The sequence below is a fragment of the Gavia stellata genome, chromosome 20 (genome assembly GCF_030936135.1).
Source record: "Gavia stellata isolate bGavSte3 chromosome 20, bGavSte3.hap2, whole genome shotgun sequence".
NCBI lineage: Eukaryota > Metazoa > Chordata > Aves > Gaviiformes > Gaviidae > Gavia > Gavia stellata.
Window position 1 is genome coordinate 16,614,659 of NC_082613.1, and position 68,756 is coordinate 16,683,414.

The window sequence follows — 68,756 nt, forward strand, 5'->3', positions numbered from 1 at the left end:
CGGGGTGTTGGGTTAGGGTGCAAATGGACCGGGCAAGGATTTCGAAAGAGGGGGACTTGCTGGGCAGTGTGGGATGACTGGTCCTCCCTTGCCTCAGGCTTCTGCGTTTCGCTTGAGCAAAACCCCCCCGGGCTGTCCTGTTCCAACGTCCCAGGAGTCTCTGTGCGAGTCCGAGCTCGCCGCTTGCCAGCACGGCACGCGCCAGCCTGGCTGAGCGGTGCCCGGCTCCGGAGGGGGCTTGTGGGAAGGGGTGTCAGGGCTGCGACCTGGTCCCTGCCCTGGCAGTTCCCCCAGGGCTGATGTTCGTGGGTGGGGGCGTAGTCTGTGAGCATCCCAGCCCGTGGGTACCTTTTGGAGAACTCATACTGGTGAGCGACTGGGCAGTTGGGGCTGAGTGGGGTTTTCTCCCTCTGCATCCAGCGCGGTCAGGCTCTGCATGGCCGGACCACGCGGGTGGCTGCCTGCACCCCGGTAGCAGGAGCCTGCTGGGAGTCTGCCAGCGAATTGCCAGACTTTGCCTGGCTTATGCTTCTTCCCCTGCGGCTCCTGATGGCTTGGCGTGCTCTGGAGTTTCCATCAGATGTGTGCAAACCGGTGGGTGCCACCTGAGCACTGCTCCTCCCCGCAGGCTGCCTACACCTGGTAAATATTACCTAGCCCCTGCCTGCCTGCCCTCCTGTCTGCCCAGCCACAGCCAGCCCTGCCTGCTCACCCCTGGGCTGCCCGGGTATGGGGTGCTGGGCAGCACCCGCTGCCATCCTGCAGCTGCTCTGCCAGTGCCCCTGCCTCTGCTCTGGGGTTTCCCACCACTCGCTGAAGGCAGGGTCTGTCCCTCTGCCGCGGCGGTGTCGGCGTTGTGCTTTATGGGCACTTTGTGCTGTTGCATTACAGGGGTACGAGACACCTTTGCGGTGCAGTACCTACCCCAGTGTTTGCTCTGTGGTGTTGTCCCTCCCAGGGAGCAAGGGGGGGACAAGGAGCCACGTGCCCCGTAAGCAGGGACATGTTGGGTGTCACGCTCTGCACTTCACTGTGGACAGGGGTGATGAAAGAGCTTCTGTTCAGCTCTCACTGCTGGGACATCTCTAAGCTGAGTAGTGCGAGTGTGGTGTTTAAGTATGTGTTTCGGAGGCGGCACAGTGTTTGCTGCCCTGGGACCCATGTAAGAGATGGGGGGGCGATGCAGGGAAGTGCCCGATTAACTTGGGATGAAGATGTATAGTGGGTCCAGCTCCTTGCTGAGCAGCCAGTGCAGGAGCTGAGCTCTCCTTCCCTGCCGGTGCGCACACAGGGAGGGATCCTGGCAGGATCGCAGCCTGTGCCGGCTCTCTGGTGCCTGGCCTGGGATGAGTCAGGTGTTTGAAGGCAAGGGGGGGTGGATGGGGCTGGCACCAGCATCCACGTGGGACCCTCCCGCCACGCCACGGGGCTGCGGTGCGGGCACAGAGCTCCTGGCGAGGGGGGAGCCCAGCGGTGGGATGGGAAGCCAGCCCAGTTCCCAGCTCGGCTGCGGCTGCGGTACACATCAATCACTGCGCGGCAGTGTTGGGGTTGGGGAAGAGGTGGCTCTGCAGAAAGCGCTGCCTCGGATGCGGCGGCAGCCTGGCAGCGAGGAGCTGTGCTGGAGGCATGGGGAGCTGGCACCAAGGTAGGGCCAGCCCCACCATGGAGAAGGCAACTACACGGGATGCTCTGCGGTGCTGCTGGCTGTGCGCGGGACGCTCTGGGCTTTAGCCAGCAGTGGGTGCCCAGCATGGGGAGCACCAGCCTGGGTGGGATGCAGGTCCTGGAGCCCGGGTTGGGGGCATGGGGCACTTTTCCAGATGGGGAATAGTTCGGGACAGTGCAGATCTCTGCCCCTGCCAGTCCCGCATGAGGAGGAGTGGTGTGCAGTCTCCAGGAGCTGGCGACACGCTGCATTTGTGATCTCCCCCGCTTTACCATAAACAGGGCAGCTCATATGATTTTTTGGCCTTGCTGCAGAGCAGCGCTGGAGAGATCTCCGGGCTGCCTGCTGCACTGCGCAGCGATTTGGGGCTTTGCACGTCCCCCAGTACCAGGGGGTGAGGACTGGGTGACAGCGGGGCTCAGGGGTGCCGCGTATTGCCGGGGCGTCGGGGACCACTTTCCTTGTTCGCTTGTTATGTGTCCCAGGAGGATACCCAGGACTCCCCGCCGGAGCTCCTCTCCTGTTTCCAGGATGGCTGCAAGGCACTGCCTATGCTGCCTGTGCTCTCATCCTGCCTGTCCCCTGCTAGCTCAGCCTCTGCCCCATGGCAGGGGGGCTGGGGGCCGTCTCTGGGGAAAGCAGAGCCCAGGAGCGGAGTGGGATGCTCAGCCTTGAAAACCAGCCCAGCAGCAGGGAGTGAATGGGCAGGGGGAAGGGGAAAGCAGGCTGGGGCGAAACCCTGTTTGGAGGTGGCAGGGAAGAAAAGGCTCTGGGAGGGGAGCGCTGCGGAGGCTGGAGCCGGGATATGCTGGGGAAGTGCGGGGGCAGAGCGTCTGAGAAAGCCGTGAATCCACACTCCAGCTTAGAGTGGGGGGAAGAGGAAAACACCAAGGCAAGGAGGAGCAGGCAGGGAGATGAGGGGAGGAGATTATAGGCATGACAAGCAGGTCTACCTCTGATCCCGCTAAAGCTTTCTTTGCAGTCACCATTCCCACGTGCCTGTTTTGGTAGCCTGGAGCTCCAACCGTGCCTGTTTTGGTAGCCTGGAGCTCCAACCGGCTCCAGCCATTCCACCTGATGTTTGCCCTCAGGAGAATATCCTCCAGCCCATTTTGGGTCCAGCAGCAGCAGAAGTGAGTCATCCCTCACTGAAAACCAGAGCTGTGCTTGGCACGTGGCACCGGGGACCGTGGGTGCAGAGGAGTCCTTCAGCCAGTGCCCTGCACAGAGAAGGGGTCAGGGGAGATGGCACCCGCTGCCTCCTGCCTCTGCCAGCCGCTGCCCGGGCAGCTGCCAGCTGGGAGCTGCTCTGGCCCTGGCTTCAATCCCAAGGGAACATGCATGAGCGAGGCTAGGTGCTGGGAAGGACTGGGACAGCCAGGGTAGGCTGCCTGCCCTGCAGGATTGGGTCCTGCTCCTGCTGTGGGTAATATTTAGAAACAAATTAAATTATTTGGGACAGCGTTCCCACTAGTTTCAATCAAGTTCACTGCAGTTGTGGTCTAAACCTTTTCTAAAGGTTTGTGATGGCAAATATGTCAGTTAAATTGTCCCTTTGGCAGCATGCTGGGACCTATGTCCTTTCTCGACCCATGGCCCCCCACATTGGGGTCTCCTGGGGGGCTGTCCTGCAAGGTGGGGCAGCAGGAGCTGAGTTTTGCATCTGGAAAGTGCTGTGTGATGGCAAGCGCTCTGCATGACTGGCTTCTCGCTGTTTGAAAGTGTGCTTTCTGTGTTTAAATCAGGGGTAGTTCCTGCTTAAAGCACAGAGATGCTCCCATAATAAACATCATCTGCTTTTGAAGCTCTTGAGTGCTGTAAGAAAGTCCGCGGAGAAAAAAATCTAGCTTGCCAGGCGGGGGGGAAGGAGCTGGGACAGGTCGCACCGGCTGCCTCACCGTGAGTGCTCTCAGGTCCCTACGGAGTCCTGCAGGTACCCTCAGGTTGCTGAGCACCCCCAGCCTGGCGGAGGGAAGGGTCGGGGTGCTGCCGGTTGTGCCAGCCTCGGTGGCCTTCTCCCAGGGCTGGGCCTGCAGCAGCCCCGGGTGCGGGTGACCAGGCTGCGGTGGAGGTGGCAGCATCCCACTGCTGGCCCGAGCCCTGGGGGCTGGGTGTCACCGTCCCCAGGGGCTTGGTGCTGCCAGGCTGAGGCTGACCCTTGGTGTCCAGCCAGCCCTGAGCCCCCCAGCCCCTCTGCCCACACTGCTGCGAGCAGCGTTGGGGCGAATGGCAGTGCTGCAGGCAGCCCTGGCTCCATGTTCCCAGCCCCTCTGCTCAGCTCCACCACGGGCAGGAAGAGGGTGGGAAGAGAATCCCAGGCAGCAGCGCTGCCCGCGTGGATGTGGCACCAATGCCCCACCAGCTCCTGAATGTGGCCGTTGTGGCTGTGCCCGGGAGCGTGGCGGTGCCAGCGCTGCCACCCTTGCCTGCGCTGCCTGTGCCGGGACTGCGCATCTGCAGGGCTCAGCTGCAGCGGTGCTGTGCCCCCGGGGTCGCTGGCTTCCCTGCCAGCGCCATCTCCCTCGGGGCATCTCCCAGACCCTTTTACCCTGGGAACGAGTTTGCAGCCCCATGCGGGGGACTGGAGCCTTCCCAGCATGGCTGCAAGCCGAGAGGCCGAGGGGCTTCCTGTTGCTCCCTGAGCTTTCCTGCTCCGGAAGCATGGAGGGGCTTGTTCCTCCCTCCGCCGTGTTCCCCACTGCTGGGGCAGGAGCAATGCCACGGACTCGATGGGCTCGATGGGCCCTTGCTGGGACGGGGCCCATTGGTGCTCGGGGTTCCTCTGCGCCTGTGCTGAGCCTCGTCTCCCGGCCGAGGTGTGGGGACGGATGGTGCCAGGGAGCCCGTGGGCACCCACAGCAGGTGAGGCAGGAGGGAGACCATGCAGCGGGGCTGAGTCATGCTGGGACTGGGGAAAGGGGGCAGTGGCCGGGATCCCAAAGCAGGCTGGCAGAAGAAGCCAGGCCACGATGGGAGCAGGGAGATGGTCCCTGGGGGCTTGCCAGACCCCTTTGCCAGAGCTCCGGCACTCCTGTGGCATGCTCTCATCTGCTTCAGCTGAGTTAGGGTCCCTGGATCAGGGTCCTTGCCTATCGTCAGGAGGTTTGAACCGGAGCTTAATATGCAGAAGTAGGGCTGACTGGGAGAGGTGGGATGAATTCCCAGCCTGCCACCCTTAAACAACTCCCATCATTTTCCTCAGGGATTGGTGCTTCCCAGTGTAGGGAAAAAATAGTTTGGAACAAAGTTTAGAAACCTTAAGTGAAAAACTCAGCGTGTTTTTGGCTCAAAGTGATGGTTGTCATTTTAGAGATTTCACATCGATTAAAAAATTCACACGCTGAGATCCAAACGGAAGCGGTTGGGAATGATCCACACAGGGATTGGAGCTGGGAGCATGCAACTGCTTAAATTTGCAGTGGAAAAACAGCAGCCCTGTTTCCTCTGTGGAAAAAATAAACCACTGGTGACCTTTGAAATCTTCTCGTGCCCTCGGCCGAGCACTGAGGTCTGTTAGGAGAAGCTGAGCTGATGTTTCTCGGGGGCCGGTGGCAGGTTGTCCTGCCTGTTCTGGCCAGGAGACTGTGGCCCTGGGGCAGGGGGGTGAAATCCTGGCTCTTTTGGTGTGAACCAAGTCCCTCTGCGGTGACCGCACAGTGCTTGCACAGCCAGCGCGGCCAGCAGCAGTGTCAGTGTCGGCTGGACCACGGGAGAGGGCTGCTCCCAGGCAGGCTGAGCGCGGCTGCGGGAGGCGCAGGCTGACTCGCTCCGTCTTCTCTGCCCGTCCCTTCCCTGGCTCCTGTCTGTCCCCTCCCACCCCCAGGAGCCAGTTTTAGCAGTTTTTCTGGGTAAGGTTTCACATCTCCCCGTTGTGCTGAGGACATCTGAATGGCAGAGGTGGGACATGAGCTGTGGTGTGAGGTGTGTTTTCTTTGTCAAAGGAAGTCAGCAAGTTTACGGATGACACCAAGCCGAGTGGCGCAGTCGATTCGCCGGAGGGAAGGGATGCCATCCAGAGGGACCTTGGCAGGCTGGAGGAGGGGGCTCACGTGAACCTCAAGAAGTTCAACCAGGGCAAGTGCAGGGTCCTGCACCTGGGTTGGGGCAATCCCCAGCACCAGCACAGACTGGGGGATGGATGGGTTGAGAGCAGCCCTGCGGAGAAGGACTTGGGGACACTGGTGGGTGACAAATTGGAGGTGAGCCGGCAATGTGCGCTTGCAGCCCAGAAAGCCAACCATATCCTGGGCAGCAACACTGGCAGCATGGGCCAGCAGGTTGAGGGAGGTGTTTCTCCCCCTCTACTCTGGTGAGACCCCACCTGCAGTCCTGCGTCCAGCTCTGAAGTCCTCAGTACAAGACAGACATGGACCTGTTGGAGCAGGGCCAGAGGAGGCCACGGAAATGGTCAGAGGGATGGAACACCTCTGTTACGGAGAGAGGCTGAGAGGGCTGGGGTTGTTCAGCCTGGAGAAGAGAAGGCTCCAGGGAGACTTTATTGCAGCCTTTCACTATATAAAAGGGGCTTATAAAAAAGACAGAGAGAGACTTTTGACCAGGGCCTGTATTGACAGGACGAGGGGCAATGGTTTTAAACTGGAAGAGGGTAGGGTTAGAATGGACAGAAGGAAGAAATGTTTTATGATGAGGGTGGTGAGACAGTGGACCAGGTTACCCAGAGAAGCTGTGGATGCCCCATCATTGAAAGTGTTTGAGGTCAGGTTGGCTGGGGCTTTGAGCAACCTGATCTAGTAAAAGATACCCCTGCCCATGGCAAGGGGTTGAACTAAATGGCCTTTGAAGGTCCCTTCCCCAACCCAAACCATTCTGTGATTCTCTGTGGTCTTTCCCTGATTGCCTTAGGTCATGGTCCTAGTTGGGCTCTTGCTCTCCCATACCTGCTCGAACAGTGTTTAGGTAGTTGGGACTTACGGGAGGTGATGGTGGTGGCATGTCATGTCACCAAGCAACTCCTCCAGCCCCAGGGTGGGCAGGTCTGTGGCCTGGAGCTGCGCTGGAACCTCATCCCTTTGTTAGTGCTGCCGGGGCTGGGGCAAAGCCTGGGGTTTGGCAGCTCAGGGAGAAGCCTGCTCCCTGCCCATGCCACGTGGGCTGTCATTCCAGAAACAGGGATCAGAAATATCCTGTATGGGCTTCCGCACTCCAAAAAAGTGCAGTTTTTCTGGAGTTGCAGGCATTACTCAGGGCTGCTCGTGTGGCTGCTTTGTGGGCAAGTTGGGTGATGTGATCGCGGGCAGATGCTGTCGACTGAGCCAGCTCGTCCAGCCACAGCCATAGCCCTCAGGCACTATGGTGGCAGCGTTCCCAGCTGGTCCTGCATGGCTGGACATGGCCCAGGGAGCCCAGTGATGGGGAGCCGGTGGGGCCTGAGCAGCTCGAGTGGTGGATGGGTGACGGTCACAAAGGGTGTCCGATGACCTATGTGTGCGTGGACCATCCCAGGAGCCCTCACCAGCCCCACGCTGGGTTTGCATAAAGGTTTCAAAAGCATAAAGGTTGCAAAAACATGAGCACCCCAGCATGGAAAGTGCCTTCCCCTCCCCTGTTCCTGGCCCTGGGTTTGTTTTTGCATCTTGCACGGGACAGGCAGCTGGAGCTGGAGGCAGGTTTTGTCCTACCGCTGCGCGGGGTCCGGCCATGCCGGCCGTGGGAACCCAGCATGCTGCTGCTGCTGGGAAGTCCAGAGGGGAAAAAAACCAGCCATCCCGGATGCAATATGTGGAGTTGTCCATGTTTGCAATTTCCTGTGTCAGTGCAGCCTTTAACTTGACTCACAGCCTGGTTTTTCCTCCCAGAATAAACCCTTCCACTCATAAAAAAACACCACTGAAGGTACCAAAGGCCCCAGGGCTGGGGGGACCAGGGGGGTATGGCCAGCCCTGCTCCCTGCTGTGAGTGCGGGGATGGGGCGTGAGCCCCGTGCCCTGACCGCGGTGGGTCCCTGCCACCACTGTCCCTCCCCACACTGCTGGCTCTTCTCCTCTGGCTCATCTGAGTATGAAATCCTGATGTCCTGTGCTGCTGCCACCAGCCCTTTGCAAAGCCACCTCCCGGTGCGGACAGGGAGGTGGGTGTCTGGCAGCGGATCCGTGCATGCAGGCAGCAGGGCGGAGAAGGGCAAGTCCCACGCCTGCCCATGCGGCCAGGACATCCCAGGCTGCTGGCTGCCCAGCCGGCATCCTCCATCCCCGTGCGCCCGGGTAACACCTCCTGTCTCTCCTTGTGGGTGGCGGTGGCAGAGCAGGGTGACCAGCGGCCATGACGACAGAGACAGGTCCCGGTTCGGAGGTGAAGAACGCGCAGGAGGAGGCTCCGCAGCAACAGCTGGAGGCAGCCGCACACGGCCCCAGTGCCGCAGCCGCCAACCCCGCCAGCCGGGACGCTGAGGCCAATGAGAAGCCTGGGACACAGTCCGATGCCCGAAATACAGAGCCGGTGAGTGGGTGACGGCCAGTGGGTGACGGCCGGGTGCCATGAGATGCAGCAGAGAGGAAGGCACAGCAGAAGAAGGGGATGTGCCGCCGCTCTCTGCTGCCCAGCGCCGCGTCCTTGCTGCAGCGCGGGGGCTGCAGGAAGCCCGGTGAGGGGAGCATCTCCCCTGTGCTGTCGGCCCCAGGGGAACATCCCAGAGGGGAGCCCCCTGCAACCAGGGCAGTGGATGGGCTGTGCCAGCTGCCTGCACAGGTCCTTGCGGGCAGGACAGGCAGAAGGAGCAGTACAGCAGCCCGAAGTGCTGACCGTGCTGGAAATGGCACTGCCGCGGCTGCCGGTCAGGGCAGGGGGAGCAAGCAGGTGGCCCCATATCCCAGGACGGAGCTGCCGCTGGCAAGGCTGGGAGCAGCGGCTGCACCCCGATGTCAACCTCGGAGCCTCCGGGGAGCTGTGCTGCTGGCAGCAGGCATGGTGCTGCCCTGGCCCTGCCTGCTGCACCAGGCAGCTGGGCAGGGAGGTTTTGGGTGCTGAATTGAGCCTGGGCTCACGGGCATCCATTTTCCAGGGACCTTGGTTGTGCTGGTGGCATGGGGTGGGGGAACTGGGCTTGGCTGTGGACTCCCACGAGGTTGTCAGCCTCTCCCCCATCAGCTGCCCTCTTCTGCCTGCTCTTGGAGGGCTTTCCCCATCTGTCTGTCCTTCCATCCTGGCAGTGGTGCTGGGTAACCCTGTGCGTTTCCCCACTCCAGGGCACAGAGATGGAGGAGAAGGACTACAGCGAGACGGACGGGCTCTCTGACAAAACAACCCCCAGCAAGACCCAGAAGTCACCCCAGAAAACCACCAAGAAAGTGAAGAGTGCCCTCTGCAGAGTGACCCTGCTCGATGCCTCCGAGTACGAATGCGAGGTGGAGGTGAGTCCCAGCTTCAGGGGGCTGCGCTGGCATCAAGGAGGGGACACGTCTCAGCCTGGGGACGCTGCCCAGTCCAGCGAGTCCCCGATGTCAGGGCTCTTCCAAGGATAGCTTTGTAGTGCCTCTCTCCTAGGGAAAAGGATCCACAGAAATAGCTGTTTAAGTTGAAATTTCAAAGTAAGGAAAACATTTGTAAAGATAGATCCTAGCAGGGAATTTCAGCCCAGTGAATCCGAATTTGGCAGCTACTCACAATAGAAAACAGCGTCTAAAAAGCAGAAGCTTAATAGGTGGGGGATAGAGCTCTGCCTGACAATACGTGCACGACACATCCATGCGCTAGCCTGTCTGCTGACACCTCAAGAGCGCAGCGTGTTGGCTGTCCTGCGTACTAAGGTGAAGGGGGTGTGTGCACGTTGGTGCGAAGAGGCTGACACACGTGGACCCCCATGGCTGCCCCAGGCGGGTTTGCGTCCATCCTCTCTGTTTTCATCTCCTCATCCCTTGTTGTCCCTCCCCAGAAAGCCGGCAGGCCAGGGACCGCACTGGGCGGTGTGTCAGAGCCTGGCAGCGTCGTGCGTGCGTGCGTGCATGTGTGCGTAAAGGTGATACACGTGCACATCCTTGTAGCTGCATCCTCGTGTGTGCAGGCAGGGCAGCGTGCCCGGGCAGGCGGTCCAGCACCCTGCTCTGGGTGTGTGGGCCACCCATTATTTGGCAGCGCTGCAAGGGTGCGGCGTGGGCGTGCACGAATGCAAGCGGGTGTGTGCCAGGGGAGCGCATTTCCCAGGTAGTGGCTGTCACTGCAGGGAGGGACAGAGGGGACTGGCGCCTGCCAGTGGCTGCCTTGGCATTGGGAGATGCTGCAGGGCTGCTTCAGCCGCTGTCAGCGTGGGGACCTCTCCCTTCTAGGACAGGCTGGGGGACACCCAGGATTAAATATCCCGGGACACTGGGATATAGAGGAGGCTGAGGTACTCAACGACTTGTGCCTCAGTCTTCACCAGCAAGTGCTCAAGGCACACCACCCAAGTGGCAGAAGGCAAAGGCAGGGACTGGGAGAATGAAGAACCGCCCACTGTAGGAGAAGTCAGGTTCAAGACCATCTAAGGAACCTGAAGGTGCACAAGTCCACGGGACCTGATGAGCTGCATCTGCAAGTCCTGAGGGAACTGGTGGATGAAGTTGCTAAGCTACTATCATCTATCATATTTGAGAAGTCGTGGCAGTCCGGTGAAGTTCCCACTGACCAGAAAACGGGAAACATAACCCCCATTTTTAAAAAGGGAGAAAAGGAAGACCCAGGGAACTACAGGCCAGTCAGTCTCACCTCTGTGCCCAGCAAGATCATAGAGCAAATCCTCCTGGAAACTATGCTAAGGCACATAGAAAACAACGAGGTGATTGGTGACAGCCAACATGGCTTCACTAAGGGCAAATCGTGCCTGACAAATCTGGTGGCCTTCTATGACGGAGTTACAGCATTGGTGGATATGGGAAGAGTGACTGACGTCATCTGCCTGGACTTGTGCAAAGCATTTGACACTGTCCCGCATGACATCCTTGTCTCTAAATTGGAGACACATGGGTTCAATGGCTGGACCACTCGGCGGATAAGGAATTGGCTGGATGGTCACACTCAAACAGTTGCCGTCAGCGGGTTGATATCCAAGTGGCGACCAGTGACAAGTGGTGTTCCTCAGGGATCGGTATTGGGCCTGGCGCTGTTTAACATCTTTATCGGCAACATGGACAGCGGGATTGAGTGCACCCTCAGCAAGTTTGCCGACGACACCAAGCTGTGTGGTGTGGTCGACACACTGGAGGGAAGGGATGCCATCCAGAGGGACCTTGACAGGCTTGAGACGTGGGCCTGTGTGAACCTCATGAGGCTCAAGGCCAAGTGCAAGGTCCTGCACGTGGGTCAGGGCAATCCCAAGCACAAATACAGGCTGGGCAGAGAATGGCTCAAGAGCAGCCCTGAGAAGAAGGACTTGAGGGTGTTGGTTGACGAGAAGCTCAACACGAGCCAGCAATGTGCGCTTGCAACCCAGAAAGTCAACCGTGGGCTGCATCAAAAGAAGCGTGACCAGCAGGTTGAGGGAGGTGATTCTCCCCCTCTACTCTGCTCTCATGAGACCCCACCTGGAGTACTGTGTCCAGCTCTGGGGTGCCCAACATCAGAAGGATGTGGACCTGTTGGAGCGAGTCCAGAGGAGGCCATGGAGATGACCAGAGGGCTGGAGCACCTCTTCTATGAAGACAGGCTGAGAGAGTTGGGGTTGTTCAGCCTGGAGAAGAGAAGGCTCTGGGGAGACCTTCTAGCAGCCTTCCAGTACCTGAAGGGGGGCTACAAGAAAGCTGGAGAGGGACTTTTTACAAGGGCATGTAGTGACAGGACAAGGGGTGATGGCTTTAAGCTGAAAGAGAGTAGATTTGGATTAGATATTAGGAAGAAATGCTTCACCATGAAGGTGGTGAGGCACTGGAACACGTTGCCCAGAGAAGTTGTGGATGCCCCAACCCTGGAAGTGTTCAAGGTCAGGTTGGATGGGGCTTTGAGCAACCTGGTCTAGTGGAAGGTGTCCCTGGCCATGGCAGGGGGGTGGGAACTGGATGGTCTTTATGGTCCCTTCTAACCCAAACCATTCTATGATTCTGTGAAATCAGGAGTTGAGGGTGGTTTTTGTGGAAAGATCCTGCGGCGCTGCTGCAGGGGCCGAGGCAGCTGGGAGGAGGAGTACTTGCCAGGAGTGCCTGTTTCTGTCCCCAGCGCTCGCTGCTGTGTCCTGCCTGCAGGTTGGGGAAGGCAGCACTGCTCTGACCTGCGGCATCGTCCTGGTGGGAGGGACACTTTTAAGGACTGGCAACTTTGCTTAAAGATGCAAAAGCGGAGGTTGTTCAGGAGCAGAAATCCCGGAGCCTTTGCCAGGGAGACCTTTGTGCTTGCTGCTGGTGAGTGGGCGGAAGGGTTTTTGTTGGCAGCAGTTCGGAGCTGGCTGCGCAGAGCGGACCTGCATCTGTATGCAGGTCCTGCCTCCCCGGGGCCTCGGCTGCACAGGACTGATGAACGTAAGGAGCGTGGCTGCCTGCTCGCTGTGGCTGCCTGGGACGAGTGAGTCCCCCGAGGCAGCCGGCAGTGGGGAGGTCTGGCCCCCTGCCCGTGGCACAAGCCACAGGGCCTTTGATCTCCGCGCTCCAGCAGCCCTGACTGTCGCTTTAGCAGTAAGATTTGTCACAATGCTGTGGAAAGATGGGTTGTCACGAAGATCAAAGCCTTCCTGAAGAAGGAAAGGAGCAGAGCACCCCAGGGACTGCGGGGCGCTCACGGGGCATGGGAGCGGCTTGCATGAGCCCCGGCAGGGTCATCCTTCCCCTGGCTCTCCCCGTAGCATTGGCCAAGGAAAACCGGCATGCAAGCAAGAAACCCAGGTTGCAGGCTCGCTGGCAGCTTCATGAGCAGAGCAATGCCCCTCGCCGGGTGTGGGTAAGGATGAGCTCTCTGCTGTTGCGGTGCAGAGGATGGGATCGACTTTTAGAGAGCTGCTGCTCTCTAAAGAAGCCACCTGGGCCATAGGGGAGAGGGTTTAGTGTAGAAAGGCTGGTGCTGCATTTCTTCTTTCTCGTAGGCCCCGGGGTAATAGTTGTGCCTTGCCTGCATGCTTGATTAAGGCTTAATTCAGTCAAAATCAAAAAGAGGAGTCAAACCGTTCAGGGTCACAGCCTGGCACGTGCCACGGGTGAGCCCCTGCCTTCAAAACCCAGGTCAGCAGGAGGGAGGAGACCCAGGAAGGGTGACTGCAGCTGCTGCAAAAGCTTTGCAGGGCAACAGGAGCCCAGGGTTGCAGCTCGGGGCAGCGAGCCGCCGGGGCTGTGCCACTTGGTGCCCTGGGCTGTTGTCCCTGGGGCGCATGGTGAAGGTGTTCCGGTAAATGGATGCCTTGGAGAGGGGAGATGGGAGCTGCCAGGCTGCAAGGCTGTAAATAGGGGAGGAACACACATGGGAGGGTTTGTTCTTCAATCTCCATGAGCGAGCCTGGGCCTCACTGCCACTGGTAATGAAAGGAAATTCAGGGGGACTCAGAGGACCAGGTAACGAGGGTGCCCTCCATCCCTGCGTGTGTCTCAGGCTCTTCGTGGCTCTCGTTTGTCATGCCTTGCTTCGGGACCCAGCTGCCACCGCCACCAGTGGGGAGGGTGTTGGGAAGGAGCTTGTCCCACAGGCAGCACTGGCCACAACGAGCTCTAGGGCACATTTGTCCCAGCTTGCTGGTTTGGAGCGGAGGTGCCTGGGCTCGCTGGACCCCTCTCTGGTTTGGCATCACTGGTGTGATGGAGGATGAGACGGGTGGGCACCAGGTCCCCCTGGTCCATGGGACCTGCTGCCTGCGCCGCACTGGCTGGGCTCAACTGTGCCCTGTCCCCACAGCTCTAGGACTGCCTGGGTGTCCCCAGAGTGGTGCTGCCGGGTGAGAGGGCTGCTCTCACAGGCAGCCCAGCACCTTTTGGTAGTTGCCTGGAGGGCCAGAGCTGCCCTGACCCTCTCCAGTGCTCCCTGCCTGCACCCAGTGGGTGCTGCCTGCGCCTGCCAGGTCTTCAGGAGCACAAGGGAGCTGGCTCACCATCAGCCTCTCCATGTCTCCGACAGAAGCACGCCCGAGGCCAGGTCCTCTTCGACATGGTATGTGAGCACCTCAACCTCCTGGAGAAGGACTACTTCGGCCTCACCTTCTGTGACTCGGACAGCCAGAAGGTGAGCAGGGGGGTCCCTCTGCAACATTCCCCTCCGTGGTGGGGGGCCCCCCTGACCTGCTGTCTCCTCGTTGCAGAACTGGCTGGACCCCTCCAAGGAGATCAAGAAGCAGATCCGCAGTAAGTGCCTGGGAAGGGTCCATACTCCCCAGCCCTGGGGCGTCCCGTGGGGCTCCTGGGTGGCTCGGCTGTGGCTGGCCTCTGGTGGGTCCCCTCCCCACATGCCCTGGAGGGGACCTTTGGCAGCTGGCCTGGGGACAGGGATGCTGTTGCTCATTCGGCTGCCTGTTACCCACCTCTCCTCTTACTCATGACAGGCATGGGGGGCAAAGGACCCCATCTATGCCACCGGAGAGCTGGCTGAGACCTGGTCCCTCTCTGGGCACCATCCCCACCCGCCCTGAGCAGGGAAGATAGGGCTTGCTGGGACAGGTCCTGGGGTGCCTTTGCCCATGATGTTGCCGTGCTGGGGCAGCAGAAGGGCTGTTGCCCAAGGTGTCACCTTCTGGGACATGTGAGGCTTTTGCTGTGACATTGGTAGTCACGCTGAGCTGATGGGTCCTGAAGCTGTGATGCTTTTCTCTGCCCAGCTGTCTGGGGAGGATTAACCAAGTTGTGCTGGTGTCCCCTTGGCTGTTATCCCGGCATCTTCTGGACCCCCCTTGTCCCTGCCCTGGGCTGTGCTTGGGGGAGTCGTGGGACCCTTAGTGGATGCCCAGATGCTCCTGCACGCCTGGGTGCAGCCAGCATGGGTGCTGCCCTTACTGCTCTCTCCCATCCCTAGGCGGGCCCTGGAACTTCGCCTTCACTGTGAAGTTTTACCCTCCGGACCCTGCCCAGCTCATGGAGGACATCACAAGGTGAGGACCACCCCTCCATGGGCACAGCGGCCGGGGCAGCTCCCAGGGGACCAGCTGGGAGCGTGTGGAGGGGCAGGGCTCGGGCAGGGCTCAGGCAGGACGTGGGCAGCCCGGGGATGTCTGGAGGCTCACTGCTCTCCACTGTGTGTGGCATGTCTAAATCATACAGAGCAGGGGCAGGAAGGTGGCTGTGGGAGGTGGCAGTCCCTGCAGAGAACAGTGCAAGGTGGGGTGCATGCTGCCGCTTCCCAGGGAGCCCCAGCTTGCTCCGGACGGCATGTGCCTCCTCCCCGCTCTCACCCTCTGCCCCCTCCTGCAGATACTACCTGTGCCTGCAGCTCCGTGCGGACATCATCACGGGGCGCCTGCCCTGCTCCTTTGTCACACATGCCTTGCTGGGCTCCTACGCCGTGCAGGCTGAGCTGGGCGACTATGATACCGAGGAGCATGTGGGCAACTATGTCAGCGAGCTCCGCTTTGCCCCCAACCAGACGCGGGAGCTGGAGGAGCGCATAATGGAGTTGCACAAGACCTACCGGTGAGCCCCAGGAGAGGACGGGCTGGTGGCAAGGAAGGCACCAGACAGCTGGCCCACAGCCAGTGGGGCGTCTGGCCACGTGTCCCCCTCTCTGTCTCCCTGCAGGGGAATGACCCCTGGGGAAGCGGAGATCCACTTCCTGGAGAATGCCAAGAAACTCTCCATGTACGGGGTGGACCTGCACCATGCCAAGGTACGGGGCCGTGGGGCTGCCAGAGTGATGGCCGGTGCCACTCCGTCCTGCCCTGCTGCCTGCACACCCCTCCCTGCCCAGCCCCTTCCTTGCACAATAAGGGTTCAACAAGGACACGGTCCTGGGCAGCCGGCTCTGGGTGGCCCTGCGTTGGACCAGAGGACCTCCAGAGATCAAACCTCAACCAGTGTGTGATTCAGTGACCTCTCTGTCAGCCGGTTCCCCGTAGCAGAGCACCAAGCAGGAGGGAGCGTGGTGCTGCTGGCCGGATTGGTTCTTACTGGGCAGCTGAGCAGTCCCCTCCTATCCCTCTCACCTCCTCCAGGACTCGGAGAGCATCGACATCATGCTGGGCGTCTGCGCCAACGGCCTCCTCATCTACAGGGACCGGCTGAGGATCAACCGTTTCGCCTGGCCCAAGATCCTCAAAATTTCCTACAAGAGGAGCAACTTCTACATCAAGATCCGCCCGGGTGAGGTGGGTGCCATGTGCCAACGCGGCCCCGGGGCACGGCAGGGTGCCTGCTCTGCTGGACTGGGTCTGCCTGGCCAGGGAGGTCCTCACCTGCCTCCAGCCTCTGCCCCAAGGGTCTCAAGTTAATGACCACGCAGGCCAAGAGGGCACATCTCCTGTGGCATATGGAGGCTTTCAGCAAGTGCTTTCTTGTTTGTGCTCTCATTTTCTCACTGGCAAAGTGACTTCAGCAGGCTGAAGACACCCCAGGCTCCTTTCCCCACCAGCCAGAGGCTGTGAGCCCACTGGTGTAGGGAGGTCACCCAGGAAGGGGGGCGTTGAGGGCCATTTTTGATGTGTCTTCCATGCTGCACAAAAAACCATCAGGAGGCTTTTTTGTTCATTTTCCAAATTTATTTTCACTCTTTTCTCTTTTATGTGCACTGAGGGGAGAATGCATTTCCACCCACGTTTTCCAGCAGGCAGGAGGGCAAGGACAGCGCATCTAAAATGGAGAGTGATGCCCTCTCACCAAAACGAGCTGTAAAAGGTTTTTGTTTCTTGAGGGATTTTATCTTGCCCTAAAAAGCCATTTACAGTTGAGGAAAGTGCTTAGTCCAAAAGTGTGGGGGCATGATCCCATCACCCACTGGGGCTTTGCATGGACCTTTCCAGCACTGCTTTGAAGACGACTTTTTCTTGCATGGTCATGGCTCCTGCCAGGGGAACCCGAGGGCCTTGGCAAGGCAGGTCCCAACCCATCATGTCCTCTAGGGCAGGATCTGTCTGTAACAGCATGTCTCTGTCTCCCCCAAGTATGAACAGTTTGAGAGCACCATTGGCTTCAAGCTGCCCAACCACCGCTCTGCCAAGCGTCTCTGGAAGGTCTGCATAGAGCATCACACCTTCTTCAGGTGAGGACACCTTCTCCAGACCTTCTCCAGGCCTCCCTTCTCGGAGGCAGACATGCTCCTGCCTCTGCCGCAGTGGGTACATGGGGAAGGCAGTGCTGGGGGGCATGGCTGGGGCTCGCTGATGGCACTCCACCTCTCTCACCCCTAGGCTGGTGTCCCCGGAGCCGCCCCCCAAGGGCTTCCTGGTGATGGGCTCCAAGTTTCGCTACAGCGGGCGGACACAGGCGCAGACACGGCAGGCCAGCGCCCTCATCGACCGCCCGGCTCCCTTCTTTGAGCGTTCCTCCAGCAAACGGTACACCATGTCTCGCAGCCTTGATGGAGGTATGCCCCAAATTGGGGAGGGGGAGGGAGATTGCTCCGCTGGTGGGAGCAAGGGGGATGCTGTTCGGCTCATCTCTGCGAGCTGTTCGGCTCATTTGGCAGGGTTACAACAGCCATCAGGCTTCCTTCTGGAGGCTGTCCCCAACTGCATCCCCATGGCAGAGGGTCTGTCCCCACCCCGAGTGATAGCTCAGACTATGCATGAGCAGGGGGACGTGGCAGGGCTGGGGTCAAGCAGCTTGGGGACGGGGCTCCCCGCGGCTCCCTGTGCCTTGGGACCCCTGCGGCTGCCAGGAAGCCCTGGGACCCCTGGGACCAGCCATCCCTGCTGCAGGGCGTTTGGGGCTCCTCGGCCCCCAGGTCTGAGCTGGCAGGGTGGGGGGGCAGGGGCTGGGGGCTGGGGTAGAGGTTGGGGGTGGCAGGGCTGGGGTGACCCAGGCTCTCCCCCACGGGCAGAGTTCTCGCGCCCAGCCTCCGTCAGCGAGAACCACGACGTCGGGGCGGAGGGTGAGAAGCGGGATGAGGACGGTGAGTTTGGCAGCAGGAGGCGGTCCGAGACAGAGGATGAGGAGGTGACCACCCCAACGAAAATCAAGGAGCTGAAGGTACAGATGGGGCAGGCAGAGGAGAGTGGAGGTGGAGGGGCAGGCTGGCTCACACCTGGAGAGGGCAGGCAGGGGACCGGGCACAGGCAGCAGGGCTGGGCTGCAGGCAGGAAGGGTCACCTCAGGGCATGGTCCCCTGCAGCCCTTTCTCCGCCAGCTGTGCCCCAGGCTGGTGGGACCCTTGGGACGTGGCTCCTGGCCTCACCGGTGGAAATGGGGCTGTCACAGAGGCTTGGCTTAACTCTGATTCCCCAGCGCCCTCCAGGTGGTCTCAAGGCTTGTCCCCAGGCAGGGCTGGACCTGAGAGCAGCCCCGCTCTGGGACAGGGACGGGGACAGGCCAGGCATACCAGTGCCCATTTGTGCCTGCCACTGCCTGGGCACAGCCCACCCACTCCCTGCCCCAGCCCCCGGGCTGGCCCAGGGACGCCCCAGCTCATTTCAGCCCCACGCTGTGAGGGGAGGGGGGGTCCGGTCCTTCTGCACCCTAGCAGCCCATCAACTTAATTGTGATGTTTGTGAGACTGACCCTGCTGGTTACTTTTAACCCTCTCTTTGCTGCCAGCCGGAGCACGAAACAACCCCCAGGCACAAGCAGGAGGTATTCTCTCTCTGGAGTATCTTAGTCCTCATCGGTGCATCATATTGTCCATCCTTTCCAAAGCAACACTGTGTGTCACCCTATTTACTGGAATACAAGATGCACCAGGGCGGGGGGGTTGGATGCTAGAGAAGCCCGATGAGCAGACAGCTGGGGATCTGCCCCAGCACGCACACAGCATCTTCTATCCCACTAAGTAAGGTAGTCCTAATCATACGTGTGAGCAAGAGCCCTCCCAAGGCGCAACGGCCAGGCCCCCATGCCGAGTCCTTGGCCCGTTGGGATGACCTGGCTTCTGCTCGTGTTACTGACTCCTCCATGTCCTCGCCTTGTGTCTCCTCTCCGTCCAGCCCTATGGCCCTAGCTCTCCTGTGGAGGCTGGTCCCATCGCTCCCGCTGGCACCCCAACCCACGCTCTGCTTTTGCCTGACCCAAACTGCCTCCGTCACCTGCCCTGCCTGGCAGCTCTGCTCTCCCGCAGCTCCCGCAGCGTGGCTCCCCGCCGCGGAGAGCTGGGCCGGAGCTCCTCACAGCGCTGTGGCTGCCATCCTGCCCCGTGGGGACAAATGGGTCCCTGAGCTGCCTTCAGTGCCCACTCGCCTGCCTGTGGGGGCAGGAACTGGCACCCAACCCCTGTGCAGAGGGCAGCTGCCTGCCTGAGAATGGGCTGTCGCAGAGAAGAGGGAGGCTGTGCCCTCCCGTGCACAAACTCCCATGTCCGCAGTGGCCTGCCATCAGGAACGATTCATCCCAGCCTAAAATCCATGGCTGGTCCCTGGGGGTTTCCCCTCCACTCGCAGTGGGACGTAGATCCTCATCGGAGCTCTCAACGGGGGCAATTGTGGCCAGGCAATGGGTTTTGCCATACTGGCACCACACAGCCCTCGCCGTCCCACTCAGCCCCGCAGGGCAGACCCCGCCGGGGCGGTGGGCATCGGTCCTGGTCCCTCCCCTGCCCGCCTCATTGCTTACCCCGCTGCATGTGCATGTGCTGCTCCCCCGGCCCCTGGCGCACTCCGAGCCCAGAGGTGGGCAAACGGCGAAGCGTTTCTCCACGGCTCAGACACGCGCGTCCACGGGGGGAGTTTTTTTCATGAGTTGCACTGAGCCTTCAGGATCTGGAAAGTTTGGTAGGGTTTTTCATGGGACTCTCTTGGGCTGTTGTTGAGGAGAAATACTGGGGAGGTACTTTAGGTGACTCCTTTCAAACCTCAAAAGAGGTTTGAGTTTGAAGCAGAAGACAGGGTTCTTGCTCTTGCTGGTTCTTGCTCTGAGCCAGTTTGCCCACCTCTGCGGCAGGACGAGGGGAGCCACCCCAGTGCCTGTACCGTCACAAAATGACGCTCTAACGCCTAAAACCCACCTTGCACTTGAGCGCTCTGAGCTGTCCTCTCTCCACAGCAGGCCATACCCCACCCCACCCCAGGCTGCCGTTGGGCCCAGGCTGGTCCGTGGCGATCCAGGCTTGGATCCATGCTGGGCACCTCTGGCCAGCCCTTGACCTCCTGCCCTTTGGCAGAAGCCCACTTGGAAGGAGCTCCGTTGGAAATGCCGGTTTCCTGCCCTGCTGGGACAGCGGCTCGGGCTCCCTTTGTGCCTGGCAACAGAGAGCAGCCGAGGAAGCTGCTGGTATTTCCAATGGGGCCCAATCCCTTGCTGATCCTAAGGGAGAGCGCACTCTCTTCCTCCAGGTGACTTAGCTTGTCCTCAGCAGGCCACGCTGGAGATGCTGAAGGGGCATGCTGTGTCCTTCACAGAGGAAAGCCTGCCACGTGCGTTTGGCCACGTACTGCCTTTTCGCTGCTCCCTGCAGCCGTCTTAGTGAGAACTGCAGGCCAGGGTGCTCTGACGCGCTGTTCATTTGGCTCTTGAGACCTTAAATTCAAGCCCAGTGTGAAGCAAACCCTCCCAGTGCCCCTGCTCATCTCTTTTGCCTTGGTTGGTGCTTTAATCATAGTTACCTTCCTCTCTCCTTCCCCAAGTTTTTAGACAAGCCAGAAGATGTTTTGCTAAAGCATCAGGCCAGCATCAATGAGCTGAAACGGACCCTGAAGGAGCCCAACAGCAAGCTGGTTCACAGGGACCGGGACAGGAGGCTGCCTTCCTCACCAGCCTCTTCCTCACCCAAGCATGAGGATGAAACACCAAAGGGAACCCCAGAAAAGGCCAGCGAGGTTTGTTCCACCGCTTCTCTTACGGAAAGGATGAGGTTGTTGTTGGTGAGGTGTTCCTCAGCTGTTGGGCTCTGGATCTCTGCCTCCTGTGCTACCCTGGGGGAGCATGGTGGAAATGACGGGGTGGGGACACGGGGTGGAGGGAGGGGGCCTTTGGCCAGGCTGTGTCTCTAAGTTTTGTAACGAGCTAACCGTTTTCACACTGCTAGTAGTGATCTCCTCTTGTGCCCAGGCACTGCGTGGGGTTGAACTTCTCTTCCTTCTCTGGGGGGCTGTGTTTTCAGGGTACCTGAGAGTTGGGCTGTGGCTCTGTTGGCCTGTGAGACACGGCTTTCCTCACCTCTCACACCAGCAGGGCTGCTGTGTGGCAGTGCCCGGTGCAGCTCTTGCCCGAGGGGTGTCCTCAGCAGAGGAGGACCAGGTGCCTGCGCAGAGGTGCCCCATGGTGCTCTCACCAGCCAGGACCTGGGTGGTGGGAGTAGGTGGAGTGGTGAGCGGTGCCGCACTGGCATCCTGCACGCACGTCCTCCCCTCCTGGCATTTTGCCTGCTGGCTTTGCGGTGGGACCGTGAGTGTGAAAGGAAGGCACCTGGGGAGCTGGAATTGGGGGTGCCAGAACACGCAGAGCCCCCGGTGCTGCGTGAGGGCCGTGGATGTGGCGCAGCTGCGTGCTCTGCGGCGCTGGGTTCCTGGTTAGCTTGGTACATGCAGCGTGTAGCAACGGCATCCCTGCTGCCAGCATGGATGCCCTCTCCCTGCCAGGGACCCTCCCTGCTTGCTCTCCCCTCCGCGGTGTTCTCCCCTCCATGGGGGCTCTGGAGCCAGTCCTGTGCCCACACCAGCGGGCATTGCTCTGGGCAGAGTGGACACCACACGTGGGGCCCGCTTTGCCCTGGCTCCCTCCTGGGAGAGTCCTGCAGAGCAAGTGAGGACGTGAGGCTGTGCTGTGAGGAGGGCATGGGCGCTGCGGGGCAGCTGGGCCAGGGACTTTCTGCCGGGGATTCACAGCGGGCACGTGCGCCTGCTGGTCCCCAGCACTGACCGGAGACCCGGGGCTGCAGGGTGGCCCAGGCAGAGGTGAGCTCACAGCCCCTCATCAAAGCACTGAGCTGGGAAGAGGAAGAGGGACTTCACCCCACATCTCTTTTACAAGCAAATATATGAAGTGTGGAGATGTAAATGGAGCATCTAGAGTGGGCATAGCTGTGACCTCTGTTCATCCATCCATCCACCCACCCATCCATCCATCTACCTACCCACCCAGCCACCATTTGTTCCTTCATTCCTTCTCATGTGCTCTCTCTCTCTGTCTCTCTCTGTCTGTCTCTCTCTCTCTTTCCCTGTGGGTGCTGGGGTTTCCGTGCTGGCACAGACGATGGAAGAGGACACCCTAGACGATTTTGCATCTGAGCACGGAGCTTCCCTAAGCATGGAGTCTTTCACGCAGAAAAGCCTTGTCTCCTCTCCTGAGGTTGTCACCATCCTCCTCTCTCCCCAACCCTTACTCTCACAGTTTGCCCCCCCCGTGGGGCCCTCCGGCCGGCCGAGGAGGCCCCTGCCCTCTGAGCAGAGCTGGCTCCCCGGGTGGGTCCCCTCTCCAGCGACAGGCATGATCCTTCGCCAGGACAGGGCTGTTGGTGAAATCTGCTCCCCTGACTGTTTCTTCTGGGCTGTGAGGCAGGGTCCTGGGAGAGACCTTCCAGTGGAGCACTGCTGTGCACCGCCGGGGCTGGCGGTGTGGGTGAGGGGGCCATGCTGGAGGCCGGTGCTGGAGGTCCCGAGGCAGTGCCGACCCTGTGGCACAGGCACTCTGCGGGTCTGTGCTCCAGGTGCAAGCAGGCAGCCAGCTACAAGCTGTCTTTAGCAATCCCTTGTGCTTTCCTTTCACTTTGGCTACAGCTACAGTTGCCCAGGCCCAGGCACCCTGAAATAGGGCGTCTCTGGAGGCATCAGAAATGTTGAACTTACGCCTGTGCAAGGCAGGGTCATGCTGCCTTCGATGTCCTCACGCAGTGCCTACGGGTGAGGAATGTGGGCTCTCGGCACCGCTTGCACGCAGGGTTTATTCTCAGGTGATGGTGGCTGTTTCCCAGGACAGCCAAGAGAAGATACCACAGAGCAGAAGAAAACTGCTCTTTGAGACTTGGTGCCGGTGTGGCTGGACACAGCCACGCGGCAGTGCGGTGCCCGGCCGTGCTGGGGTGCACGTCCTGCCTGAGTGCCCTCAGGGAAGACAGCAGAGCAGGAGCAGCGTCGGGCAGGGGGGCAGACAAGGCAGGAGCGGGGGCGAGGCTGGTCCCACTCTTGCTCCCTGTCATCTCCCTTAGTCAGTGCTGAAGTTGCCAGCGTCGGCAGGCTGTGCCCTACCAGCACAGCTGGAGCCTGAACGTGGCCTGGCTGGAGCTCGTGTGCCCAGGAGGCAGCATGGGTGTGAGTGAGGGCTTGGTCACAGCCTCGGCCTTCAACAAGGACACAGGCACCTTCCGTGAAGCTTGGGCTCTGCAGCAGCATCTCCTGGTCCACGCTGGGACCCTCTACATGCCAGTATTTAGGAGCTGGTGGACAGAAGCAGCAGAAGTGAGGTGCGCATACATCTCTTGCTTCAGAGAGTCTTCCCCGCCACCCTCCGGAGGTGCTCAGGGTGCCAGGGCTGCGCTGAGGTGCAGGTGCTGAGGTGGCCTCACTGGTGATTTCTCTCCGGGCATTAGTGGCTGAGAGTCAGCAGTTGATACATGGGAACTTGTCCTTTCCTGGCTTGTGGTCGCCGTGAGGAATTCGTGGCCCCAGGAGGGTGTTGACATGAGGACAACACATCTGCAGAGCTTGGAGCTCTCATCACGCTCAGCCAGAAAGTCCCTCAGTGCCCGTGGGCTTCAGACCCGCTGAGGTTGGGTTATCTGTCACCCCCAGCTACACATGTCTCCACCCTCCCCGCCATCCTTCGGTCTTCACTCCTGCTGGAGGACCAGAATGCTGGGCTGGGAGGTGCCGGCAGTCTTCTCAGCTTAGGGTGACCAAGCAATCCAGTGTGTTGTCTCAACATCTCGGATTCGCTCATTCTCCCCTCCTTGTCGTGAGGCTCGTGCTTTCCTCTCAGGTGAGCTGGGTCTCACTGTGGAGGAAACAAAGATGCAGGGACATTGAAGGATGCCAAAGGGTGAAGCCTCCTGCCTGCCCTGGGCTCTGCCGAGGTTATGGGCCTTGCTGGCAGGGGCAGAAGGCTGTCTCTGCTCCATGCCATCGTTTCTTTCCTTTCTACCAGTTTGCTCTCTCTTGTGATGTGTAGGCCACAATGAGAATGGCCTTCCCAAATGCTCCTGTTCCTGGAGCAGATGCGTTAGGACAGATCAGGGCTGAGAGAGAGGGAGGAAGTGTGAAAATAAATTATCCCTTGGGAGGTCAAGGTTGCTTTCTGGACAGACCCTTCCCAGCATCATCACTTCTTAGACTCAGCTCCTGCCTTGGCACACCATCTGTCCTTCCAGCTTACTGACCTCCAAAGCTCCAGAAGTTCTTCCCTGGAGGACATACCCAAGTATCCAGATACTTGCTCCAAACATCCCCGAGAGCCCTCAAGGTCTGGAGACACAAGGGCTGCCATAAGCTGTGGAACCAGAGCTGTGGCCGGAGCTGGCATTGAGCCCTCCGGAGCAGAGTTCAGATCACACCACAGAGTAGTTAGCTGTTCCTTTGGAGTAGGCTGTGCTCATCCCAACAAAGTTTGAGGAGAAGGAAGCTGCTTTGGAAATAAATCTGAAGCTTTTGGTTTTTCCTTACTGGTTAAGAGGTGCTGCCACGGATGAACACATTGTTCCAGGCTTCAGAAGACTTGTCTGAAGGCTTTTTGATCTACAACATATATCTCAAGCCTTAACTCAGAGAAGGAGCCTGAAGAAACTCATCATCTTTGTCCAGGGAAGGTCTCCTCCAAAGGACTCTGGTTTGCAGCCAGAGAAGAGGGAGGAGAGGGCTTCACTGAAGAGGTTTGTACATGTGCTCACCACCTGTCCATCCTTGCCTTGGCTGCAGAAAGGGTTCAGCAATGAGACCGCAGTGCAGGAGCAGAAGAGAAGCCACTGTACCCTCAGGAAACTAAGCAGCCTTCTGGTTGAATTGCCCATGAATGGGAAGGCTGGTGTTGAGGGAATGCCAGAGACAAACCTGGGCTTCCCGGCAGGCCCAACACAGCCACTGACTTAGTGATAATGTTGCTTTCATGGGTCAAACACAGCTTGAAAGGCCTAGGTGCAACCTGGTGCTCCCGGCAGTCACCGACTGCCTCCGTTGCGATTTCCATGGAGTACGAAGAAATAAAACCTGCACTGGAGGCAGGTGTGGAGGAAGGGACCTGGAGAGCAGATGGTGCTTGGGAGCACAGGACAAAGGGATATCGGAGAGGCTTGTGCGAATGATGCTTTAGGGAGCTGGCACGGGAAGACCTGGCTCCTCCAGCACGGGTGCCCAGGGCTGCCTGGCTGTGGCAGGGTGTAGGTGCCATGGCAGAGTCCCTGGCAAGGATCCGTCTTCCACCTGTGGAGGAGGGTACCCTTACTGCCATGTGTGTGGCATGGCTTGCAATGCACGGGTGCCATCCCACTGGCTGTCCTGACAGTGCCAGGACCCTGCAACCCACCTCTGCCTTCGGGTGGCTCGGCGTTCTCGCGGGGAGCGGTGGTGCCTCCCACCTGGGCACAGCCCTGCGGCACTCGGGGGGCGGTTTCAGGGGGCAGCCGCGTTCTTGCCAGAGCCCGGGGCAGGGGGGCAGGCGTGAGGCCTGCTGCTCGCCCAGGTGCTGCCGGGACAGGGCCTGGGGCACTGGGCCTGGGGAGCTTTGCTTTCCTTGGCACCTGGTAAAGAAGGCAGGAGCTGGGAGGTGGCATTTTTCTGCTGCGGGCTTTCACCTATTTCTGGTTCCCCTCCTTGGGGAAGCCCGTCCACTAGTAATTGGTTTTCCTCCTTTCTCTCTCTCCTCTAATCTTTTCCCTTCCCTCTCGCTCTGCTTCCCTCTGCCCACCTATTTCCCCTTATTCAATATCAGTTATTAGGTTTACATTTCGGGTGCAACTGCTCCAGACGTTCACCCTGGCACCCCTGCGTGGGGCATGGCTCACATTTTCACGGGTGATTTTTCCTAGTTTGAGCGGAGAGGGGGCAGCCAGCCCCGCTCTCACTGGGGCGGGAGTGTATGCTTGTGCTGCCGAGGGCCAGCCTTGCCCAGCCTGCAGAAGTGACGCTGGCTCTGCCCGCACGCTGCTCCCCAGGCAGCCTGTGCCATGGGCAGAGCCAGCCCCACGGCGAGCTCCGCAGGACCCTGCCTGCAGCATCGCCCTTTGCACGTGTGCTGCCTACAGTAGGATGGCTGGGGAGGCTGCTGGGCTTCCTCATCTGTGCAAACGTTTTCCTGCTGCTGTCTTCTCGTGGGTTATTCTTTTACCTTCTGTTCCAGAAGTGGTTGAATTTTAGCAGTGCTTTGTTCTTGGCGCTTGTGAACTCTTTAGTTGTTTTGCAGGACAAACACGTGAATGCACAAAGTGTACGTAGTAACAGCAATCTAGCGTCCTCCCCTGCGCAGCAGCACAGAGACGCTGTGTGGTGTATCACATACCCACTGTGTCCTTGCTGCAGGATGGTGCACAACCTTTGCTTGGTCCTTGCTGCAGTACCCGTAGCGGTCTCAGCTGCCAAGCCCGTGGTCTTATTTTACATTTCACAGGTAACCTTTTACAGGTTAGATTTTCTGAACCGCTTGGTTTCAGCATCGCTAGAAACCTCTGCTAAATAATTGCTTCTGATGAGATTTCCCTGGAGAGCTGGAAAGGAAGGATGGACTTTGGAGTGAATCTGAGCTGCAGCATCTGGTAGGAAGGGGAAAGGGCCTTTCTAATCCCTAAAGGTGGTTTCTTTTCTTGCTCATGCTCCTGGCAGTCTGACATAGTCAGACTTAGGGCATGTGGATGAAGTTGAGAGTGAAGCTATTCAAAACACAGACCGTTCCCTACAATGAAATCTCACCCTTTGCTCATGGAGATTGCTAGGGGCAGCTGAAAACAGGAGTCAGGTGGGGTGTCCCAGTTGGGTTTAATCAGCTGTGTTCCCCTGCCTCATGAGAGGTGCTCCGATGGCTGTTAATGTGTCTGTTGGGAACATTGCTCCCACTTCTGTACTTCCAGCAAAGCTGCCGACATTGCTGGTATGTCAGTGAGGCACCACCCAGAGAAAAATGTGGTCCCTGGAGAGGATAGAGGGGCTCAGTCCTCGTCATGGCATCAGTCCCCTTATTTTCAGTCCCTTCTCTCCATCAACGAGTTGCCACGCTCTTTGTATACACCTTGCCTCAACTCTTGCATGAATAATAATAGTTTAGTTGGCCCTGTCCGAGGCAGATCAGCTTTCTGTTACTCATGACAGCAGTCATCAGCAGTTAGGTAAAGTATGTTTGATGCTAACTCTTCTTGCTCCAATTGCAATGCAGGGCTCGGAGCATTGGGTATTTATAGAGAGAGAAACTCCTAGGCTGGAAGTGGTAGCTCTAAAGAAAACTCTGGGAGTCAAGAAAGAAGAAGCACATGCAGGTGCCTCAGAGGTGAAAATGAGTGCGAGCATATCGGAAGTGGAGATGGCGGTAGGGAAAGCCAAGGAAGTGGCAGGCCAGGAAGAGCCAGCAGATGCGGCCTTGGATACCCGGATGAGAGCAAAAATGATCGCTAGTCCAGAGGATTTTGAGTCTGTCTGGGAGGATGAGATCTATGAGAAGGAAACCAGGGGGGAGCCCAGCCAGGAGGCAGAGCCCCTGCCAGCTGAGAGCGCAGAGGAGCCCCAAGAGCAGGGCGAAGAAGCAACCACCAGAGAGCCAGGTCTGCCCAAGCCATGCCAGCAGCCTGAAGAGAGGCAAAGGGCCAAGGTTTTGGAGCCAGAGCCTCCCCAGGGAGAGAGCGAGGTGGTCTCCAAGGAGCATGCTTCTGCAGCCTCCAGGAAGCAGGAGGCCAGAGTGCCGGCCACAGCCACAGAGCTCATTAAAATTAAAGTGAAGGCTAGTGACGACAACTCGGAGACTTCTGCGACCCAGAGGATCATCTACTTAGGAGATCCAGAAGGAGAGGAGAAGGACAGTAAAACACACCTGCTCTCAGAGACTGGTGGACGGCTTGGCTTGGAGGAGAGACCAGAAGCCACTGTGAACACATCCAGGGAGGGATCTGGGCATGTGGCACCTGCGGCAGAAGGGTTCCAACCCCCTTCCTCAGCAAGTCAGCAACACAGGGCAGTGTCCGGAAAACCTGCTGAAGCACCGGAGCAGCCCAGGACAGGTAGCGATGGGACCAGCCCAGCGGGACGTCCCACCTCGGGGCGGGAGGAAGGGCTGCCCCTACAGCAAGAGAAAGCATCTGCTGGGCTGACAGGCTGCAAAGCACCCAAGGGAGGGGAAGCCCTGCCGTGTTCCCGGGAGGTGGGACCAGAGGAGATGGATCTGCAAAGCCCAGTGGGAGGCTTGAATCCCTGTGGCCTGGCAGGGGACGGCCGCAGGGCTGAGGAGCACAGAGGGAGCACAATACAGAGCCTGGACATCGGCACAGCGGTGGAGGGGCTCTCAGGAAGGATTGGAGCAGATGGCGACAAGGAGGAAAGTGCCGGGGTGGTTCTTCAGATGGAAGAGATAGAGACCAAGTCGCCTCCATCAGCTGTGCCTCAGCAGGGCCACCCTCACACCACCACGGGGTCGGAGGGGGATAAAAGCAGCACTCCTGCCCCTACGCCCGGTCCCCAGCAATTCAGCTCTGCCCCTGCAGAGCGAGCCCCAGGCACTGAGCCTGAGGGCAGAGACCTGTCTGAGGGCACCAGCCCTGTAAGAGGTGTGGGCATACCCAAGGATGTGAACCCCTCAGCGGAGGTGGCATGCATGGAGGTGAGCCCTGTGGTAGGCAAAGGAGCACCCAAGGACATGAGCCCTATAGCAGAGGTGACAATACCCAGAGGCACCAATCCTGAATCTGAAGAACAACCTCAAGACATGAGCTTTGCTACATGGAAACCACACCAAGCTGTAAGTCCTGTGTCAGGAGGACCACCCCAAAACACAGATGCTGCAGCAGAGCCGATCCAGGTCAGAGACCCAGCCACAGGGCAGGCGGCCCAGGGCACGGACCCTGTCACAGTGAGGGCAACCCAGAGCAAAGTCCCTGCCACAGAAGAGCCGCTCCAGGAGGAGAAGCCTGTGATAAAAGAGCTCTCCCAGGACATAGGGCCCACATCAGGGAAGCTGACCAGAGATGAGGGCTTTGGGATGGAAGAAGTGTCCCATGACAAAAGCCCTTGCATGGAAGAGCTGCCTCCCAAGGCAGAAGAACCAGAACAACAGACTGAGGCCATAATAAGAGACCTGCCCCAAGAGGGTCCTGTGCCTGGAGGGCTGCTCCACATTGCAGATCCCAAAGCACAAGAGCCGCCCTGGGACTTGGACTTCAATGTGGGACAAGATCTGCAGGGCAGGAGCCCTACAGTAGGAGAAACCACCAGGGACAGTGACCTTGCTCCGGGGCAGCCACCGCAGGATAAATCTCCTCCCAAAGAAGCTGCTGATGTCCCACGCTCCCATGCCCCTCTATCAGGATTGTGTCAAGGAAGCAAGACGTACCGGCTCTCTACCTTGATCTATGAAGGTGGGGGAGAGCTGCAAGTGAGCAGTGGGACACATCAAATAGAGTCTGGGTTGTTGATGTGTGTGGCTGGGAGGACAGGAGCTCTGTCTCAGGAGCATGGGGATGTCAGTGTGGCCCCAGGTAGCTGGCAGGACAGCGAGAGCTACGGGAAAACCTCAGTGGCCTCTAAGATAAAGATGTTCGAGCAAAGCGAGGCAGAGCGAAGAGCAGCCCAGGAGGGACAAGAGCGTGTGCCTGAAGCTGAGACATCAGCAAAAGCAAAGGGGAAGACGGGTCTGGCACAGGACATGCTTTTGAACACAGGCCTCGCCTCACCGCCGGCAGTGCCGGTCGCTCCGGTGGGACCTGCGTCCGGTGTGGGCTCGTTGGCCCTCGGGCGAGGGGCTGGTTCAGGAGACACCTCCCAGCCTCTCCTTCTGAAGGAAGATGTTTCTGTTGACCTGGAGCACGAAGGAGAAGACAGTGCTGACCTGGCCTCCCCCGACTCCGGCTGCGAACTCACACTGGCAGAAGCCGTGGTAACTCTTCCAATGAACTGTCCGGATGGAAAGTTCATGCGCATGTTGTGTGGCTCTTTTTATTATCATGTTCAGTGGCTCCTCACACATCCATTGACTGACGGCAGTCGCTTCGCATCCCCTGTCCTTTTATGTATGTGTGTGTGGTCAGGCTTATTCGCTGAATGCAGACGCGCTGGCCAGTTGGTTCATGAGCTTTTGTTTTGTGACCCCCCCCAACATTTTGGCTCCCTGGAGAATGCCGCTCGCTAAACCCGAGAGCGGGCACCCAAGCTTCATGTCCAGGAGCAAGAAAGGGAGACGGGGGGTGGCTGAAGGAGCTGCCACTCTGTCATGGACACGCACACACATCTAGCAGCAGCGTGCCCACGCTTCCAGCTTCACCCTTGCATTTCTTACATTGATATCCCTTCTTGCTTAGCTCACCGGCCTCACCCACCCTCCCCTGTCTTCGGCAAGCTGGTGGCTGGATGATGAAATAGCTTTCTTCGCTCTTGTAAGCGCTAGATCAGCTCCTGTAGAGTTCATTTCCTTAAAACTAACCATTTTCTCTAATCCAGAGCAAATCTCAGGAACCAAGTGGGGAAGAAAAGGATTTATCTGACCCGTCAGTAAAATCCAGCCTGAAGGAAGAGAATTTAAAGACTGCTGTTCCAGTGGTCTTCCAGGTCTCAGTGCTGTTTTACTAACTGCTTCTTACCGTAGTATGAAAGCTCACCTTAACCAGCTGAGGGCTGTGTGCTTCCAGCTCCTCTCCCCATTGCAGAGCTGTTATGTATATATTTATACATACACACACACACAAAAACATGTATGCAGGTGTGTTCCTCTTGAGTTTGTTTGACACCCTGTTTCTCATACCTCTCAACCTCCCAGCAAGGGAGGGTTGTGCTGGAACAGCCTGGCCCGTGGCGGGGATGGCTCTGGCTGCAAACACTTGGACCAGAGTCCAGGAGGTGGGTTTCCTCTGGCACCAGTGGGCTTAGAGCTGTTCCTAAGGGACAACTGCCTGGAGCGAGATGCAAGCTCCAGCAATCGGTCCAGATTTCCCAAAGTCCAGCATGGGTCTAGATTTCCCGTGGCTTCATGGCAAAGCATGGCGAGGGGAAATGTACGTTCTGATGGCGGAGTTGAGAGGTATGTCCATGTCTTGAGAAGAGCTAACGGAGGGAGGTCATCCCTTCGCTCTGATCGTGCTGTCAATTACACTGACCAAACACTCAACCAGGTCATCCCTAAGACTCACCCCAGGCTGCGTGAGGCCTCTGGAGGGGGAGCGTTGTGTTGGTGGGGCAGATTAACCCCCTGGCGCAGGCAGCCGCCCCAGTGTGTGGGGCTGGTGGGTAGCACCGGCGGGGCTGGTCCTCCTCCCCCTGGGGCGATGCTCTGCAGGGCCCACGCGGATGCTCAGTGGAATTGGCACACTCCTTTGCTTCTCCTTCACCGTGCGTGGCTGATGGGGCCCTTTTCTTTCATACTCTTCTCTCTTTCTTTCCCTTCGTTTGTTTTTTTTTGAGTGCCCAACCTTACTGACATACGATAGCACTGGCGTCTGAGCTGTTTCTGAATGTCTCTTAACAGACCTGTTGTTTTGCATACATCTGCTTCCACTGGGTGCACTGACGTGCCTCCAAGCTGGCCAAGCTTTTCTGTGTGACTGACCCTTTTTTGAGATGATTAATTACCAATAGACTTTTGGCAAAATCAGATTGAATAACCCTTCTCCCCACCCCCCACCCCTGCAAAGTCGCTGCTGTCAGAAAGGTTTCAGTCTCCGTGCTTGAGTTGTGTTTGACTCTACTCTGTGATGTTTGCTATAGCCTTCTTTCTCCTCCTCCTCCTCCCCTTTTCCCCATCGGCACTGCCAGCGCTACTGCGCCATGCGGTGCTCACCATCTCCGTCTCTCTCCGCCATTGTGTCTCATTCAGAGAGCAGGCTTGAGGGAGGGCACCGAGGAGAAAGCTAAGCCACCTCGGCACAGGGCTCCCGAGAGTGACACCGGCGATGAGGAGCAGGACCAGGAGAAGGACTCGGTCTTTCTGAAGGACAACCACCTGGCCATTGAGCGCAAGTGCTCCAGCATCACAGTCAGTTCAACCTCCAGCCTGGAAGCAGAGGTGGACTTCACAGTGATCGGTGACTTCCACGGCACTGCCTTTGAGGACATCTCCCGGAGCCTGCCTGAGCTGGACAAGGACAAGAGTGAAATGGAAGACGAAGGCCTGGTTCCCTTCCAGCACACTGGCAAAGTAGTTCCCGGACTGGAAGAGGATGTCAAAGGCGGGGAGAAGGTCTCCCAGCCCAGCCCAGATGTCTCCCAGCTAGAGGTACACAGGGATGCCATTCCACCGAGACTGTCTCAGTGCCATCACGCCTCCATGTTCCTTGTCCTGGTGCCCAGTATTGCCTCGCTGATGTGCACTCCGGTGTTGGTTTGGAAGAGCATGCTAGCTTTGAAACATCCCCGGGTTCCTGTCCAGTGTAGCTGTTTTCCTCCGATGCACGCTGTCTGTGTTGCATGGCTCTGTCGTGTGTTTGTGCATCTGCTAACCAGGAGAAGTCATCGTCATCTCTTAATCCCCTACGTTTGGCTGCCTACCCTGTCCCTCGCACCACTACAGCATGTCAGCAGCTGGGAAGGGCACGTGTCACTAACCAACGGCTCTGTCCTTGTGTTTTGCATGAAGTTAGTGACCAGTTTGTGTAGTGAAGAGAAATGTGCTGCCAACTAACCTCTCTGGTCGTGCCGGGGCTGGGAGGGATTTGCAGAGTAGCTTGTGGGAGCCGCTCGAAAGCTCGTGGAGGGTCACTCCAATGCCGGGAGTGATTATAACGGGACTAAGAAAAATGCATGCAGCATGTGTGTGGAAGTTGAGCGTATGCCACAGGGAGAGGACGGTAGAGCCAGCCCCAGCTCGGATGAAACGTAGCCTTGCCTCTGTGCCGGGCCGAGGCCATCTCCTGCCCGGTGAGCGCTGGGGCAGCCCTCCAGCCCTGGCAGGTAAGACCCCAACGCTGTCTGGAGCTGCCAGGGTGAGTCCAGACCTGGAGCCAGGAAAAAGCTGCAGAATTAGAGGGAGCTTTCTCTGAGCCAGTCTGGAAACCCTTGTACGGAGCATCCGATGCCGTGGGCTCCTGGGTCACAGCGGGGCCGTGGGCCTGGGTGATCAGCTTCGTGGTGCCCCATGGCTGGCACTGGGCAGGGGAGGCCGTTGGCTCTGGAATGCTGAGCACTGCTTAAGCATCCCCTGTGCAGGAGCCCTTGGCAGCTCCAGTTTCCTGTAGTGGGGGAGTGCTGGAAACCTGTCTCCATTCCCCCGAGGTTCTGACACCCCGGGTGTAACCACAGCCACCGCAAACTGGTGCAGATCATAAACCTGCTGTGGGGCACGAGTGAAATGGATTTGGTGGGTCTCACCCACCTTTGGAAGACCAGTTTGACCTAACCCATGGTGTCTATAAATCTGTCCAAAAAATCCCTGAAAGTCCCAGAGACAGAGCATCAGGTCTGATTTGGGCTATGTCAGTCACGCCGGACACTTTGCATGGTGGCCGTCTGCCCAGGGCAGCAGCCTCGCCTCTGCTCTTTGCCCAGGTAGGGCTCGGCACGGCGCTTGCAGGACATCATACGTGTGTGGCACTTGCCGAGGGGTGGGGCAGGGATGCTCTGCTCATGGCAGCTGGTGCACAAGGAGCACTCAGGGCTGTTGGCATCGTGCCACAGCGCCTGACTTGCTGTGTTTCTTCTGCAGTCATCAGCCCCGAAAATGGATGCTGTGACCGTCAGCCTGGGGCCGGGCATGAAGAAGCCTGAAGCAGATGGCTCCATTCCCCACCAGGTCGGCACCACAGACGCAGCCCAGGTGACATGGTGGCTCCGTCCTCCTATGGCCCTGCTCCCCCATGGCTCTGCTGAGCCTCAGTCCAGCAAAACCTGTCACCAGGCAGCAGCACTGGGAGGGCAGGTGGCTGAGTGGGGCGGTCGGGGGCCTCTGCTCACCCTTTCTTGCTGGAGTCCCCAAAACATCAAACCAAAGCCCACCCAGAGATACTCTGTGTGCATCCCTGGCCCCATCTGCCATGCCGCTGGGCAGCGCTGGCACATGGAGATGTCTCCAGAGGGTAGTGTCCACCACACATGTTGCACCGTGCGTGTCCATGGCCTTGTGGCCCTCCCCAGCTTCCTCTGGCAGCAAGGATGGCCACACTGTCCCTGCGAGTGTCACCCCCTCCCTGGCACCTCCAGGCTCACCAGGTCTCCTTTGTCCCGGCAGGTGGAAGGAGGCACCCCAGGCAGCAGGGACACCTCAACCGCTGCTCACGCTGGCACCGCAGAGACGGCACTGGCGACCTCAGTAAGCAGGGCTGGCCCCTCGAGAGCTGGGGGAGCTGCTGTCCCCTGCGGTCCCCCTGCTTCGGGGAGGGCGACCAGAGCCAGCTGTGCTGGGGGGGGACACCCTGCCCCACCAGGGATGTCTGCGGAGGGCGACCTGCTGCGTTTGCCCCCGTGTTGCATCCAAGCCAACGCTCCCGTCTGCTCTTCTTTCAGGATCACATCACCAAGGCTGGGAAAGGGGCCATTCCCACGACAGACCTTCGCTCCCTCTCACCGGTGAGGGGGGGGATGTGGTGCCACCGGCCAAGCCAAGTGGTGGGGAGGGAGGGAGGCAGCCCTGCGGGGCTGGGGGCAGGCTGGGGTTCGTCCCAAAGGGCCCCCTCCCATATTCCCAGCACTGGCACCCTTGGCTGGTGTGTTGCTACTGGGAAGAGTAGAAGGATGCTCGGAAGGTGGGGGAGCGAGATGGCAGGGAACCCCCTGCCCGTGGCCTTTCTCCTGTGCCAGATGCACCTTAAGCATCCACTGGAGGAGGGTAATTCCTAAAAAATAGCTCAGTCCCTGGTGAAGTCTCATAGTGGCTGAGATATCTTTAGCCCTGGGTGTCCTGCCTGGCCACCCAAGGCTACGCTCAAAGTCTCCTGACTCCCAGTGTGGGTGATGGCCATCAAAAACCCTGCCCAGCAGCAGGCCTTCTTGTGTAAAGTGCTTTCCTACTTGATTGCCTCATTTCGATGGAGTCAAGGCCTGGCCAAACACCTCGTGCAGCCCCAGGTTCGTCACTTTGTGCAGCAGGGAGAACGTGCGTGTCACTGTGTCCTGCAAAGCGGGACAGACAAAACTAGAGGTAGCCTGGGAGCTCTGCACTTAGGGTGGCCCTGAGGATGGGTGGGGAAGAGCAGAATGCAGCCATGAAATCATCTCCCCGCTGCAGAGGCCCTTTCCTGCAGCTCTGAGCTTGGGGTAGCTGTGGAAACCTCCCTGCCCTCCCCCCAAGAAAACTAGATCCAGTTGGAAGCACAGTGCAATGTCTTTTTTTTCCCTTGCCACGCTCTCCCTTCCCATGCTTGGCTGAGTAGGTGCATCCCGGTGGGAAGGTCCCAGCTTTTCGGGAGCCAGCACTGGGGGCTCTCCTGTGGCGGCCCCGCTGACACCGCTGCTCTCTGTTCTGCAGATCACCAGCGGCTCCGCTGGGAAGGAAGTGCTCACCAGCATATTCAGTGCCACTGCGGAAACCCTCTCCACTTCCACCACTACCCATGTTACCAAGGTAAGAGCAGCTCCAAAGCAGGCAGCCGGGGGGTTCCTGATGCAAGCCGCTGGAATTTGAGGATGGGTGGATTTATGCTGTGGTTGGTATAGCAGAAAATGTCCCTCTCATCCTTGCAAGCCGAAAAAGTGTATGCTGGCCCTTGGGTGATGGCGAGCCAGCACAGCGCCCGGTGCCCCGCTCTGAGCGCGCTGTGCCCAGTTCAGCCCTGCTGCACTGCCCATTCCAGCCAGCCAGGCATGACTGCAGGCGAGGACAGCCAGGCGTTGGGTGTTCGTCACCTGCGTACCACCCATGGGGACTGTGAACACATGCTGTAGCCACCTCTACTCGTTGGTAGATTGGGAGGGCAGGGAGTCATTGGGGCGAGAAGGAAGAGCAGCGTGCAGCGTTGCTGACCTCCTGAAGGGAGGGACTCTGAATTAGGCTGCCAGCAGCGTGCCTGCAAGTCCCTGCCCATGCAACTGGGGTGAGTGTTCCCAGATGCACCTAAAGCCAGACCCCAAGAAGCCCACAGCGCTGGTGCTGGAGCATCTCGCTTTTTTGTGTGTGTTTTTGTTGGGTGTATTTGGTTTATTAGAGCTGGAGTGGCACAGGCAAGTGGCAGTGATATTAGAAAACGAAGGAGAAGAGGCTGCATCAGAGGACCTCACCCGTGGCCATTTCATTCCCAAATTAAGTGCACACAAATGAAAGCAGAAGCTCAGTGAGGGACCTGAGCAGGAAGGAGGGGTGCTTGGTACCTGCCACCCAGCCCTTTTCCTTTCCTCCCCACCTGTGGCCAGCTGTGTCTTGCCAGTTCTAACCATGCACTGAATCAAGGGTAGTGGGAGATACGCTAAATTATGGGGGGAGTTCCTAAGGTGATGCTGGCGTTGTCCCTCCTCCCGTGGGCAGAGCTAGGACTGCCAGGAGCTGGCTTGTCGGCCGGCTGTGGGTGAGTGCTTTCCTTCTTGTTGTGCAGACTGTGAAAGGAGGGTTTTCAGAGACCCGAATAGAGAAGCGCATCATTATCACAGGAGACGAAGACGTGGACCAGGACCAGGTAGGAGCAGGATGCCCTGTGGCTTTGCCAGACTCTGGCTGTCCCCGGCTGCAGCGCCGCATGCTTCTGGTTCTGGCTTGTACCCGTTTACTCCTTCTTTCCAAAAAATGACCCCTTAGGCCCCAAACCTACCAGCTCTGTCCGGCAGTGCAGGTCGCCACGGGGTGCAGTGGCATCCACGTGAAGCCCCAGCCCAGCTCCCATCAGCGCCCGCTGCAGCAGTGAATCACAGAACCATTAAGGTTGGAAAAGACCTGTAAGATCATCAAGTCCAACCATCAACCCAACCCCACCATGCCCACTAAACCATGTCCCGCAGTGCCACGTCCACACGTTTTTTGAACACCTCCAGTGACGGTGACACCACCACCTCCCTGGGCAGCCTGTTCCAAATGAAGCAGCAGTGAAGGTTACATCCCAGTGATGGGATCACATTTTATTTTCTTAAAACATGTTTCCAGTTGCCCTTTCTCTGTTGAAATACTCCAGTGACCCAGGTTCTTCCTCTCTTTCCTGCACAGTTTCGCCATGGTCTGAGTCACTCCAAGTGATGGTGTTTTGCATCTGCCTCTGTGAGAGGAACAAGAAGTGACAAAATTTTACGATGAAATAACAGAGATTGATGCAAATCTCTAGGGCCGCAGGGTCATTTTCCTGTGGCCTAACCCTTTGGGATTTGTTGCTTAAAAAGAAAAATTAAAGAGCTAAAGTATTTAAAAGGCTCTAAAATAATTTTTAGGGGTTTTTAGAATTATAATAATAAATTTAATTAGATTACTATTGTAGATTTTTCTAGGGTTTTGCTGCATAGAAAATTGCTGCTGTTTCTTTGTTTGGGTTTCAGTAGGGAGGCTGGGACATAGCGCATCTCTACAGAAAAAAAGCAGCAGGAGAAAGGCAGTGTGTGAAGCATCCCGATGGTGTACGAATCCCGAATCAGGGGTGGGCTCCAGCCTCTCCTGCTAGGCTACTGTGGGTTCAGCTTTGAACCTCTGCATCCGTGTCCTCCTGGAATCCCACTCAGCTCCAGCTGCTTTCTGTCCACTGGTTCTGTCCGTCTAAGAGAAATGTGCCAGATTTCAGGGAAGTGACGATAAATGCTTTCATCATTCTGGTTTCTAGGCACTGGCTTTAGCAATCAAAGAGGCAAAACTACAGCATCCTGACATGCTGGTAACCAAAGCTGTGGTATACAGAGAAACAGAACCTTCTCCAGAGGAAAGGGACAAGAAACCTCAGGTAGGTGGAGAAGTTACCAGGTGTGATTTATACCTGCTGCGTAAGGGGTGGATGTAACTGGGCAAGTGTCTCTGATCCCCACCAGCGCAGGTGCTGGTGGGCATTGCTGCTCCCTGGCGCTGAGCGGCAGCTCTTGGCCAGCAGTTCCAGTGTGACGGTGGCTCTGGGCATGGCCACCTCGTTGTGGTTAGAAAGCCGGTGCCATGCCACCAAAAGCAGTTCTGCAGATGTCACCTTGCTGTTCTGTTCAGCAGAGGGGGCAGAGTCATTTGCATCTAAAGAAGAAAGGATCTGGTTGTTGCCCTGGGGCAGGGAGGGAAAGAGGTGATACCAGTTTTGTGGATGGGCTGAGAATCACAGAATCACTAAGGTTGGAAAAGATCTGTAAGATCATCAAGTCCAACCATCAACCCAACCCCACCATGCCCACTAAACCATGTCCCGCAGGGCCACCTCCACACATTCCTTGAACACCTCCAGCGATGGTGACTCCACCACCTCCCTGGACAGCCTGTTCCATTGTCATACCACTCTCTCCATAAAGAATTTTTTCCTAATATCCAGCCTGAACCTCCCCTGGTGCAACTTGAGGCCATTTTCTCTTGTCCTATCACTTGTCACTTGGGAGAAGAGACCAACACCCACCTCCCCACAACCCCCTTTCAGGTAGTTGTAGAGAGCGATGAGGTCTCCCCTCAGCCTCCTCTTCTCCAGACTGAACAACCCCAGCTCCCTCAGCCACGCTTCATAAGGAGTGAAATCTTGAGAAACTCGGCTACAGGTTCTGCAAAGCCAGTCCAAAGTATCAGACCAATGTTTGCAAAAAAAGGGGTTTCTTTAGTCCCGTTCAGCTCCCAGGTTGTCTTTTCATACACATGCAGGTGCAGGCAGCAGCGCACACAAGGTTTGCACCTCCCCACAGGCGCCCCAAAGCAGTCCCAGCCCCAGACATTTTCCTTCAGGGCAAAGCTGGCTTGAGCAGTCCTGCCCGGCTCTAATCCCCTTGCTCTCACCCCCTTGCTCCCCCATCAGCCGGGGTGCTGCAGCTCCTCGGTGGTGGCACAGCCGCGCAGACCTCAGTGCCAGAGCAGCTGAGGGGCAGAGGAGGGTGGTGGAAGGGAGAAGGGGAGCTTTCGGAGGCAGCTTCACTGCTGAAAGATGTATGAGGAGCTCTGTCACCAGCCAGGCTGCAGGTGCATTTCGAGAGGCCTCTTTGGAAATATGATTTTGTGTTTCTTTATCCGATGAAAATTTTGTTTGGCAGCTTTTAAGCTTGGAAAAGGGACCAGCTTAGCTCCGTTGCAGCTTGGAAGGTCAGAGGAGGCTCTTGCATCTGCCTTATCTTACCTCCTATTGCACAGTACAAGCAAGCCCAGACGCTTCTGCATCACTTAGGGAGCCACCCAATTTTAATTGAGTGGCTTAAAGTAAGGGAGCAGTGCCTCACCGTTATCTCCCCCATACACCAACACACCAGCCCAGTGAATTAAGGGTGCCCGCTAATTTCCAGAGGTCCTGGTAACTAAGTGCAAACTGTGGCCCCACGTGTTTGCAAATTTACTGTCCAGTGCCCTCGCACAAAGAGGAGCCCTTTTATAGCCGAAGAACCCAGCACCCCATGACTGGTCATTTCCATCTGCCTTGTACAGGAATCTTGACCAACACGTTCATGGACGTCGGCATCTGTATTCAAACCTGGAGAACAGCAGAGAAGGAGCCTTCACGCTGGATTTGTCAGCAAGACATAGACATCCTGGCTGCAATGTTCATGGCGAGAGACAAAAATTTTTAAAAAAGGAATAGCAAATATATTATATATATATATACATACATACATATATATATATATATAAAAACAGGAAACAAAATGCATCCTTGCACTGCTGCTATATGCTGGAAATGAATAGCAAACACCACCAACAACAAACAAAGCCAACCCTCTTTGCAGATAAATTGAAGAATTTACTGGATTGGTGATAAAATAAGATTTTAAAAAATCATAATAATAACAATAATATTCTTAACAATACAATAAGCCACCATCTTGCATGTTACATTAAAGGATACACAATCATGAGTTCATTTGTTGCACACTGAATGGAAAGGAAAACTGCTTTGCAACAAAGCAAGAAATAAGCAAACTTAAATCAAAAACCACAAGCAGAAGCAAAACCATTCCCCACCTCTGGAAAGAAGAGAGAAAACCATTGAATTTATGACCTTAGAGTTATTTTCCGATTCGCAAGTGTGGTTTCGCCCTTCTCCTCATTCCATGCTGGCTCTTTTGCATTTTTTTGGGTTCTGTTAACTCTTCCCCTTCTGTTCCTTATCTTCTTCTCTGTGCACTTGTCCAACCTCTTGTTCTCTGAAGGTATTTAAGAATGGATTTCATTTCAAACAAAACAAATGATATGTATATGGTTTCTCATTTATAAAAAAGCAGCCTGTAGGGGTTTCATATGGATGTGCATTTAAGTTATGTATATTATTATATATAACGAGGGGGGAGGGAGGGAACAATACTGAAATAATTCAACAGTGCTGGTAAATATGATGACAACATTTTTAAATTATTAACTCTCTGATTGACTGTGGTTGGTGTATTTTGAGACTCTTAGATCACACGTGGGACTCTCAGTCCTGCGAGAAGAGAATGGGGAAGGTTTCAGACGCTGCTGTTTTGGGGGGGAAGGGGAGAGGGTGAAGACAGGAGATGTCCCGCTGGCTGATCTGCAGTGTATGGTGGTTGGATTTGGAGAGCCAGTGGTGACTCGGAGGAGCAGGGAAGGAGGTTGAGGCTGCGGCTCCAGCAGCTGTAGGCAGGATCATCTCCCTGGCCCCCACCCAGAGCAGCGGGAGTCAGCTGGGAGCAAGGTGGCAGCCGCAGGACTGCGTTCATCGCTCCACCCCACTGAGCCGTGCCGGTGGTTGGGGTGGTTTTGCTTTGTTTCTGGATCCCGGTAATGAAGTTACTTGAGCTTTGTAGTAGGGTCAAAGGCAGAGGGGTTGTTTCTACCCTGTTTCCCCCGCTGCCTGGGGCGTGATGGCAAGGGCTGCCCGAGGTGCTGCAGGCTGGTGACAGCGATGGCAGGGCCATGGCGGGGCGATGGTGGTCCTTCGCCCGACCTGCCCAGGGATGGGCAGTGGAGAGACCATGCTGTCTCCATCACTGCAGAGCATCCCCAGCATCCCAGGCTGGACGAGAGAGCCCAGGCTCTCTGCGTAAGAAGGCGCGTGTCGAGGAGATGTCAGTGGAGCTGCCTTCCCCCAACTCATCCCAGCTTGGCCTTTAGCCACAGGCTTCCTCTACGGCTGCCTTTGGAAGGGGATCATGCGCCCCGCGCAGGGCCTCGTACACTGTGAACCAGGCAGTTAGGGTAGACTTGGAACCAAAATCAGATAGGAAAGGAAATAAACGGGTTTCCTTCTTGGAATCGTCTCTAGCTCCTGCGGAAACAGAAGGGCCCACGATTCTGCACCATTTTGCCTTTAGTCTCCCACCCCTCACACAGACTGTGCCCAGAAATAGGTGCGTTTTGCCAGGTCCTGCAACGGCTTGGAGGATGACAGCGAGCAGGAGAGCCTGCGCCGTAAGGACGTTGTGGGCAGACTCCGCTCACCGCCTTTGCTGTCCTAGGAGGGAGCCTGCTCTCCGGCAGCTGTGGTTCGCCGGTTGCTTGCTGGTATGTCCCTGTGAAGCCTGTTCTCCCAGCAGAGGTTTCTCCTGCAAGCGTGAAAGGCGTGAGCACAGGCTGCTTGGGAAGCGGACAGAGCTGCTGTGCTGCCAAGTCGTGAGGGTCTCCCCAGCTTCCACCCGAGCACCTTCAGCGACCTTTAGAGAGCAGACCCCTGACCAAAAAGAGTTAAGGCAGCTGCAAAGAGGCTACTTTTCTTTCTTTTCTTTTTTCAATACACCCAAACCAGCTGTAATCAGCAGTGGCACTTTCAGAGAGAGAGGCGGGGTGGTGGAGGACCTGCGGTCCGCCTGCAGCGCTGGTGTTCATCAACACACTGCGTGTTTCATACTCAGAGGAGCCCACCTGGCTTTGACACCTTTACAGCCCACCAGAGGCTACTGTGGAACTAGATACTTGGTTTTGACATTGTGTACAGCTATAAAATTGAAGGTTACCATTAAAATTAGTGGCCTTACAGAGTTAGACTTGATGTGCGCTTGGACTGAGATGAGTTACGTTTGGAGTGAGCAGATCCAGTCCATGGCTTTCGCAGCGTGTTTGACGGGTGACAGTGTTTAAAAACTTAAAAAAAAAAAAAAAAAGAAAAAAAGGAACGAAAAAAGCTCACTGCTTGTTCGCCAGGTGTGGGTTTCTGCTGCTCAGCAACAACTTGAGGCCCCCGCGGGCTCAGCTCCCCCAGCCTGCCCACCGCCTTCCTCCGTTTCAGATAGCTGATCACTGCTTGTTTTCTTCCAGGGGCCTTTCTGTTGAAAGGGGTGGGAGACACGAGTGCCTGTTTTTACCTAATCCCACAAATTCATTCCAAACCTGGCCTGCGATTGCATGAGTAATAATAACAGTAACAATAACAATAATAATATTTATTTTTATTTGAGAAGCACCTTACCAACCAACTGCAACGCTCTGTTGTTCCTTCACTAACTCTCCTTTTCTCTTCCCTTGTTCTCCCTCTCCCCCCTTCGGTCATACTCATTTTCAGTGCTCGGTGGTGTATGCGTGTGTGCTCACTGTTCTTGTATTCAATAAAAGTGAAATAAATGTGTTTGATGCTAAACCAGCTTGGGGCCTCAGTGGACTCTTTCCTACCAAGAGGATGGAGAAGTGAAGGGAGGACCTTGCAACTGGGGTCTGCATATGGAAATACTGGAGTCTGCTCCGTCTAAACTGAAGATGCCGCCAGGTTGGGTATTGTGGCTGGTGGAGCTGGGAACGGCTTCATGCGGCAGCTACCGACCCTCATATGCACAGGTGGGGCAGCAAAGGTGGTTGTGAGGGTGCTCACAGCGCAGAGAGAGGCGGCAGCAGCCGTCCCCGAGGAGCCTGGCTCTGTGGTCCCAGCAGGAAGGACGTGGTGCTGTTGTCACTGAGAATCGTACCCAAGAAAACTCTCCAAACCAAATGATAGTTCAGAAGGCCGACATTGGTTTGCTGCAGTGCTGGGTGCATGGGGGATTTTTCCTCCCAGCATGCAGACCAGGTTAAAATCATGACAGGTATTTAAAACAGTTAACAAAGTTAGTTACGCCTGCTGGTCCCACCCCTTAATGAATTATTGGTTAGTACTTTTCTTACTCCATCATAAAGATACAGTTCTCTTTTAATTCCCTACGCATGGCCAGAGAGTAGAGGGCTTATTTGGGTTGGGGGATTTTCTAGCTAGGAGGTGTGGTTTTCACATGATAATGAGATTATAATGAGGCAGGTTAACCTTAGGGCACTATTTTGGCACCATATTCTATTTTTCTAGAATTTGTCCTTGCGTTAATCATTATTGCTACTTAGTGGAGAGTTAGAGGAGACAGTTTTTATCTCTAATATGACTAAATACCAGGTGCATTCGTTGGGAAGTATCTTCTTTACATTCTTTCCATTCTCTTTCACTTGTTTTTGACCTCATGTTTCGAGATGTTCTGTAACACTGTGAGGGCTTCTGTCCCGCTGCCAGGTCTTGTACGTCTGTCTTGCTGCCAAGGTGCGTCAGTCCCGCTGCGGGGCTCTTGTCCGTCTGTCCCGCTGCGGGGCTCTTGTCCGTCTGTCCCGCTGAGGGGCTCTTGTCCGTCAGTCCCGCTGCGGGGCTCTTGTCCGTCAGTCCCGATGCGGGGCTCTTGTCCGTCTGTCCCGCTGCGGGGCTCTTGTCCGTCAGTCCCGCTGCGGGGCTCTTGTCCGCCTGTCCCGCTGCGGGGCTCTTGTCCGTCAGTCCCACTGCAGGGCTCTTGTCCGTCAGTCCCGATGCGGGGCTCTTGTCCGTCAGTCCCACTGCGGGGCTCTTGTCCGTCTGTCCCGCTGCGGGGCTCTTGTCCGTCTGTCCCGCTGCGGGGCTCTCAGTCCCCGGCTGGGGGGACCGGGGGCCCAGGGCGATGGCTGCCAGCTGGGGGGCCGGGGGGAATGAGACCGTCTTTGGGGGCCGTTGGGTCTGAGCAGAGCCGCCGCCAGCCATGGAGGGCCCCGGCAGGGGCCGGGTTGGGGCTCTTGGGAGCCAGGGGGCATGAGCGGGGGGCCGGGGGACCGCTGCCCGCTGGGGGCCGTGGGCACGACCGCCTGCGGCGCGGGCCCGGGGAACCCACCTCGGGCGCTGGGCAGGGCCGGCGGCTCCCCCCGCCGGCCACGGGCGGGAGGCTGCCGCGCCCGGAACCGCCGCGCCCGGAACCACCGCGCCCGGAACCACCGCGCCCGGAACCACCGCGCCGCCCGGGCGCTTTTCGGGGAGGACCGGGCGGGCTCGGCGGCGGCGCGGCGGTTCCGGGGTGCCGGCTGTGCCGGGGGTGGCCTGCCCTCCGCTCCCCTGCCCTCCCCGCCGCCGGGCCATGGCGGGCCCGCGGCTGGAGCCCGAGCTGGCCAGGCAGCTCTTCTTCGAGGGCGCCGCGGTCGTGGTGCTGGGCGTGCCCCAGGGCACCGAGTTCGGCATCGACTACAGCACCTGGGCCGTGGGCCCCAGGTTCCGCGGCGTCAAGATGATCCCGCCGGGCGTCCATTTCCTGCACTGCAGCGCGGGGCGGGCGGGCGGCGGCCGGGAGACGGGCCCGCGCACCGGCTTCTTCCTCAGCCTGCAGCGGCGGGAGGTGCGGGTGCTGCGGTGGGACGCGGCCAGCGAGGCGGTGGGCCTGGCGCCCGCGGGGGAGGCCGAGGCCTTCCGAGAGAACCTGCGGGAGATGGACCGGTTCCTCGGGCCCTATCCCTACGAGACCCTGAAGAAGTGGGTCTCCCTCACCAGCTTCATCAGCGAAGCGGCGATGAAGAAGCTGCAGCCGGAGAGCGGGCGGATCTGCGCCTTCTCGGAGGTGCTGCCGGTCGTGGCCGGGCGGCACACCAGAGACCGGGCCGAGCAGCGCTTGCCCGCCTTCGACGCCGCGTGCCGGAGCTACGCCGAAGGCATGGCACGGCTGCCCCGGATGAAGCCGAAAGCCGGCACCGAGATCAGGTTCACGGAGCTGCCGAAGCAGACGTACCCCAGTGGTGCTACTCCCGAGGAGATCACCAGGCACAGCATGGACCTCAGCTATGCTCTAGAGAAGGTGATTAACCAGCGATACGCCAGCCAGCCTCTGGGTCTGCTTGGTGAGTGCCGCGTGTCGCCCGGTGGAGTCCTGGGGTGCTTTGGGAGAATAAAGGCATTTCTCTGTAAAACGAGAGCCCCGGGATGAAACCTGCGCCTGTTCTGTGGCGTAGCGACAGGGTAAGAGGAAATGGCCTCAAGTTGCGCCAGGGGAGGTTCAGGCTGGATATTAGGAAAAATTTCTTTCCAGAGAGAGTGGTGAAGCATTGGAAGAGGCTGCCCAGGGAGGTGGTGGAGTCACCATCACTGGAGATGTTCAAGGAACGTGTGGACGTGGCACTGCAGGACATGGTTTAGTGGGCATGGTGGGGTTGGGTTGACAGTTGGACTTGATGATCTTACAGGTCTTTTCCAACCTTAGTGATTCTGTGATCTCTCTTAATGGCATGACTCAACAGGACAGAAGTTTGTGGAGTTTTTAGCAGCTACAGGGCCTGTGCCAGTTGCACTGGTGTGAGGACGTGGGGCTCGGTGTCCGGAGCTGCCAGCCTGCCACGTTTACCTCTCTCTCGCTCCTGGGTGGCTGCGCGTGGAGCCCGGATTGCCTCAAATTAAGTCAAAAGCAGCAATCGCAGGTTGCTGCGGACGGCATCTTGCGCAGAGGGCCTGTCATCTGGCACCAGCCTGGCAATTCGCCTGTTAAGTGAACCTTTGAGGTCAGAGCTTATGGAGTCCTGGGAGCACTGAACGGGGCTGAACATCGTGATTTTTGGATCCTTGTTCCCATTTTGGGGGTGAGGTGGTATGAGGGCTCCCAGCAGGGCTTCCCAAGGCAGGCACCGGTCCCCTCCCTGGCTGGGGCGCTGGCAGCTCTGCGGTGCGCTGCTGGCTGCTCTCCGCCGCAACGTTTGGCGTTTGCCAGCCCTGCTGCAAGAGACCTCAGCAGCCAGGGCTGCGGCTCCCGGTCGCAGGGTCTCAGTTGCTTGCCAGCCTTTTTGGGTTTTTTGGCAACTTACAATATGAATAAATATCAAATCTGTGGAGGTCCTGGAGTGTGGTTTTGTTTTGTGAAAGGGTGGAGGGAGGGCTTGGGAGCCCAGCTGAGCTGGAGCCTCGAGGCTACTGAGCTTTGGAATGAGCCTTTGTTTTTCCATTCTTCCACTTTTTCTATATTAAAATTATACAGTTTATTCTTTATGAAAATTGTCAAAGACAACTCTAGGATATACAAAGAACAAATTACCTTAGGAAATGGTGACACCATCATTCTAGCAAAATAGCTGATGTTAAGCATCCAGTGAGACGAACCCTGGCTCTTAATTCAACAAGGAAAAAACCATCTGTTAATGTACTGCGCACCTCTCCCAATGTTCCCAGAGCCCTTGCGTTCAAGGGCAGCAGCATTTGCATTCCTGTGTGGCTCTGGAAACCCAGGGACAGGTGGAGTGAATGCTTGCAGAATAACAGCAACGTCTGACTTCTTATTTGGGTGTCATTCTGAGAACACAGATGATAGTGGAAATCCTTAGGTGGATGTTTACTCTGATTGCCTGTGAAGTCACTCTCCAAAGATGGTAATTCCAGTTGCAGGTGAACCTGCCCGATTACGCTTTGTTTTTTCTCCAGCTGAAGAGCAGAGCATTAGGAAATAGTCAGTGTTTGGAGTATTGATTGCTATTAGCAGAACCGCTGGAAGGGCAGAATGCATGTGCAAAAGGCAAACCCAGGGTTTTACGCAATCACTTGCAGAGTTTTTGAGAGGACATGTACCTTGGATCTGGTTTTAGACTTATGTGTATTCTGTTTTGTTTTCCTTGGCTGAATATGCGCAGCTGAGTTGCAGTTTGCTTTCATCTGCTTCCTGATCGGGAACGTATATGATGCGTTTGAGCACTGGAAAAGACTCTTAAACATCCTGTGCCGCTCTGAAAATGCCATAGGGAAGTATCAAGACCTTTACGTCAATCTCATTTCTGTGCTGTATCACCAGCTCAGTGAAATCCCAGCTGATTTTTTTGTGGACATTGTCTCCCAGGACAACTTTTTAACCAGCACCTTACAGGTATGTTTGCACTTATCTCCTGAAAAATGGGAGTGGGAGGAGAGGGCGTGCAGGACATCAGAGCAAATTTGGGGAGAAGCTGTGAAAGGAATTAAGCTACTGTTGAGCTGCGTGGGAGATAGTGAGCCTATCTAAACATATTTTCTTTTACTTTTTCCCTGTGTTATTTACAAAGAAATGCCATTTGCTTGTCATCTCCAAGTTTGATCTGCCCAAGCTATGCTTAGAAGGGTCTAATGCACTAATCAAGTTAGTCTGCATGCCAAGAGGCCAGCAAAGTGAGGCAATGCGAGGAAAGGCTAATGAAGATGGCTGGGACTGTGTCTTTTTTATTATGTTTTCCTTGCAAATAGTGCTGAAAGTAGCGTGCTACATTGGCATGGCTTTAGAGTTGTGGAGTGGCGCATCTAATGCGACTGGACTGTACCAGCATACTAGTTCTAAAAATTTTTAAGGCCTTCGACTACATTAAGCTGAACAGCTATGAGAGAGGCTGAGCAAGTGCAAGATGATGTCGGTTTATTTTTTTCCCAAATATCATTCATTCTTTAAAAAAAAAAACAAAACAACCAAAACTTTGGCATAAAAGACTGATGATGCTGATTTTTGGTCAGCTTGAATGGTATGCTTAGTATGCAGAGAAGTTGCAGTGAAACCCTATTGAGCTTAGGGCATTGATAGTATTTAAGAAGCTTTTCCATTCCTGTTAGCCTTAAGCAAAGCTGAGGATTTCCTATAATCAAGTTCTTATCCAGAGGGAATTTATGGTTAGTCCAAAATGCAGAAAACACTGCTTCTACTGAGACAGACATGGGCAAATCTGTAATTCAGCACTAGTAAAACCAGTTACTCCCACTGATTGTAACCATGCTAACAGCTCAGCAAACAGACTAAGCAAAACTTGGTTAAACAAATGAAAAAAAAAAAAAGCCAAAACCAGATACATTGGTGAAGCTCAGCCCGGAAACTTAACCCCAGCAGAAGCAGTAGTAAGTTATGTCGCGGGTGCTTGACGCAAATTGGCAGTGCCTTCTCCTTTCTCAGGGAGTGGTTGCATTTCCCTACTTGTAACTCCAAGTTCGTGCTGTAGATTTGGGGAACGGGGAGGTCTTTGTTTTTAATTTGCTGGGTAAAATGTTATGGGAAGCATTGCTTTAATCAAGTGACTTTCTTCACTCTTTTGGAATTTGGATTCATAAAAGTATTTTTTTTATTTATTTTGATTTTATTTTTGTTGGTGGTTTTTTTTCCATCCCATTACAGGACTGGAAAACCTAGCTCTATTTGCAGCATGCTTGCAGAGCAACACTTTGCTTTAAAGCAGTACAAAGAATGTGTCAACCAGCCATTCTTTCCATCTGATGGGAATTTTGGAAGCACCCTGTCTTGCTGGTTATCTTTCCTTTTTGGATGCCTGAGTCTTGTACACCCTTGGATTTCATCGGTCTGTGTTTTTTACTTAAGCAGTAGAAGCTGATGCCTTTAGGTGGCTGCGCTGGCTTCAGCAATCCCTGTTAAGCGCTAGCAGGAGTCACATTCCCAGTAACAAAGAAGAAATTTGCCTTATGGTTGAACTGAGCCTCTCTTTGCTAAAAGTTCTCCATTTCTCTGCTCCTGTGGGATTTCCCTGATGTGCTGAAATAGTGCCAGGGAACCTCTGGGACTTGCCTTACCCAGTCACTTTACATACACAGCCGTCAGAATTAACAAGCTTAACTGGATGTGGGCAGGTGGATCGGAAGAAGTGCAGAATGGCCTGCGTGGGGGGAGCGTATTATCTGTGTCAGCTTCTGCTGAGCTTTGAACACAGCAACTTTATTTTTGGAGTTTGAGCTAAGGCAAGAAGAGTACGGCATAACCTCCACTGAATATGCAGCCCTAACAATGTTTAAAGAAAAATGTTGATGAAATAACTAATTTAATGTGCAGTTCATTGAGGAGAAGTGGGAAGTAGAATCTTTTAATTTTTTTTTTTTTTTAGTAGCAGCCTTGCTGTGTAAGAGAGTTCTGTTCTAAAGAGGCTGTTTCATGGTAGAATGAACAAGGAAAAGGCGAATGATCGTAAACAAAGCAACAAACCTTGCTGTTCATTGTCAGTGTTTTATCCAGCTGTCAGTAGGTCTCTCCCAAATAAGAGCCTGTTTTTTCCCCAGAGGGCTTTCCCTTCACTTCCATCATGCAATGACTTTGTTTTTCTTTGGGTTTGAAATACAAATTTCTTCCTATGGAAATGAATTCTGGATCACGAGTTTGGAAGAGGAGCAGAAGCAGGCTGATGAGAGATGGGCTCTGAGGCTAAATGCCCTGTTTAATCGTACACAGGTGCTTTAACTCTCACAGTGCTAACAGAAGCTGTGAATTTGCGAGAAGTTAACAGATCTGTATGTGTTTGGATGATGGAGGGGAGCCACCCTTAGAGGTTAGTCCAGATTTCAGTGCCCTGTGCTCAAGGGAATGGCTGTGCTGGGGATAACTGGACTTCTTCCAGAGAGCTCCCATTCCTCTCTTACCTTCAAGGTAATTTTATTAAGTTTCCTCTGTATCCTAAGGTGTTGGTGATACCATATTACAAAAATACTTTGGGGGATCTCCTGGTCCATCCAACTGTGAAGAAGATGGGTATAATTACCTGTTGGCCTTTTTGACACATGCTGTAAAATCGGCTACGTGGCACATGAAAAATGATAGTCCTCCTTTTTCTTTTTTTTTCCCCCTTCTGTTCAGACATTTGTCTTTGCTCACACTTAAGCCTATTTCAGAATTCCATAGTACATATTTAATTAGATATATACTCCTGCTTGAAACAAAGTTATTACCTTAGTGCAAACATTTCTAACGCTGACTCAGTGGAGTGAAGGCAAGATGCCTGTCTCAGCTGTGGGATGAGAGGAGAAGTGTAGGCTTTGTTTAGGTAGCCCCAAAGCTGGAGTGGTTTCCAGGGTGGTAGATCCCTTATCAGTGGCCTAACCTGAAACTTTTCTGAGTGCACCCTGTTGATGATGTCTTTGTAAGAAAGAGATGCACAGCTTGTGCCATGGATGAATTCTTACTGACCTCTACTCTGTTCTTTTAGGTGTTTTTTTCCTACACGTGCAGTGCTGCTGTTGATGGGACCCTAAGGACAAAGGCTGAAAAATTCAAGGCTCACCTAACGAAGAAGTTTAAATGGGACTTTGAAGCAGAGCCTGATGACTGCGCTCCTGTAGTGGTAGAACTTCCTGAGGGCGTGCAGGTGGACTAAGCAAAATGCTCGCTTAGAAACAAACAGCTTTTTAAAATAACTCTTTCTCCACATCTTCTCCAACCTTGCCAGCTTCCTAAAGTCTGTTTCTGAAGCTGACTCCTCTTTCTGCTGTAGAAGCAGATGTGGAAAACCGAGGAGGATTCCTAACTTTGCAAGGAGACCAGAATTATTGGAGGAGTTTGAGTATTGTCACATTGCTACTTCGGACACCTTGGTTTTTTCTCTAGCTCTTCTGCAGCATCTCCTCATTCTGTACTCAGCTGACCTCTAGATCCCTGGTCCCTTCCATCCTCCTGGGCTGGAGGTGACACCCTGTTTGGAGAGCGTCTGTGGTTTACGCTTCAAGCCTTTGCTGCTCCGATTTGATGCCTTCTGAGCGAGGAGTGTAAGCCGCCCACATAACTGGTCATTGCAGCTTTTGACAGCCTGAACCCAGGCTGTGAACTGAGAATTTCTGCTCTTCCTAGGCTTGCATTATAGGAATGTAACCACAACTGTTTCAAAACTGTGTTGGATGCTTACGCTGCTTACTGTGGTTTATTGCAATGATCTGTTGTGGAGGAGGACTCAAAGCCACAGCAAAATTCCTCCCATTTCATACCCCTAATACTGAGGTATCTTATTCCTCCCATTCTGTTAAAGCCTTTTGTATTTACTGCTGACACTCTTAGCCTGATGGAAAAGAAAGTTAACAGTTTGGTAATAAGAAATAGAGCTATTGGACAGTAGTCACCCAGGTCTTGAAGAAGAGAGCCAGCATGAGACAAAAGGTCAGACTTCCACGTGAACTGCATCCGCTGTTTTGTTATAATGGGAAATCTTATGTATTTTCACTGGTGACGGTCTCTTCTTTCTCCCCATTTCCCACAGGTAGGCTGTAAAAAAACTTGTGCTCGTTCAGAGCTGCACAGGGACTTAGTGCTACCACTCGCTTGTTACCTTCTTGGCTGTTAGACTCCTTCAGGAATTTGTCTGTATGCATGTATACCAAGATAACGCTGTTTGTTAGTCTTTCGTAGTTCAAAATAAATCTTAAGAGAGCCTTGCCTCCAGAAAACATCTGTACAAATAGTTTTTTAGTTATTTAGCCAAAGCTTATGGTACAGTGACACTGCCCTCTCTCTCTCATCGGGATGTCCAGTAGCCCCAGAATTAACATCACAATGGTGTCTGTGACGTCCAAGGACAACTCGTAGTAAAACGGTACATGGCATGACACAAAGCACAGCATGTTCTGGGAGGGAGGTGTGTGTTGAGGTGTTTCTAGGTAATCAGGAACTTGCCACAGGAATCAGCTGTCAGAAACCCTTGTCTGCTGCTCCGTGCTGTGCTGTTCCCTCCCTTTCCTCAAGGACTCTGCACTCCGTTACTCTGGTGTCTTGGTTTGTCTGTTTTAAATGCACTCTGTATTGACCGCTGGCCCTTAGGGGAGGTTATGCCGGTATGGCAAGTGTTTTTGTTCTTAAATCTTTTCTTTCCGTGCTTTCTTGTCCTTAACACCCTTGAGATCGTTTGTATAGTAGTTTGACTGTGCTTTCCTCTTGTCATCTTGCTCTTTGCTTGTATCTACAGGCAGTTCTGTCTTTGCAGTTGCCAGTTGGACAAATCATTTGTAATGAATGGTCGCAGCTTTGATGAAAGATGCCTTTTCGGTTTGTTGGCTCCAACCTGATGACTGGTTCTGTTGCTTTGGAGCACAACACCAATCACTGATGTAAGGAGTAAGTAGCGAAGGTAGCATGGAGCCTGGGGGCCTGCCTGTCCGGAAGGGAGAGAGGAACAGTGCTCCGCGGCTGCCGAGCAGGCTGGCCAGGCAGCGGCAGTGCTTTGCAGGCTGTCCTGGCAATCCTCCCACTTGTTTGATGGGCAGGCTGTCCTGGCAATCCTCCCACTTGTTTGATGGATAGGTTGATTTGAGTATGCCTTTGTTAAATCTCAAAAACAGTAACTGAAAATTGACTTCCAAAGTGTGTAATAGTCAGGTTCCCATAACGAGCTACACTGTTAGCAACTAGAAAAGAGAATATAATTACTTCCATTGTGCTTTTTTCTTTTTGCAAGGTTGTAATAGGGAGAGGTAATATCTCTTATTAGACCCACAAAATCAGTGGGGAAGAAACAGGCCTTTGGGGACACAGTCCCTTTGACAGATATGAAACAGAAGCAGCAAACTTTCAGCTAAATACAGGTTGAGGTGTTCAGAATTCAACTCCGTTGTACGACTCAATTGCATACTTTGAGGGAAAAGGGAAGCTGGCACATATGAAGCAACATATGTTGGATGTTTGCAAGGTGGGCTTGTAAATTTGGGAGGGAAAAGAGTGCTGTTATTCCTGTTGAAGTCAGCAGGAAGGAGGTATAAGAGGAAAGTGGTAACATGTAATAGAAGGAATATTGTCTTGCCCTTATATAGCCTTAGGCCAGCTATGGCTGTGATAACACTGCCCCTTCTTCCAGCTAAGATGACTATAATGATCTAAAGCGAAAGAGAGATTGTGTGTGTGTAAATACGCATTACTGCAAGCTAATGAAGTGTAATATGTGATGTGTTTGCAACACTGGTCAGCAGTGAATTAGGGTCAGGACAAGCAGCTTTCGGTGCGTTGTGAAGTGGCACTGAAGCATGAGGTACATTGGCCTCCTGCTTATGTGGAGAGTTGTCCAGCTGCCAGAGTTGTGCAAGTGAGGCAAATTGACATCATTCCTGTCCTGTCACATGTGCTTTCACTGCAAATTGTGTTGGAGCATGGGCCCTGCTTAGCCCTGGGTGAGGATAATCACTTGTAGATCAGTGGTGGCATGAGCTGACCACTGGATACCCCCAAAGATGCACTGCACACTGCATTTACGATGCAAAGCCCAGTGTGAGTGTATTCAACCCCGAGAGCTGCTATTCCTTCCCCCCCCCGCCCTGTCCCCATAGGCTTAGTAACCGCTGAACCAGTGGTTTGAGACCCGGTGATATTCATCCTGTGTGGGGCCTCTGTGTTGTCCTACACCACACTGAAGGGAATTGCTTCTTGTTTCATCGACCCTGCAGATTCGAAGATGTGGAATGTGCCACCTGAGGCTGTACAAAGCAGTCTTCCCGTCCCCGTGTTGTAGTAGATCCTTTTTTTATTGGCGACAGAAATGGCACATCTTGCTCTGCTGGTTCACACAGCTTCCTTTGCAATTTCCACCACCTCCTCCCTAGCTGCCAAAAAACCAGACAGACGATTTCTGTCTTCTTTCAGGTGGATTGCTGCCGATGACTTCATCATGTCACTGATGAACATCCACAATGTAGTTTTGCAGTTCAAATTGGTTTTGTGTGGCAGCTGGCTCAGCAATGCTTTAACTCCTGTGACAACAATGCTTGCAGACCTTGAGCAGCACCAAGTTCGTGTAGTGTTAGGTGCTACCCAGACGTGTAGAGGTGGTGTTCTTGTCCCACAGCTCTTGTCCTCTAAATGCAAACTAAAGATGAAAGGGAGCAGATGGGGAAGCTGTAGAAAGCTATCAGTGACTCTGTGTAGCTTGTTAGTACCGTGGTTTTAAATCTGAAGTGAGCTCAGGGTTAATTATTATTTGAACCAGCAACTCTTCCTTGGTGCTTTCACTTTTACTGCTTAACGGTAAGATGAATTTTTGGTTATTTGCTCAATGTTTTCCTATGGTAACCCTAGCTCTTCTGTGTGCATCTTGTTTCATTTCAAGGCTTTTTCTATTTTTATTAGGCTTTTCTAATCCAGAAATAACAAATGATAGATACCCATTTTCCATTTGTGCCTCTAACAACTAACAGAAGTGAGAGAGATTTCAGGGTCTTTTAGATGTACACCACCTTTGTTTGGAGCAACGTTTATTTCTGCTACTGCCTTGACAGCTGGACGTAGACTATGCCAGCTGCTGCAGATGGAGCGGCTGGCACTGAGATCCTGGAATATGGAAAAAGATGAAAGGGAACATCTTGATCCCTTTCTCTGAAAAAGGAAATAATCTGCCCCTGATATTGCTGTTCATTGTCCAACGAAGGTACGACAGTGGCTTATTCTGCAGCCCTGTTACTATAAAAGGGATGTGCTGTGAATGGTCATTCCTTCCCAATGTGGTCAGCTATTTCATAGCTATTTCTGCTCCCCCTCCGAGAATCTGCATCTCCGGTCCCGCTGCGGGCGGTGGGGCTGCAGTCTGCTGGGCGGACCAGGGCCGGGATTTGGCAGCGCAGGAGCCTGTCCCACATCCACGAATGTTGTACAAACCACAGAGTGGAGCTGGAGCCTGGGTGGGAGGGTGCTCCTTAAAGCATGGGCTGTGCTGGAGCCTCTAATTAATGCACAGGAGGCATGGACTCTGCGGGGGCCTCATTAAGAGAGCATAAATGAGCTGCAAGGCAGCCTTACTACAAATAAACAAACTCCAAATGGGTTAATCGATAGGAGGAAAAATCCATATACACAGGCTGTCAGAGCCACTGCTTTGGATGTGTTAGTCCAACCCACTGCCTCGCCTGCCTCAGTGGGCGTGTTTCAGCTTGCTCGGAGGGCTTTGTGTTTTCCTGAGGAAGGAGCCGCTGTCAGGGCGCAGCAGAAATGGGTCACGCAGCTGCAGCCTGGCCGGTGAGGTGCCAAGGTCTGCACCCTGCCTGCTTCCCGCAGAGCTGAGCTCGTGCTCCAGCGGCGCTTGTCCGCCTCAGCTCGAGGGGCTCCACGGATTTGATACAAAAAGGCTGTGCTCACGCTTGTCGTGGCGTGGTTGAAAGCCAAGGCAGCCCCTGCCAGGTCTCAACTTCGGGCAGGCAAGAGGTGAGAGGGAGAAGGAAATGACAAGAGGGTCAACTTCTCATCTCGTGCAGCCATCACGAGGGCTGTGTCAGTGGCCTGGCTGGCAGGTGGTAACTCCCGCGTCCAGCCTGGGGTCAAATGGGATGCTTAGCTGAAGTGCAGAGAAGTTTCCCAGACTTCAAATCCCCGAAGCCATAACACTTGAATGTTTTCCTCCTCTGCGAGGGAGTTTGCAGCTCAGTTGCTATCTTACAGATGCCACGCGAGGCTGACCTGGTGAGAGAAAGGTGTCCGCAACTGGGAGTGTTCCTGCAGTGTCCCTTTGCAATTTCCTTATTGTCTCTTTGCCTGTAAAAATTACATCTCTTCCCACGTAGTCATTAAATAGTTCAGGAAATCAACTGGTATTTGTAAAGGAGGAGTGGTGAAAAATGCAGGTGTTGAAGCAGGGATGAGATTGAGATTGAGACGGGCAGGGAGCAGACGGGAGAGCCGCTCTCGGCTGCGCTGGCTGCTGGAGCAGCTCAAAGCCCCTGGCTTGGGCTGGAGGTCAGTGTTTGCCTGGGGCATGTGCAGGACGCAGCAGAAGGGGAGTTAGTTTTATCCTGTGCTGCAGTTTGCAGGTTTAGCCATATTTGATTTATTTTGGAAGATGTTGATTTTTAAAAGCAAAATTTGCTTCTCCTCCCCAGCTCTGATCACTGTGCCTGAATTCATTAGGATGAGAGGGCAGCATAAACGTAATTACTTTGATTTTTATACATTACGGTATATTTAAACCCTAATACAGATGGCAAGTTTCAAGTTTAAAGGTATTTCAAATACATAAATAAATAAAAGGAAATGGTCATTGTTTTATAATCCCTGATTTCTCCCTCAGCTGGGGAGCGGCTGGAAGTGTGAGGAAGAGCCGGTGGCATCCTGGAAGGCTTAACCTAGGGGTAGCTGTGCTCTTGCAGGAGGCTGCTGAGGTTTGGAAACGAGGGACATCAAGGATGTTACTTTTGAAAAAGCTAGGATTGGAAAAGACATTCCCCCTCAGCGTTGAAGTAGGCACGGTTTTGTCCTTGCTTTGGAGGTATCAGATTTGCATGAAACAAGCTGTTTCTTTTGACTGGATGGAATTTGGGATTCTTCTTGCACTTGAGCAAGCAAAAAGGTGGCCATGTCTGTTGGGAAAGGATCTCCAAGGAACATGAATTTCCTTGAGAATCTGACCTGTTTCATCCTGTGGTTTGGTTGGGTTTTTTTGTATTATTTTATTTTTATATGAAGCTATCTTTGTTTAAACAGTGGGAGTTCCTGTTCATTGTTTTTCAGGAGCCTGTGTTGGGTACCCCAAGCTAATTCTGTAGCTGGAAGGTTAGCAGTGGCAAAAGTTCCCTGTGGGACTCTTCCCTTACTGTAAAAGTTGCTCATAACTTTACTGAACTGGTAAGAAATTTGTGAGTTAATGTTCCAGGAGCAGTCCTGTTAATGATGTGAGTTTTTACAGCTTCCCCCAAAAAATATCTTTACTTGTGTTCTGGGAGGGAGGGGCCACTTTCTCTGCCTTTTCTGGAGAGCATCACTGGCAGGACCACAGGCTTCATCATGTGTTTTAAAACAAACTTTACCGTTAAAATTTCTTTGGCTCAAAAAAGCTGCTCCTTTGCAGAGAAGGGGTTTTCAGTGAAGGAGAAGGACCTCTGGGTGGCTCCATCTTCACAGGTTTGGCATTGGGGACTGTGATTTCTGCATGTGTAGTACATGAGCAACTTTATTTTCCTCATCCATCCTTATGTTTTAAGTACTCAGCAGCAGTGAATATTCACGCCTGGCTAATGCAGCTCGCTGGAGACAGTCTTACTCCAGTCAGTCCAAGGAATTGTTTATAGCAGGCGGTTATCACTGGGAGCGCTGCCTCATCACTGAATGCTGGTGACGTATCCCGAGTCTGTACTGGACGTCCTGGCAGGGAAGGTGATGCTTCACGCGCGTGCTGAGGCTCTGCAGTCACGCGTTGGTCTGGAAAAGGGCTGGCTGCTCCAGCACCCAGTGTTGCCTACTCCACAGAGCAAGAAAACGGGCTTTGCACCATGTAGTTCCGCAATAACCTGCATTTCAGGGATGGTTGTTCCCTCCAAGCAGGAGTCAACTGTTCCCAGTAACAGGAAGGTGAATTGTTCTTTTAATAAGGTTTGCTGGAGGATTTTATGTCGCTACATTAGTAAGTATTCACTCAATGCTGCTTGTTCCTTCTCTGTGTAAGTTCTTGTGCCCTTCACACTGCTGTGAGCTGCTCAAAGAGGTTAAATGGTGGGTGACCCGAACCCACGTGTGCACTGAGGGGACCCTGCGCTGGGCCACAGTTGGCCACTCTGCCGATGGGGATGGCTCTCCCCAGGGAGACCTGCGGTTAGTGGGTCCAGAGCAGGGCAGTGATGCGGGGTACAGCCCGGCTCCTGCCACAGGACCGCCTGTTCGCACCGTGCACGCCCGACCGCGTCTCTGAGATTCACAAATCTTGCTGAAGAGAATTCCTGGCTTCTGGGCAGGAGGTGATGGAGCAGGGATGAGCTGGCAGACCTCCCAGCAACTGGGGAGAGGAGATGATTCAGGCAGGAGAAGAAGTGCTGGGTGGCCCCGTGGGCTCAGTTCTTCCATTTGTGCTAAGCACAGCCTCTTGTCTGGTGGTATTTTTGTTTTGTTTTTCAAACAGCCACTTCAGGATTTAAAAAGCATCGCTTGAGTGTCTGCTGATCGTTGCTGTGAGCTTTACAGACTTCTGAGAGACCTTCCATGTGCAATCCAGCAGGGACCTGTTAAAGACATCACCCAGCTGTGGTATGTGGTCACTCGGGGCCTCTAATGGCTTTATTTCATTAGCAAGAGTTCGCGGGGGAGGGCTGTGCATGTTCATTGTTGCTGGAAGTTCACACTGCCCAAGTGTGTTCATTTAATGGACTTATTTTCTTAACAAGACCAATAACCAGTGTGATCTAATGTTCCGTCTGGCACTCTCATTCACTTTATTCCTCAGCAGAAGCAGGCAGGTCAAGAGCTCTCCTGCATTAGCAAGAAGATGTTCCACCTTCCTTATTATCCACCGTTCCCTGCAAAGATTCTTTTAAACTCCCAAAGAAAATGTTACCTTTGATTTACAATTTTTTTCTCCTTCTTCCTTTACTTCTTCAGTGACAAAACATTTATTGCTGCTTCAAAAGACCAGACAACTTCTCTTGCCGTGTCAGGGGTCCTAGTCCAATTCTAATGTGACTTAACTCCATCAGTCTTCCCATGCTTCAGTACCGAAAGGAAACAGCAGTTTTTGTCTTGTGCCAGCAGCAAGCCAATTTTTTTTTCCATGTTCCTCTCAGGTCACCACTCAGTAAAAGCATCTTTTGGCTGGCTTTACCAGTGCCACCAGGTAGGGTCCCTCAGAGCTGGCTGACCAGCTTGTGTACGCGAAGTCGTAGGCGTGTGGATGCATGTGGAGCTGAGCTACCAGTGTGTGCATCGCGCAGCTGAAGTTACCGAGCAGCTGGGTGGGCTTGGGCCCTTGAGTAAAGGCTCTGCTTCTTCCCCTGGTTACTGGCAATGCCTCTCAAAACCTTCTCTCTCCCTCTTGTCACATGGTGGGTGATGGGAGGGCTCGAGCCTGTGTTGTTTCTGCTCTTGCAGTGCAGGACGGGAGGTGCTGAGGAGAGGCGTGCCTAGGAATGGGCTCTGAGTCTGCAGCCAGCCCTCCGTCCTCTGAGTACACACCAAATGTGCTGAGCGTGCACCAGTGCAAAGCAGGTGTAAAGTGCTCCATGGAGTAAGGAGCAAGTGAGACTGAGGCCTGGGATGTCCTGAGGATGTCTTGGTAATCAAAGCGGTGTTGCAAGGCGATGAAAGCGGTTTGTTTGGCATGGGAGCAGAGGGTTTTTGCATCCAGCTTGGCTGCTGGAACAGGACCTGTACAGCCTTGACTGTGGTGTCAAAGGCTTGTGTCCATGAAATTAAGTCCCCAGCATCTATGCTTGTTCTGCAGTTAGTGGAGGTGAGGGAAGAGCTGAGGAACAGGATCTCCTGCTCAGCTGCTGCCTGACAACTTCTGTTCACCAATAGTCCTGTGTCTGTGCCCTGCGTTTCAAAGCTCTTTCTCCTCCTCCCCACCCCACTGATTTTCCCCTTTGCTACTTATTCTGGCCTCTCCTGATTCTACTGTGAATTGACGGGAAAATGCAGTGGAGGAGAGCTCCGCGTGCCTTTCCTGCCTCCCTGACCTGGTTGCTTCCAGAAGGGAATGGGGATGAGCGGGTGGGTGAGTGCCTGAGGCACCTGCCCTCCACCACTGGCTGCCTGCACCAGCAGCAGGGCTGCCCTTCCTCTGGCTGCGAGCTGGCCTCTGCTTGATGTGGTGGCTGTCCAGATGTGTAACGCGAGATTCAGCAGGAACCTGACCCGTATGACTGGATACCAGATGTGTAAGCAGAGTGCCCAGGATGGTGGGGCTGGTCCTACAATGACACAGCATATGGTGGAAGAGCTCTTTGCCCTGAAGAACCAGCAGGGTCAAAGGCAGGAATGGAGGCTATGCCTGAGCTGATCCGTTAGTGATGAGGGGACCAATTAGTTCTGGCAAGATGTGGCTCATCAGAGGTGTGAAGAAGGTGTGGAGATGCTGAGCAGGCTGCTGGTCAGGCGAGGTGCGTGGGGCTGAGGACTGGAGAAGGGCCATGGGCTGGGCTGAGATGGTGCTGGAAGTATCCTGCTCCATCCCAGCTTTGGAGTCCCTGTGTGGCACCAGCAGCTCTGCTGGATCCAGGAAAACACATGGTGGGATCTCCATGGGAGCGCTGTGTTGGTTGCACCCCTGCAGATCTAGGGAGGAGAGCAGTGGTTTGCTCTGAAGACCTTCCCCTGTGTGGATGGTGGCCTGTGCCATCAGGAGATGAGTCAGTCGTGGATTTTGGGAGACGGAGATGGGACTGCTTGCTTGGATTTGGCAGGAAGACACTAGGAACACAGTTTTGGGAGACATCGGAATAAGATGAGGGGTGCTGTAGGTAGGATGGAGAGCTGACCATGTGATTTGGGGGAAGCGAGACAGGTTGTGTCTGCTATGATGAGGAAGGAGAGCAAAATCTGACAGGGCTGGGGAGATGGGACGGAGGAAGACGACCTCTGCCCCACCGCTCTTCCTCCCGGTGATGTGCTGGGCCGGGGCTCCAGCAAGTGAAGAGCTCAAGCCCAGGGCTGCGAGTGCTCCGTGGCCGGGCATGCCACGCCCCGCCGGTGGGCACCGGCCCCAGGAGCTGGGCACTGCCAGCAGTGCCTGTGCCTCTGCCCGGGCCCGGGCAGCAGGACTTTCCTGGGGGGACCTCAGCGGGGGCCAGACCCAGGGAAAGGTCTCCGCAGCTCACAGCAGGGACAGAGATGCCTGGGTGCCCACGGCAGGTCCTGGTTCTACAGCAAGTCACCCAGCCAGCATCTGGCAGTCGCTGCTTGACGTGGGTTGGAAATGTGCTGGTGGGAAGATGACTTCGAGTAGCAGGATTTCCCCCTGAAGGACAGCAGGATGGCTGGGAACCTGTGCTGCTGTGCGTGCAGCCCTGCCCAGAGCTAGGGCAGAGCTGCAGGGACATCCCTCTTCCAGCCCCTGCAGCTTGATGTGCTCCTGAGCTGCTTGGCTGGAGAGTAAGATGTGTGTAAGGAGTGACCTGCCCAAGGGGCAGCACCGGGCACCTCGTATTGTCCTGAACTCCACTATATACTGCGGATGGCTGTGCTAGCTCTGAGGCGTACAGTCTTCCATGGGGCGAGCACGTCCTCTTAGCGTATGGGGGGCACCGCTGCTTCCCTGTGCCCTTCTGCCAGTTGAATCACCCATTTGCTGGGTAGCAAAGTCCCCTGGGCAGTGCCCTGCCCGTTAGTTCCCCATGCAGCTGACGTGTGCTGTGAAGGCTTCAGGAAATAATCCTTCTCCCTGTGTCCTTCCAAGCAAGGAGAGCTAGTGCAGAGGACAACAGGAGGAGCTTTTCCTTGAGATCACCTTTCCTGGAACGGTTCTGCTTTCCTTCTGATCCTGCCTGGGCAACATCTGTCAGATTTTCTGTTCTCTCGCAGCAGAGACAGGGGCCTGAAGATGCTCACTGGAGGAGAGCTGCGCTCTCTTGTCGTGATGCTGATCGAAGCCAGCTCTAATATTTTAGTGCGGTGTAAGGCACAGCACGAATTGGGTGCTGTCCTCAGTCTGGTCCCCTTCCCGAAGGACAGCACAGCTTGTGAAGAGCGCTGCTTCTGACAGCCTTTTCAGCAAGTGCCTTCACAACATGTTCATTTGTTTATCTGTCCCTGAATCCTGGTACCAGGCAAGGCAGCATCCAGCACGTTGAGGCCTGGCAGAGCCGGAAGGATATGGTGGCCACCTCCACATGGGCAGGACTGAGGTCCTGCAGAGCCTGGTGAGGACTGCTCCCCTTTACGGGCCACAGGTAGATCCAATGAGCTGGCACCAGCTGTGGTGGGCTCTGTTAGGTGGATGGAGTTCACAGCTGTCCCTGGAAAGTGTTTTGAAGTGGCCCAAGCACTAAAAGTACTATTTGTCTGTAGCTGGCAAAGAGTTATGCTTGCATTTCACCCGGGGAAACTGGGTCGTGTGATCTCAGCTTGCACAGCGAGAGCGCGACAGAGCCGGGAGGAGACCCAAGGCTTCTCCAAACATCTTCTTGGCTTCTCTGCCACCATACGCCCTAGCCAAGGCTGCATCTGACTACTGGGGCAACACTGGTACCTGGCTGTCTGCCACAGCTGGTGCTGTGGTTGATGGTACGGAGATACACACCCCAGGCGTGGCGAGAGCACCTGTGTGCACTCAGAACTGTGGTGGCATTGGGGGTGCAGACGGGAGCAGCTTGTGGCCGAGGGGTGAGGCTGGGTGGTCGAGCCCTGACCCCTCAGTGTCACATCGGTCCCGGGAGGAGCTCCAGGCCCTGGCTGCGTGTTGTGCTGCTGTCCGTGCCTGTCTGTCTGGCACAGCAGGAGGAAGGGCGAGTGTCTCCTTCCCACATGTAGCAGCCCCAGGTGCAGAGGAGTTGAGGAGCAGCTAATTGCTCTGCTCCGTAAGAAGAAATAAATAAAAAGGGCTTCTGCAAAGAATATAATCTCCTGGGGAAGAAAGTGCTGCTCTGCTCCACCCACACCATGCACAAGTGGCCTTCGTGCACTGACTCATCCCTTCCTTTCCAGTGACCATGGGCAGGGCTGTCTGAGCCCGCTGCTGGGGGTGCTCCGCTGGCCTTTCCACCGTGGGGCAGGACCAGGGCTTTCTGCCCCTCTTATCCCTGTGCTGAGCTGCCAGGGCTGTGCAGCTGGGACAGCTATCCTCCACGGGGCCTTCAAGGGACCTCAGTGCTTGGAGGATTTCAGCTCTGGGTGACAGTGGTCCTCCAAGAGCTCTCGCGACCACAGCTGGCCATCAAACCCACATGGCCCTACCAATGCTTCCCCCTCACTCTCTGCTTGTCAGTCTGTCTGTCTCCCGCTCAGCCAGCACATCCTTGTGATCCCAGGGGATCTAATGGGTGTCAGTGTCCATGCACCTGCTCTGCAGTGAGAGGGCTGTGGGTGGTGATGGGATGATGTTCGGGGATGGTGGGGGTGTGCCTGTGTCTCAGTTACAACAGCCACTGCTCAACACCCTCTCTGAGAAACCAGAGAGGTGTGGAGGAGAGGTGGGACCTGGGACAGCTTCCATAGAGCTGCTGGGAAGTGTTGGATGACCTTGAAAGCATCCTTCCACCCCCCACCCGTTTTGCTTGTGAAGCAGTTTCCCGCAGGGTGTTGTAAAGACCAGAACTATGAAAATATATTTGAAAGAGAATTGGGCAAATATCTGCAACCTCTAGCTGAGGAAACACCCCAAATGTGGCTGGCCAGGGAGAGTGTAACTGTCTCATTCCCATGCTGCGGGCCCTGGTGGAGGCGAGTCTGGGGGGTTTGCAGGTGACAGCGATGAGTCCTTGTCCCTCCCTACTTGGTGTACTGATGGGAGCTGGTGGAACAGGAGGGCTGTTTCTCAAAGGCGGCTTGTCCACTATGGACTAAGCAGGTTCTTCTAGATGCCTCAGTCCTGCACAATGTCTTGTTTTTCCTCTTTGCATTTTCTGCTTCTTAATCACCTCTTGGTAGATATCCTTTGCCACAGACACCTGCGTGAAGCATCTGGAAACGTGGCACTGTGGTTGGAGACTGGCTGAAGGGCTTGTGCTGAAAGTGTGGCACTTGGCGCTGACTCGGGGATTTGGGGTGAGCAGTGGAGGACAAGCTGTGGCTCTCGGTGCGGTCCCTCTCCGCTCATTGCAGACGCAGCCCATGAGAGGCCGCTCCTCCTCAACCGTGAAGACTTTTCTGTCTATGCCTCCATCCTCGTGGCAGGTCAAGCAAGGAGGGAGCTCCAGGGCGCTGATGTGGCCTCCTGACCATGTGGAGCAGGGTGGCCCCGTGTGGTCAGGGGGCCAGTGGGGTGCCCCTGCAGTGTTTTGCTCTCCATATGGCACGTCCTGGTTCTGGTCCCTCGCGGGTGCCCCTCAGGGACGCGATCACAGCGAGAATGGGAAGGGGAAGGAGCAGAGTTCCCTTTGCTGCTCCCAGCTGCTTGGCAAGCTCAGTAGCACAGCCCTGGTAGTTTGGGATGAGGCTCTGCGGTGGCGTGTGGGCCATGCAGCAGAGGAGCAGCCCCTGGCAGCTTGCCTGGAGCTGCTAACCGCAGTAAATCTGTGTTTGTGGCTTAAAAGTGAAGGCTCGAAGTGGCCAGTCCAGACACCCGTCCACACAGATGTATGGTGCTGTGCAGGGTGTTGGAAAGCACGTGGCAGATGACAGATAAGAGTTAGTTTTGCTTTGCTCGTTGCAATACAATTTGTCTGGTTTGTACCGAATGAAGCATTGAGCTGCAAGGAGCTGCCTCCTGATGAGGACACAGTGTACCAGAAAATCAGGTGCATGTCTTGGTAATGATATGATGATACAATCTGGGCTCATACAAGCAGTAACAAGAGACAGGAGCAGAATTCAAGGAACCAAGCACTGCGTGAGAAAAGAACTAGAGAGAGCTGTGGGAAGGAGGTAGGAAGACTAGATCCAGGCTGCGATAGGATTGTTGCGTCTAGCTTAGGGCTACGGATCTATCCATCCTGGGGAGAGGATGGGTGGGCAGAAGGTGGCCCTTTCCTTTACCCTCCACCTGGTAGAGGGATCCTACCTTTGGCTACTCGGTCACACGTGCAGGATGGCGACGGTGTTGGTTTGCCTCTCTTGTCTGCAGCCTCTTCTCTGTAGGCCGGAAGGGGTCAGCCCCCCATGCCAGGCTGCTTTCATTTTTGCTTTGAGTTTTGTTTTCTTAATAGAGTAAAACATTTCGACACGCAGCTCCCAATTCTGGGAGCAGGCTGCTGGTGCTCAGAGGGAGGCTGGCTAACAGTGCAGGAAGCATCACTGGGGGATGCTTCATGCAAATGCATAATATGCATAATTTACCAAGACATTAATATTAATGATCAACCTAGCCTAAGTCCTTGTAAAAACAATCAGCAACAAAACTGCTCCTGCAGCTGTGTGGAGGTCTCATTTTTCCACCGGCAGCAGCAGGGCTTTCCTTCTGCTTCCGTCTCATGCTCGCTCGGGTTCCCAGCTCCTCCCTCAGCGCCGGGTGAGGCAATGAAAGGCAGCTTTTAACAGCTCCGTGCTGCTCTCCAGGGCCACACGGGAGCTTGTCCTCTACCTCTGGAGCTCAGTGCAGCCTCAGGACTCCTTGCCCTACCTTTCCTTCCAGACACAGGGTAGATTTTCACAGAAGTGGCTTTGTGACTAAGTTGGTTTTCGTTTTTTTTTCTCCATCATGGGCCCGGCTTATCCTGATGCCTCTTTTCCAACCTGCTGCTGTGTAGCAGCTGTATATAACTTTATAGTCACCATTCAAATTGTCTCAGCTGGCACAATACGGTGTACGAGTCAATGCTGTAATGCACCTCCATTCCCACGTTCAGCTCCATTCAGACCTTCATGGGTTGCTGCCCTGAGTCAGGACAAGAGGAAATGGCCTCAAGTTGCACCAGGGGAGGTTCAGGCTGGATATTAGGAAAAATTTCTTTACCAAGAGAGTGGTGAGACACTGGAATAAGCTGCCCAGGGAAGTGGTGGGGTCACCGTCACTGGAGGTGTTGAAGGAATGTGTGGATGAGGCATTGTGGGACATGGTTTAATGGGCATGGTGGGGTTAGTTGATGGTTAGACTTGATGATTTTACAGGTCTTTTCCAACCTTAGTGATTCTGTGATTCTGAGTCCATCCCAAAGGAGCTGGTTCCAAGGAAGTGGAGCCCAGGTCTGACCCCAGAGCCAGTGGCTGTGCCGCCAAGGGGACAGTACCGTTTTGGAAATTGCTTCAAATTGTGGCCACTTCTGGAGGCAAAAACATCTGAGAACGTCTCTGAGAGCATCTCTAGGGAGCCTGGTTCACTGGACAGCCACAGCCTCATGAGCTGACCTGCCTGCCTCTGCCTGTTGAGTAGCACCCTGGTGTTTTGGAAACCTTCCCCCAGTTCTGGCTCCCTCATGCCCAGTGACGTGGGCTCCCAGCAGCCTGGGAGAAGACGTCTCAAGTTGTGGCACCATCAAAGTTTAGGAGAGGTTGCCAGTGTGGAAGGAGATGGATGGAAGGGAAGGATTGAGGGAAGGATAATGCACCAGCATCTTTCCAGCCTGCCCTCACACCAAGAAGGCAGGAGGCCAGCCCAGACCGATGCTCAGATGCCTCTTCCAACATATTTATGTACCTGCACATAAGCTGGTAGGAAGGCATGGAGAGGGCTCTGCACTGCATGAGGTTGAGTGTTAGCAGGTCCATGTGCGTGGAGCAATGTTTTGCCTCTGTCAGAGGGATTAAAGGTGAAGCAGTCATGTCCCCCTGGCACTCCTGCTTTGACCTTCCCTGTCCTTTCCTCTCTGCAGACACCTTGGCCTTTTTTTCTAGAAACTCTTGAATAGTTTAAACCTGAGTAAGCCTTCCAGTTTTGGGGTTGGAATGCAGGAACTGCCGCCTTCTTTAATGGCTGCACTTGAGCAATCTTTCCTCCCTGAAAATGGAAGACTGAATGGAGAGCATCAACCCATAATGCAGCCTTCCTTTCTTCTGGTAATGCTCGGTTGCTAGTGAGGAGGGAAGCTCTCAGCTCCTGCCAACCAAGTGATGCGCTATCATTAAAGCTCTGAAGCAGCAAAATGCTTAAGAGTATCTTTGAAGTGCTTTCCAGAGCCTGGAGTGAAATCTCACAGCTGCAGCGCAAGGCTGAGCCCCACCAGATGCTTGGAGGAGCTCTCCTTCCCCGGCTCTGCGCCAGCAGATGGGACAGCCGGGACTCCTTCTCTCCAGGCCCCGGACAGCCACGGCAAAAGTGCAGCCCCTTCTCTGGGGCTCACGGGGACAGGACATGTCCCTGGAGGACCCTTAGGAAGTGAGTGGGGAGGTGTCTGTGTGTTGCAGTCAGGTTTGTGTTTCCCTGGCAAAGCCGACCATGCACTTGGGTTTCTCCATTTATCTCCTGCTGTTTTGAACCAGGGTGGGGGACACATTTGGACTGTGATGGTCCAACTTGGTGATCTTGCAGAGAATTCTTACGTTTCATTGAGAAAATAAGGACTGCCACATGCAGGACGTGTGTGGGATGTGCTGGGGTCCTGGTTGCCATTTCTGGTGGTGTTTGAAACTCCCTAGATGTCAGAGACACAGCACAGGGCTGGCAGACTGGCACAGGACCTGGGGGGGGGTCCTGTTGCTGCTGGTGGTCTGGCAGGGCATGCTGGGGTGCTGGGGGGCTGCACTGATCCCTGGCTGAAGCGACTCGGGGACCCTGACTCAGAGCCATGGGTCAAACATCCCTGCTCTGCCCCTTTGGGCGCAGCCCTGCTGCCCTTCTCCCTGCACCCCACAGCTCCCATTCCCCACACATACCTTGCTGTCATGGAGCAGGGCAGGACAGGAGGGGGAGCAGAGGTGGGGTCAGCAGGGCACCCCCTTTCTAACCACCCGCTGTGCCGGGGAGGGGGTGAGAGCGCTGCTGAGTGCGGAGGCATTGCCTCTCTGCCTCACGGCCGCACTGCATTGCTCATCTCTCCTCCTCCCTGCTGCTGCCCTCATTTGGCTGCTTTTTGTAGATGAGAAGTGGCCTTTAAAATATAGGACAAGGTCACCCTTCCCTCCCCATGCAGCAATCACAGCCCCGTGCGGCTGTGCCATGGTGCTTGGTGACAGAGGCTTTGCAGAGGGACTACCTGCAGGCTGCCCCACGGGGATGCAGCGCCAGCGATGACATGTGTGCCCTCCGGATGGGCTGGGCAGCGGCAAAGGTGCAAGTTGGTGCCCTGCTCCAATGCTACCTCAGTGCCCAGGCAGGGCGACCCTGGGCTAGTGGCCAGAGGGCTGGAGCTGGCATGCAGCTGTGCCACCGCTGCTCTGGAGCAGGCTTCTCTGCAACGCGTGTCTCCTACACCCTCTCCTTCGGCCATACTGCCGGCTGTCCCTTCGTGCCCTGGCGAAGTCCTGCTGTCCACCTTGCAGGAGAGATGCCCAGTCTTGCCTGGGTGTCTCCAGAGCAATGAGACTCGGGTGGTTGGGTTTGGAGTCACTCCTGGCCCAGCGTGAGCCGCTGCGGGTGGAGGTTTGTTTCCACATGAGCAGGAAATGTTCCTCTTGTGCACCACCAGCTTGCTTTCTCCTCCTGGCACTTCCAGCACTACTGACAGCTTTATTCCTCTGTGGGGTGAGTTGGTGGGGGAACTGGCATGCCAGCAGCCCAGCAAGTGTTTGTAGAGTTGATGCCTCGCAGACCAGTGTCAGGTGGGCATGCTCAAGTGTTCTTGCAAGGTGCCAGAGTGGGACCCAAGGGTGCTGTCTGGAAGGGGTCATCCGCATCAGGATGACCTGAGTCCATTTTATTGCGCCTTTCTGCTCCTTTCATTGCCACTAGACATTGTCCTCTGAGTGCTTAAGCCCTCTGTGGTCCAGACTCTTACCTCCAGCCCAAGCAAGCCAAGGCGAAGTGTGCAAATGAACTTCCTTGGGAGCAGTCCAAGCCTGAAAGTCCTCTGCCCTCCTTCCAAGCATAAATATATTGAATATAAACAGGCTTGTTATCTCAAGGGGAAATAGGGGTCTAAGGCGAAGCCTCCCAGAAGCAAATGCTGAGCAGCAGCAGCCCTTCTTGATGAGAAGTTTCCTCGTGCCTGTCCCTGATGGCTTTCCAGGTGGATGCCAGCACTCCCATAGTGCTTTTAGTTAATGGAGAAAGATAATCCTGATGTCCTGGCCAGCACTGTGTCTGTGCAGTGCCCAGGGCTGTCCAAGCTGCTGATGACTGTTCTGTTTCTTTGCGCTGCTTTGTGCTGCCAGGATCTAGCGCTCTGGCTGGAGTTCCTGGTGCCTCCAGGAGAGGACAAGCTGCTGCCCCAGGCCTGGGGACCATCCTTTTCGCAGGGGTGCTGCAGCGTGCAGGTGGGGCTGAGCAGAGGTGGAGGGACAGGAGGGCAAGGGCAGCACTGGCCTGGGCAGCAAGCACACTTCACCGCCGAGGTGTTGGCTGGGTGCCTTCAGCCCTGCAGCCCTTCCATTGCAATCCCTTGGCAAAGAGATGCTATTACAGAAGAGAGGAGGCAGGTGGGCAGCCCAAAAGAACCAGATGGTGCTGTGCCTCTGAATGTAGGGCAGGGTGGACCTGTAGCTCCCAGCGGTCTTGAATAGTGTCTGAAGGCCTCCTTTCAGATCTCTGAATAGAAGTGCAAGGCTCAGATTGATGCTGCCAGCTCCTGCTCCAGGAGAGGATCCAAAGGACCACAAGAGCCACGCGGGTCCAGAGTCATGCCTGTGGGTGCCGTGCTGGAGGTATGCTGGTGCTGCCGCAGGGCTGAACTTGGCCACCTGGAGTCAAGGAGCTATTCCTGTCACAGCGGCACAGCA

The 68,756-nt window shown here is 55.3% G+C and overlaps 2 protein-coding genes across 2 annotated transcripts; both read left to right on the forward strand.

Moving 5' to 3' along the window:
* The first annotated feature begins 8,109 nt into the window (after positions 1 to 8,109).
* On the forward strand, positions 8,110 to 39,986 carry EPB41L1 (erythrocyte membrane protein band 4.1 like 1). Its single transcript, XM_059827187.1, has 21 exons — positions 8,110 to 8,125; positions 8,872 to 9,036; positions 13,685 to 13,789; positions 13,866 to 13,908; positions 14,573 to 14,648; positions 14,968 to 15,186; positions 15,292 to 15,379; positions 15,705 to 15,857; positions 16,650 to 16,747; positions 16,896 to 17,071; positions 17,510 to 17,676; positions 18,241 to 18,276; positions 20,259 to 20,450; positions 31,555 to 31,953; positions 33,379 to 33,489; positions 33,901 to 33,981; positions 34,176 to 34,238; positions 35,137 to 35,232; positions 36,197 to 36,277; positions 37,400 to 37,516; positions 39,166 to 39,986. The coding sequence occupies exons 2-21, from the start codon at positions 8,881 to 8,883 to the stop codon at positions 39,172 to 39,174; spliced, it is 2,466 nt and encodes an 821-aa protein (XP_059683170.1). The 5' UTR covers positions 8,110 to 8,125; positions 8,872 to 8,880; the 3' UTR covers positions 39,175 to 39,986.
* A 4,032-nt stretch (positions 39,987 to 44,018) lies between these two features.
* Positions 44,019 to 50,416, forward strand: AAR2 (AAR2 splicing factor). Its single transcript, XM_009812274.2, has 3 exons — positions 44,019 to 44,769; positions 46,540 to 46,769; positions 49,843 to 50,416. The coding sequence occupies exons 1-3, from the start codon at positions 44,019 to 44,021 to the stop codon at positions 50,008 to 50,010; spliced, it is 1,149 nt and encodes a 382-aa protein (XP_009810576.2). The 3' UTR covers positions 50,011 to 50,416.
* Positions 50,417 to 68,756: the final 18,340 nt, after the last annotated feature.

Bases quoted from the DNA above. Each gene is read 5' to 3' on its own strand.
- EPB41L1 (XM_059827187.1), top strand. From the start codon at position 8,881: ATGGAGGAGAAGGACTACAGCGAGACGGACGGGCTCTCTGACAAAACA. The intron at 15,187-15,291 runs GTGAGCCCCAGG...GTCTCCCTGCAG, and splicing joins GAGTTGCACAAGACCTACCG to GGGAATGACCCCTGGGGAAG. The intron at 34,239-35,136 runs GTGAGGGGGGGG...TCTGTTCTGCAG, and splicing joins ACCTTCGCTCCCTCTCACCG to ATCACCAGCGGCTCCGCTGG.
- AAR2 (XM_009812274.2), top strand. From the start codon at position 44,019: ATGGCGGGCCCGCGGCTGGAGCCCGAGCTGGCCAGGCAGCTCTTCTTC. The intron at 44,770-46,539 runs GTGAGTGCCGCG...GAATATGCGCAG, and splicing joins CCAGCCTCTGGGTCTGCTTG to CTGAGTTGCAGTTTGCTTTC. The intron at 46,770-49,842 runs GTATGTTTGCAC...CTGTTCTTTTAG, and splicing joins TTTTAACCAGCACCTTACAG to GTGTTTTTTTCCTACACGTG.